Source organism: Felis catus, chromosome B2, assembly GCF_018350175.1.
Source record: "Felis catus isolate Fca126 chromosome B2, F.catus_Fca126_mat1.0, whole genome shotgun sequence".
Lineage (NCBI taxonomy): Eukaryota > Metazoa > Chordata > Mammalia > Carnivora > Felidae > Felis > Felis catus.
The window spans coordinates 85,180,950-85,253,038 of NC_058372.1; the positions used below are offsets into that span (position 1 = coordinate 85,180,950).

A 72,089-nucleotide genomic window follows, 5' to 3' on the forward strand; every position below is an offset into this window, starting at 1 on the left:
AGTGCCCCTATGCATCAGTACTCCTGTATCCCTTGGGTAAATTCCTAGCAGTGCTATTGCTGGGTCATAGGGTAGGTCTATTTTTAATTTTCTGAGGAACCTCCACACTGCTTTCCAGAGCGGCTGCACCAATTTGCATTCCCACCAAGAGTGCAAGAGGGTTCCTGTTTCTCCACATCCTCTCCAGCATCTATAGTCTCCTGATTTGTTCATTTTGGCCACTCTGACTGGCATGAGGTGATATCTGAGTGTGGTTTTGATTTGTATTTCCCTGATGAGGAGTGACGTTGAGCATCTTTTCATGTGCCTGTTGGCCATCTGGATGTCTTCTTTAGAGAAGTGTCTATAAATGTTTTCTGCCCATTTCTTCACTAGGTTATTTGTTTTTCAGGTGTGGAGTTTGGTGAGCTCTTTATAGATTTTGGATACTAGCCTTTTGTCCGATATGTCATTTGCAAATATCTTTTCCCATTCCGTTGGTTGCCTTTTAGTTTTGTTGGTTGTTTCCTTTGCTGTGCAGAAGCTTTTTATCTTCATAAGGTCCCAGTAATTCACTTTTGCTTTTAATTCCCTTGCCTTTGGGGATGTGTCGAGTAAGAGATTGCTACGGCTGAGGTCAGAGAGGTCTTTTCCTGCTTTCTCCTCTAGGGTTTTGATGATTTCCTGTCTCACATTCAGGTCCTTTATCCATTTTGAGTTTATTTTTGTGAATGGTGTGAGAAAGTGGTCTAGTTTCAACCTTCTGCATGTTGCTGTCCAGTTCTCCCAGCACCATTTGTTAAAGAGGCTGTCTTTTTTCCATTGGATGTTCTTTCCTGCTTTGTCAAAGATGAGTTGGCCATACGTTTGTGGGTCTAGTTCTGGGGTTTCTATTCTATTCCATTGGTCTATGTGTCTGTTTTTGTGCCAATACCATGCTGTCTTGATGATGACAGCTTTGTAGTAGAGGCTAAAGTCTGGGATTGTGATGCCTCCTGCTTTGGTCTTCTTCTTCAAAATTCCTTTGGCTATTCGGGGCCTTTTGTGGTTCCATATGAATTTTAGGATTGCTTGTTCTAGTTTCGAGAAGAATGCTGGTGCAATTTTGATTGGGATTGCATTGAATGTGTAGATAGCTTTGGGTAGTGTTGACATTTTAACAATATTTATTCTTCCAATCCATGAGCAGGGAATGTCTTTCCATTTCTTTATATCTTCTTCAATTACCTTCATAAGCTTTCTATAGTTTTCAGCATACAGATCTTTTACATCTTTGGTTAGATTTATCCCTAGGTATTTTATGTTTCTTGGTGCAATTGTGAATGGGATCAGTTTCTTTATTTGTCTTTCTGTTGATTCATTGTTAGTGTATAAGAATGCAACTGATTTCTGTACATTGATTTTGTATCCTGCAACTTTGCTGAATTCCTGTATCAGTTCTAGCAGACTTTTGGTGGAGTCTATCGGATTTTCCATGTATAATATGATGTCATCTGCAAAAAGCGAAAGCTTGACTTCATCTTTGCCAATTTTGATGCCTTTGATTTCCTTTTGTTGTCTGATGGCTGATGCTAGAACTTCCAGCACTATGTTAAACAACAGCGGTGAGAGTGGGCATCCCTGTCGTGTTCCTGATCTCAGGGAAAAAGCTCTCAGTTTTTCCCCGTTGAGGATGATGTTAGCTGTGGGCTTTTCATAAATGGCTTTTATGATGTAAGTATGTTCCTTCTATCCCGACTTTCTCAAGGGTTTTTATTAAGAAAGGGTGCTGGATTTTGTCAAAGACCTTTTCTGCATCGATTGACAGGATCATATGGTTCTTCTCTTTTTTTCTGTTAATGTGATGTATCACGTTGATTGATTTGCGAATGTTGAACCAGCCCTGCATCCCAGGAATGAATCCCACTTGATCATGGTGAATAATTCTTTTTATATGCCGTTGAATTCAATTTGCTAGTATCTTATTGAGAATTTTTGCATCCATATTCATCAGGGATATTGGCCTGGAGTTCTCTTTTTTTACTGGGTCTCTGTCTGGTTTAGGAATCAAAGTAATACTGGCTTCATAGAATGAGTCTGGAAGTTTTCCTTCCCTTTCTATTTCTTGGAATAGCTTGAGAAGGATAGGTATTATCACTGCTTTAACGTCTGGTAGAACTCCCCTGGGAGCCATCTGGTCCTGGACTCTTATTTGTTGGGAGATTTTTGATAACCGATTCAATTTCTTCACTGGTAATGGGTCTGTTCAAGCTTTCTATTTCCTCCTGATTGAGTTTTGGAAGAGTGTGGGTGTTTAGGAACTTGTCCATTTCTTCCAGGTTGTCCAATTTGTTGGCATATAATTTTTCATAGTATTCCCTGATAATTGTTTGTATCTCTGAGGGATTGGTTGTAACAATTCCATTTTCATTCATGATTTTATCTATTTGGGTCATCTCCCTTTTCTTTTTGAGAAGCCTGGCTAGAGGTTTGTCAATTTTGTTTATTTTTTCAAAAAACCAACTCTTGGTTTCATTGATCTGCTCTACCGTTTTTTTAGATTGTATATTGTTTATTTCTGCTCTGATCTTTATTATTTCTCTTCTGCTGGGTTTGGGGTGTCTTTGCTTCTCTGCTTCTAGTTCCTTTAGGTGTGCTGTTAGATTTTGTATTTGGGATTTTTCTTGTTTCTTGAGATAGGCCTGGATTGCAATGTATTTTCCTCTCAGGACTGCCTTTGCTGCATCCCAAAGCATTTGGATTGTTGTATTTTCATTATCGTTTGTTTCCATATATTTTTTAATTTCTTCTCTAATTGCCTGGTTGACCCACTCATTCGTTAGTAGGGTGTTCTTTAACCTCCATGCTTTTGGAGGTTTTCCAGACTTTTTCCTGTGGTTGATTTCAAGCTTCATAGCATTGTGGTCTGAAAGTATGCATGGTATAATTTCAATTCTTGTATACTTATGAAGGGCTGTTTTGTGACCCAGTATATGATCTATCTTGGAGAATGTTCCATGTGCACTCGAGAAGAAAGTATTTTCTGTTGCTTTGAGATGCAGAGTTCTAAATATATCTGTCAAGTCCATCTGATCCAATGTCTCATTCAGGGCCCTTGTTTCTTTATTGACCGTGTGTCTAGATGATCTATCCATTTCTATAAGTGGGGTGTTAAAGTCCCCTGCAATTACCACATTCTTATCAATAAGGTTGCTTATGTTTATGAGTAATTGTTTTATATATTTGGGGGCTCCGGTATTCGGCGCATAGACATTTATAATTGTTAGCTCTTCCTGATGGATAGACCCTGTAACTATTATATAATGTCCTTCTTCATCTCTTGTTACAGCCTTTAATTTAAAGTCTAGTTTGTCTGATATAAGTATGGCTACTCCAGCTTTCTTTTGGCTTCCAGTCGCATGATAAATAGTTCTCCATCCCCTCACTCTCAATCTAAAGGTGTCCTCAGATATAAAATGAGTCTCTTGTAGACAGCAAATAGATGGGTCTTGTGTTTTTATCCATTCTGATACCCTATGTCTTTTGGTTGGCGCATTTAATGCATTTACATTCAGTGTTATTATAGAAAGATACGGGTTTAGAGTCATTGTGATGTCTGTATGTTTTATGCTTGTAGTGATGTCTCTGGTACTTTGTCTCACAGGATCCCCCTTAGGATCTCTTGTAGGGCTGGTTAAGTGGTGACAAATTCCTTCAGTTTTTGTTTGTTTGGGAAGACCTTTATCTCTCCTTCTATTCTAAATGACAGACTTGCTGGATAAAGGATTCTCGGCTGCATATTTTTTCTGTCTAGCACCCTGAAAATCTCGTGCCAATTCTTTCTGGCCTGCCAAGTTTCAAAAGAGAGATCAGTCACGAGTCTTATAGGTCTCCCTTTATATGTGAGGGCGCGTTTACCCCTTGCTGCTTTCAGAATTTTCTCTTTATCCTTGTATTTTGCCAGTTTCACTGTGATATGTCGTGCAGAAGATCGATTCAAGTTACATCTGAAGGGAGTTCTCTGTGCCTCTTGGATTTCAATGCCTTTTTCCTTCCCCAGTTCAGGGAAGTTCTCAGCTACTATTTCTTCAAGTACCCCTTCAGCACCTTTCCCTCTCTCTTCCTCCTCTGGGATACCAATTATGCGTATATTATTTCTTTTTAGTGTATCACTTAGTTTTCTAATTTTCCCCTCATACTCCTGGATTTTTTTATCTCTCTTTTTCTCAGCTTCCTCTTTTTCCATAACTTTATCTTCTACTTCACCTATTCTCTCCTCTGCCTCTTCAAGCCGAGCTGTGGTGGTTTCCATTTTGTTATGCATTTCGTTTAAAGCATTTTTTAGCTCCTCGTGACTGTTCCTTAGTCCCTTGATCTCTGTAGCAAGAGATTCTCTGCTGTCCTGTATACTGTTTTCAAGCCCAGCGATTAATTTTATGACTATTATTCTAAATTCACTTTCTGTTATATTATTTAAATCCTTTTTGATCAGTTCATTAGTTGTTGTTATTTCCTGGAGATTCTTCTGAGGGGAATTCTTCCGTTTGGTCATTTTGGATAGTCCCTGGAGTGGTGAGGACCTGCAGGGCACTTCCCCTGTGCTGTGGTGTATAACTGGAGTTGGTGGGCGGGGTCGCAGTCAGACCTGATGTCTGCCCCCAGCTCACCGCTGGGGCCACAGTCAGACTGGTGTGTGCCTTCTCTTCCCCTCTCCTAGGGGCGGGATTCACTGTGGGGTGGTGTGGCCCCTCTGGGCTACTTGCACACTGCCAGGCTTGTGGTGCTGGGGATCTGGCTTATTAGCTGGGGTGGGTAGGCAAGGTGAATGGGGGCAGGCTTAGCTCACTTCTCCTTAGGTGATCCACTTCAGGAGGGGCCCTGTGGCAGCGGGAGGGAGTCAGATCAGCTGCTAGAGTTTTGGCTCCGCAGAAGCACAGAGTTGGGTGTTTGCGTGGAGCAAGCAAGTTCCCTGGCAGGAACCAGTTCCCTTTCGGATTTGGGCTGGGGATGCGTGAGGGAGATGGCGCTGGCGAGCGCCTTTGTTCCCCACCAAACTGAGCTTTGTGGTCCGGGGGCTCAGCAACTCTCCCTCCCTTTGTCCTCCAGTCTTCCCGCTTTCCTAGCAGAGCTGTTAACTTATGACCTCCCAGATGCTAACTCCCGCTTGCTGTCGGAACACACTCCGTTCGGCCCCTCTGCTTTTGCCAGCCAGACTCGGGGGCTATGCTTGGCCGGCAGGCTGCCCCTCCACCCTGGCTCCCTCCCGCCAGTCCGTGGAGTGCGCATCGCCTCGCCGCCCTTCCTACCCTCTTCCGTGGGCCTCTCGTCTGCGCTTGGCTCTGGAGACTCCGTTCTGCTAATCCTCTGGTGGTTTTCTGGGTTATTTAGGCAGTGTAGGTGGAATCTAAGTGATCAGCGGAACGCACGGTGAGCCCAGCGTCCTTCTATGCTGCCATCTTCCAACTGCCTCTTCAGTTCAAAATATTTTTTAAAATTTCCTTCATGATTTTTTTCTTTCTTTTTTCTTTTTTGACCCATCAGATATTTACAGAATATATTAGTTAACTTACCAATATTAGGGAATTTCCTTGTTGTTTCATTTAGTTCATTGTTTTTTGAGAACATACTCTGTAAGATTTATTGCTTGTGAGGATTTGTATTGTCTGGCATATAATGTAAATCTTCCATGTAGACTTGAAAAGCATGTGTGCTCTTCACTTGTTGGCTAGCTTGCCATGGTATGGTCTGTAAGATCAAGCTGATGGATAGTGTTCTACAAATGCAACAAGTTAACAAAAGTGTTATTCTGTTTACTTTGTGCTTTATCCCTTGTGCTATTGTTATTATGTATTTACCTGTAAAAGAAAATTGGCTGTTTATGAAAAAATTGTAGAGTTTGGCCACCATCAAATTATGTAGTTACGTACATAATAACATTTATATATATTTTTTCCTGTAAAAACTGAGTGTTCTTTTAAGGGTCCAGGAGAAGAAGGAAAAAAAGCACAGACTTTTCATTATTATTGAATAATTGGTACATGACATTACTTTAGTTTCAAGTGTACATCATGGTGGTTTGATATTTGCACATATTATAAAATGATCACCACAATAAGTCTGTTAATATCTGTCATAGTCATCACACATAGTTACAATTTTTTTTACGCTGAGAATTTTTAAGATTTACTCATCTAGCAACTTTAAAATATGCAATACAGTATTATTAACTATTGCCACCATGCTGTACAATAACACCCCATGACTTATCTGTTCTATAACTGGAGTTTGTAAATTTTGACCCATTTTACCCATTTTTTGCTCTCCTTTTGCAATCACCAATCTGTTCTCTGGATCTGTAAGCTTTTTTTTTTTGTTTGTTTTAGATTCCAGATACAAGTGAGATTATAAAGTATTTACTTTCTCTGTCTGACGTGTTTCCCTTAGTATAATGTCCTCCAGGTCTATGCATATTGTCACAAGTGACAAGATTTCTTTCTTTTTTAGGGCTGAATAATACACACACACACACACACACACACACACACACACACACGCACATATATACCAAATCTTGTTTATTCATTCATCAGTCAGTGGGTGCTTAGGTTATTTCCATGTCTTAGCTATTGTAAAGAAGGCTGCAGTGAACAAGGGGGTGCATATATCTTTTCAAGTTAGCATTTTTGTTTTCTTTGAATAAATACCCAGAAGTAGAATTGATAGTTTTATTTCTAGGTTTTAAGGAACCTCTATACCATGTTTCATACTGTTTGCACCGATTTACATTCCTAACAGTGCATACATGTTGCCTTTTCTCTACATTCCTGCCAACACTTGTTATTTCTTCTTTTTCATAGTACAACTATAGACTTGTATTTACAAACTTATTTGCTATTTCCAGTCCTATAGATCTGGGTTTCCAGTTAATAGTATTTTCTTTCAGTCTGAAGAAAATCCTTTATCATATGAAGTAATGGAGACGTAAGAACAGTGACTCCATTTCGGTATTCATTTATCTGAAAAAGTCCTTACTTTCACCGGACATATAATTCTGTTTTGATAGGTTTTGTTCATTGAGCATTTTGAGTCTGTAAATTGATGATCTCCATCGCAACTGCAAAACTTTGGCCTCTGTTTCTTTTTGGCCCACTTTTTTGCCACACTTTTATGCTTCCCCTTCTGAGACCTAATTATCCATATGTTCAAATTTTTAATATTGTTCTACAAGTCCCTCAGACTCTTTCACTTTAAATTGTTTCTCTCTGTTTTTCAAATTAGATTTTTTTCCTACTAGGTTGTCTTTAAATTTACTGACCTTTCTTTCCATCTTCCATCACTATGCTATTGTTAAGCCTATCCAGTGAAGTTTTCATTTCAGCTATTATGCTTTTCAGTTATAAAATTTCCACTTGGCTCTTTGTATAGATTCCATTTCTTTGCTGAATTGCTCAGTTTACTCTTTAAATCCACAGTTTCTTTAGAAATTTTCAACCTATTTTCCCTTCAATATTTTTTTAAAGACTTTGTTTGCTAAAACTAATATTGAGATGGCCTCAAAGTCAATGTTTGCTTTTTGCTTGTTCATGGGTCACATGCCACATTTTGTTTTCCTTTCCTTTTTGGACATATCTCACCTTTCCGATATTTCATAGTTACTCCCAATTTTACCTTTTCTCTGCATGTAATACTGAGCTATGGTGAGAAACTTTAGGTAAAAGTGAAGGTGTTTTCATTTTCTGTTTCTTCACTCCATATTCTACATGAAGCACAAACCCAATTCAAACAAAGATAGGTATAGTCATGCTTCCTATCCCACCCCCAGACACACGTACTTCTTTCTACAACTGACAACCATGCTTCTGTAGACTCTCTCCCTTCTGATGAGATCTAGGGTTAGAGAGATGACTTCAGTGTAATGCAGCCTAAACAGTCTCAGACTACCATTCTCAACTAGCACAATCTCTCTGACTCATCCTAGCAGATTAAAGATCATGCTACTTTGAAGCTTACTTTTGTTCCAGCCTCCACTAAGAAATACTTGTTTGCTGATAAATCATTTTTTAAATTTTTATTTATTTTTTAAAGCTTATTTATTTATTTACTTTGAAACAGAGACAGAAGAGGGACAGAGAGAGAGGGAGAGAGAGAGAGAGTCCCAAGCAGGCCCCATGCTGCGAATACAGAGTCCAACATGGGGCTCAAACTCAAGAAACTGTGACATAATGACCTGAGCTGAAACCAAGAGTCACATGCTTTAACTGACTGAGCCACCCAGGTGACCAAAATAATTGTTTTTAATGTTTATTTATGAGAGTGTTCACGTGAGTGGGGGATGGTTGGGGGGGCAGAGCCACCCAGGCTCCTTGTTGATAAATCATTTTGAAGCACATTCTATCTATAAAAAGCCTGTGGTGTGTGTGTGTGTGTGTGTGTGTGTGTGTGTGTGTGTGTGTGTCTTTGTTTATTTCTGAGAGAGAGAGAGAGAGAGAGAAAGACAGAATGTGAGAGGGGAGGGGCAGAGAGACAGGGAGACAGAATCTGAAGCAAGCTCCAGGCTCTGAACTGTCAGCACAAGCCCCACTGGGGGCTCAAATTCACAAACTGCAAGATCATGACCTGAGCTGAAGTCTGAGGCTTAACCAACTGAGCCACCCAAATAAGCCCCTAACTACTTATTTGTTAACTTGAACTGTGACAGAAAAGCAAATCAAAATGACCCAATAAGCAACCTATTTTCCAGCTGATGGTACATACACACTCTCACATACAAACATGGGCCTAGCCACGTGTAGATCTATTCTCTGAGCCTTTAGTTGCATCTGGATTTGCTGTCGAAGTCAAGGCCTCAGGGAAGGGGCCCTTTGATTACCCATGTGGCTTTCTGCCATGTTCTCCCACTCATCAGCTCCCTGGGCCTCTGGCTCATCAGCTCCCTGGGCCTCTGGCAATCTCAGGCTTTTGCTGTTCCCTGGAGCAGTGCACATGGCCACTTGGATCCTTTCGCCTGTCTCTGATCTTAATCCCTGTTGGTCCAGGGTCCTGGGGATTTTTGCTTCTTCCAGCTATTTTCGGGTTGGAATTCAGATTCATCTCCCCTGCTCCTCCATCCAGAGTGTTGGCTGTGAAGTAAATGATTGAAATGAGTTACAGATAATTTCATTTATGCTGACAAACATTTTCCTAACTGCCTAGTCACATTGATGTTGTACAAACACAGTGACACCCACGGGGGTACATCTTTTGAATGTTAGGTATCTGTTTAGAGCCTGTGGACAATCTAGGAGTAAGATCAACTGGTTCATGTTTAAACTCAGGTGCAGCATGTTACTCATGAGAACAAGATTCAGTGTTCACGCTGATTCGGTTCCAGTAGTTTCCATTTATTACACAGGTAGTGTCGTCCCAACCATCACTCTCAAACCAGATACTTCCTTCTCATGATGCCTCTAGTCACTAGCTCAGTAATACTGCTCTTGATGATACTCTCTTTCCTCACAACTTCTGGGCGTGTCTTCCACCTGTCACAGGAGTGGCTCATCATCCAGCATGCTCTGATGCTTTCAGTACACATAATAAACATGATGCCTAATAATAATTAAAGAAAACTGTCACTGAAACCCTGGTTATATCTGATTTCAAAGGCCAGCCTACTATTCTACTGAATACTGAAGAAAAAGGGCATATATATTTAACACTGTAAATTTGCAGTTTATATAGCAGTGCTGAGCAAACAAACCTCCCATGTTTTGTGAAGAAATCAAACAAAATCACTGTGTGTCATCCACTGATGGTAATCCTGCCTTCCTCTCAGTGGATGCCTAAATAGAGCTTTAATAACAGTTAACTTACAAAGTGGTTGCACTGGATACTCTGGGAAAATAATTTTACTTCTTATTGCTCTCTATTGGACTAATTATTGATTTCAACCAGTAAGTAAAGAACAGCTTCTCATTTTAATTCCTTCTAAAGGTCTACCTCTCATTAATTCAGTTTCCTTTCTCCTTTAACTTTATACACACACACACACACACACACACACACACACACACACACACACATTTACCACAAACATCACCCCAGTGACAATAACCCAAGCCATCCCTGTCTACTTAGTTTCATGTGGGGTTAAAAGAGGGTATGGGTAACAATATGGATGGTTTAAGCAACTCATCCTCATTGCTAGAAAACTCAAATGTCATGGTTTGTTGAAAGCAGGTCAGTCATAAAACTGATATGAAAATGATAACATATATTAAACTTGTAAATGCAGATCGTCATAGGGATTTCTAGAGGGCTTAATTCATTTGCTTTAATTGTAAAGTTTATTTTTCCTTTTACAAAGTGTTCTTTCACATTTCCATTTGAGCAGTTTCCCTATAAATCCATCCCACTAGCAACAACAAAAAAATCTCTCAATGTTTAGTTAAGATTCCTCAAATCTTTGCAATTGGGAACATAATTCTATTGAAGTGTAACCACTGCATTCTATCCTAATGTCAACAGGAACAAGAACTTACTCTTAGAGAAATGGTAAATATAGTACCTTGTTTGTAATACCCACTTCAAGCCAGGATCCAGAAGGTCAAAACATTACTGCCTGTTTGTTTAAATGTGTTCAGTTCCAATAGCTGAACCACTTCTCTTCCCAAGTCCACAGCCCAGAATTTCAGGAAGCAAGGAAGAAAATGCACTGAAAAGCCCCCTTTACCTCTTGCAATGAAAATCTTTCCCTAGCCCAATCAAAAATCTGATTTAGAATAGAAAGTGTGAAAATAAGAATCTGAAGAGGAAAATTAAACTGGTTGCTTATCTATGTTATAGATAATTTAATCTAACTCATGCTAGTTCAGAGTGTGTTCATTGGTAAACACTGCTTTAATGGTATTTTGTTGTTCAGGGTGCCTGGGTGGCTCAGTGGGTTAAGGGTCCGACCTCAGCTTAGGTCATAATCTCCTGGTTTGTGAGTTCAAGCTTCGCGGTCATGCTCTGTGCTGACAGCTCAGAGCCTGGAGGCTGCTTCAGATCCTGTGTCCTTCTCTCTTTCTGCCCCTTCCCTGCTCACGCTCTGCCTCTCTCTGTCTATCAAAAATGAATAAATGTGAAAAAAACAGTATTTTGTTGTTCTTGCATCTTAGAAAGGTTATTAATGTAAATTTCTCAAATTGAAAGGCTGAGACATCTATAAATAGAATGCTGGACATAGATCAACCTATGGATTTCATGATATTAGAGAATCAGATTAGACCATTTTTTTCAAGAATTTACAATTCACTTTGAGAAAATAACACTGACCTGCTTCATGGAATTCTAGAATGTTCCAGTTGACCTGACAGTGCTTTTCCTCTAAGCAGGTGTCCACGAGAAGCCACATTTAAATCAAAAGTTTAGTGACCATAGAACTGGAAAGGCACTGTCTGGTTCCAGTGCATGAGAGTTAACCAGGATGCACTTAACATTCTCCTCAGCTTGACTAAACTTTTAACAGACCTTTTTTTTTTTGACTAGAGGTCCTTTCTTTTTATTGGAGCACTTACTTTTGAAAAGTAGCAAATTTTGAAAAGTAAAATCTTTCTCTGCTCCATTGATTTGTAAATCTTCTACAACCCAGGAATGTCTTTCCCAAGAATCTGGAAGCCATTCCTTTGAAATATAATCATCTAGAAAGATAGTGCCCCTATCTCTCAGCCTATGTGGGAGAATAGAAGCCTAACTTTGGTAAATGCCAAGTAGCAAATCAGATGGCCTAATCACATTTACTAACCTCTCCACAGGGTCCTCCAGTACTTTCCCACTAGCTCGCTCAGTGCTTAAAAACACGTCCCCATTTTGTTTCAACAGAGTTGAATCCAATCTCTCCTCTCTTGCAGCAGTCTTGATCTTTAATTTAAGAGTCTTCCTTGTTTCCTTAACCCATCCATTGTCTTTTATAGGGCTGAGAGCTTGATCTATGCAGCTTCACATTTTGGGGCCCTCCTTTCCTTGGTTAATGTTTTTATTCACTACTTCCAACCTCTGATTCTTTTTTTTTTTTTTTTGGTGTTTTTTTTGTTTCTCGCCTCTCCATCAGCACATCTCAGCTCTGGTTATTTGAATCATCTGAGGAATACTTAAGACTATAGATGACTGGGCCCAACCATAGAGTAAGATTTAATTGATACAAGGTGGGGCTGGGTTATTGCTATTGTTTAAAATGGCCTCAGGTTATAATAATTGACAAGACTGAGAAGTACATTTCCAGAGGATAAAAATTTTTCTACCACACAGTACTTCTTCAAACATGTAAACAAAATGATTAAGTCTCATTTTCAAATTAGAATTGTCTACCATTCGTGCCATTCCTGGGCTATAGGTAATTTACCTTGATTGTAGATTTGGAGCTTCTTAAATTCTTCAGTATATACTTATTGACAACCTCTAGATGGTTCTATGTGGAAACAGATGCCATTCATTATGCCCAGATTTTACCAATTTATATCTCAAAAACAACTTTAATATCTAAAATGGGAAGAGTAGAAGACCAAATTGACCCTCTTCTTTTATCTTTAAGTTTATTTATTTACTTTGAGAGAGAGAGAGAGAGAGAGAGAGAGAGAGCAGCAGGAGCAGAGACAGAGGGAAAGAGAGAGAATCCCAAGCAGACTCTGCACTGTGAATGCAGAGCCCGATGCGGAGTTTGAACTCACAAACTGTGAGATTATGACCTGAGCCGAAATCAAGAGTCAGATGCTTAACTGACTGAGCCACCCAGATGCCCCCAAATTGACCCTCTTTGTTATTTGGCTAAATCTATTTAGCTTTGCAAAACTGATCAAAAGTGTTATATTTTTTAGACTGCTTCCTTTACCCTAGTGCTACTCATAGATGGCAGCACTGGCATCATCTGAGAGCTTAGTAGAAGTGAGGAATCAGAGAACACAGCTCTATATACTAAACCAGAATGAGTATTTAACAAGATATCCAGGGGATTCTTATGCTCATCAACATTTGCCATGTACTGTTTGCTCCCTAGTGTAGCTTTTTGACCACTCCTGTGTGCTTCCGGAACAAAACGGGTTTCCTCCAAACCCAGCTCTTATCACAAGGAAAAGTAACTTTGGCTTATCTGTTTGTCCCTCTCCCTGGAAGGTAAGTCACTTGACAATAGAGGGTATATGTAAGTGCTTTTTGTATTGCCCGTATCCAGAACAATCCTTGGTTTTTAGTGGGTATTTTTAGTCTTCTTAGTTACTCTTCCTTAATTCCATTTCTTTTTCAATCGCATTCTTAGAATCATGTAAATAATACATTGTTATTTTAGTTGATGCTAGTGACATGGAAAGTATATAAAATAGAGAAATGAAAAAAAAAGACCTTTTAATCCCTCTACAACTTTTTATTTCTGAGAACAGTGCTCCATTTACTTTTTTTGTTTAAATACCTGAGTTCATGATATAGATACAATTTTGAATGCTATTTTTCTCATGCAACATTGTACAATAAACACTTTCATACTACTACTTACTTTTCAAAACCATTCTTTTATATCTATTTAATAATTTCAATGAGCATTTTAGGTTATTTACATTATGACCTCAGCCCATCTCTCTTGTTTTAACTTCAGCTGCCGGTCAATACGTTCAGTCCCTCTGCCCCATCCTTAAAACAGTTAAAAACAGACTAACTGCTGTTTTTGCTTTTCTTACAGTTCTAATTTTTCTGAAGCAATTATTTCCTTCTAATGCCTTCTCTGAATAGCTGAATCAATTAAGATCCTATCCATTGTATATGACTCAAGTTGCAAACTCTGTAAAACTTGCTCATGAAAATCTCAAAGATGTCTTTCCAAACTCCTATCACTTGCTGGTTTTTTCTATTACTATTATGACATTTGTCACATATACCCTGATATTGACTTCTAGTTATATCTACCATTTTATCCACAAAGAAATTTATGAACTGTGTCCAAATATTATTATAATTATATCATAAACATTATTTTTATATTCATAATATTTATAGAGACTTGCCCATAGGAGATTCCAAAATTCTTCTGCTCTATTGAAGTATACTTAATATACAAAATTGTACATATTTAATGTATATATTTTGATGAGTTTTGACATATGCATATACCTGTAAGGTCATCAGCATAGTCCAAGTAATAAACATATCCGTCACCTCCAAAAGATTTCTGCCCTTGTATTTATTTTGACTCCAGTAGTAGCACTAAAAGCACAGACAACAAAGGTGAAAATAGACAAATGGGACTACATTAAACTAAAAATCTTCTGCACAGCAAAGGAAACAGTCAATGGAGTGAAAAGGAAACGTACAGAATGGGAGAGATGTCGGCAAACCACATCTCATAAAGGGTTAATTTGGAAAGTATAGAAGGAACTCCTACAACCGAATAGCAAAGAAACCAATTAACTGGAAGGAAGGACGGGCGTTTGGGTGGTTCAGTTACTTAAGTGGTCCGACTTTGGCTCAGGTCATGATCTTGTGGTTTGTGGGTTCCAGCCCTGTGGCGGGATTGGTGCCGACAACTTGGGGCCTGGAGCCTGCTTCGGATTCTGTGTCTCCCTCTCTAGCTGCCTCTCTCCTGCTTGCGCTCTCTCTGTCTCTCTCCCTCAAAAATAAATAAACATTAAAAAAATTTTAAAAAATGGAATGAAGGACCTGAACAGGCATTTCTCCAAAGAAGGTATTCAGAGAACAGGTATAGGAAAGGTGTTTGACATTGCTAATTATCAGATAAATACAAATCAAAACCTTCCTGAGAGATCACCTCAAACCTGTTAGAATGGCTATTAAAAAAAAAAACCCACAGAAGAGAACACGTGTTGGTGAGGCTATAAATTGTAACATTGTGCACTGTCGGTGGAAATATAAAATGGTATAGCCTCTATGGAAAATAGAGTTTCCTCTGTTGGAAATGGAGTTTCCTCAAAAAATTAATAATAGAAATACTATATGATCCAGCATATCATATCCTGGGTTCCTCAGACAGAAACTTGTTTTTCATTCAAAGTTTTCCAATGTACTCTCTCATTTGGGTGGAATATTCTTCCTTCAGATATTCAGATGGTTTCTGCTTTCACTTCTTTCAGGTCTCTGTCAAATGGTGCCTTTACCAACTTGCTTCCCTTTACCCTGTCTCTCTTCCCATTATCCTTTTTAATTGCTTTGTTGTTGCTTATTATAATAACTTGAAATTTTATGGTATGTATTTGTTTATTGTTGGTCTTCTCCACTAGTATCTAAACACGCTGAAGGTAGCTATCTGGTCTGTCTGGCTCACTAACTAGAACAGTTGGTGGCACATAGCTTATCAATAAATATTTGTGGATGAATGAAAGAATGAAGGATATGACAATTCCTATACGTTTTCACCCAAGGTTAATCTAGTTTTTCCTGGCACCCAGAATATTAATTTTACATTAGAATTTGTACATGAATCCCAATCCTGATTTCAAAACTGAATACACGAAAAATTTTAGTAAATTCTCCCCCAATTTAATTTGACTGTATAGGCACAAAGCCACTATGGCACTGGGAACCAGGGAGAAAGCAAGAAGTTAAATTTGCTTATAATATGAAAATAATTTCCCTCTCTCTTACTCTCCTTCTCAGTCATCTCCCTTGCGAATATGAGCCATTTATTAAGGCAAAGTACAGGGTCGATGCACCATTCCAGTGATTCATCGTGGTAAAACCAGGCTTTGGTGTTTATGTGTTTTAAAGGATGGGCATGTGGGAACAGAGCACCTGGGAATAGAGATAAATGTTAGATATCCAGGCCTAGTGGGCTATTCGAAATACGTTTCTATGGTTTATTATATTCATAACATTTCCCAGTTTACCATGTCAGAGAATAAAACTTTGGTGCCGAAAACTTCAGAAGATTCTGCTTTATAAAAGAACTATATATCCCCATCAGAATGTTTTTTGCAGTTAAAAAAAGTAAAGTTAAATTGATTCATGCAAATTCTAATTCCATGCCAGAACCCAGAACACCATTTATGTGTCTCTAGCAATACTCCTAGAATACCCCCTGAAAGAAATAAGATGGTTAATACCAATTTATATCAGCAATTTTAAGCAAGAGAAATACACTGTTGGATAATCAGATGTTTAGAATAGTAAAACACATTCAAGTGAATGTGACACACACACACCCAAACACACAACATAAATTCATTGTGGTCTAAAACACTTATTTTTAGAACCTCTAAATCATAGAATACAAATAATTAATCTTGGTAGCTGCAATATGTGCATTGTCTAATTCTACTTAGAGTAAAAAAAAAATGCTGGAATATTTAAAAGCTTATCCTTGACTATATTTTCCTAATACTTCTAATAAAAATGACGAGAACATAATATAGGTAACTGGTGAGGTCACTTCTAAGGCTAAATTCCGATTGTGTTTTTCAGGCAGCGTCTATGAGCTGAAACTCAAATAATCCACAGTTTAGTCTCATTTCAAGATTCACTAGTGAAGAAGTAATCACAAGCTCACTTCTATACTCATTCACTCTAATTGTGCAGGTGATTGTAGTCCATTATATGTACAGACTGAAGTACAAAGGAAAGAATCTTCTGCATTCAATTAATTAACAATTTAAAAATATCCTAGGATTAGTAGTGCCCTTGGTATGTCAGTATATCTGATTGGGTCTCAATTTCCTGAATTTAGTTATTGTAACTCTCTCTTTTCACTTTGGGATTCTAAGATTTAAAAAATCTGGTTAAACAATAAATGAGAGATTTTCTGTTTCAGGGAGAGAAAAATGAAGGCATAAGACTAAAAAGGACTAGAAAATCTGATATCCTCATACCTTAAAGTGTAAAAATAAATACTGTATTTTCAGGATATAAATTCACATGACCCCCTACTAAGGGTTATGAGAAAGAATTCTTTTGGCACAATCTGTCTTTAGAACTTCACACCTTAAGATAAACACAGAAATGAAATTAAATATGGAAAAGACATACCAGCTGCAGAATAAAACTTAAATAATTACATAAATAAACAGACACATGATACCCTCAGTTCAGAAGAGAAAAGAAAAGAATTAAGGAAGAGTAGAAAATTAGAAAATTAATAAAATTTCATCATTATTTGACTTTTAAAAATAATTATTCCACTAGTGATTAGACTTGTTTAGCTGAATAACCCAAAAATGATGGGGGGATGAATAAAAAAAATCATACCCCGGAGAAAAAAAAAAGAGCATGCTTTATTTTATTTAACAAAATTGCATAAATATGTATATGTTCTGGCATAACTGACCAACTTAACACCTTAAAAATCTAACTCAATGACAAAAGGAAATATAAAAATTCTTACAAACCATAACTTTAATTGAAATGTATTCCTTTTTTTAATGTTTACTTTTGAGAGAGAACAAATGGGAGAGGGGCAGAGAGAGCAGAAGAGGGAGAATCCCAAACAGGCTCTAGCATGGAGCCCAACATAGGGCTCAATCTAATGAACCATGAGATCATGACCTGAACCAAAATCAAGAGTCAGATGCTTAACTGAATGAGCCACCCAGGCGCCCCTGAAATGTATTCTTTATTAGATATTACAACACAGTTTGCCAAATTCTTATTTAAAATAAATTTCTGTGGAAGTTTTATCCTGGCCTCATCACTGAGGTTTCTGACAGGCAGACTTATGATCTATTTAAATCTTAACTAATTGGGAGACATAGTTTTTTAAATGAAATTTTACAAAATACACATGACCCTTAAGATCTTTGTATATTTCTCTTAGTTATCAAAACATTTTGTTTCACCAATAGGCTCCGTGCTTATTATTTATTAGTAGTAATGAGTTTGGGTGTCTTTTCAGTGGTGTAATGGATGATTGTTAACAACAACAACAACAAAAAACAACCCAGTATTACCAGATATTTTCAGAAACCTATTATCTTTTCTGGTTTTGAATGAGATACTCTTTGTTTTGTCAGATGGCTACATGGAATCTAGGCTAAAAGATTTCCAGTACTATCAAAAACATCTCACATTGAACAGTGGATTAATCTTCGAAGGTATGTCCCCAGTGAGGTAAGATTCAGTTTATGTGTATTTGTTCTGGGGTTAGGCATTAGGAAGCTTCAAAGAGAGCTCTAGGATTAACTTTTCTATCTTCTTTGTTATTTCATATATTTTCCTGAATTCATATATATTTGGCTTTAATTACAAATAAATGATTTTTCTGCTTACTGACAGTTACAGAAATTACAAGTCTGTTTTACACGTTATGCTTTTGTTTCTGGTGAAAACCTATTCAAAAATATTCAGTGACTTTTACTAGAAAGAACTATATGTTTGTGCATGGTCATTTATTAAAGAGCGTTCGTTAGGTTTTTGACAACCAAAAAATCTGGCTCACTGAATTATGAAAGTCTTCCCTTTGGTTTTTGTTCGCTTGTTTTTGTTCTTGCTTTGTTTTGTTTTTACCCGTAACACCCTAGCAATGTCCATTACCTCTGGCAGGGAGCTAACAAAGTTAAAAGCAGGGTTTCCAATCTGCTTCTGGCTTCTAGCTGCAATTTCTATTCTGTTTCCATGGAAATAAAAATCAGATAAATAAAATAATAACATAAAAAGCGCTTTTACTCATGAATTTTTTTAAGCTTGTGATTTATTTTTAGTAAAAGTATAATTTTTTTCAAGTTAAGAGATCAAATATTGTTATTTCTTGAAACTATTTTCATTCCAGAAAGTATTTATTTAAAAAGACATATATATCTTCTGGAAAAAAAACCCAGCAAAACACTAGCCTTCATGTGACCCAGTCTGTAATCAGTTAGCCTTCTAATATCCAGAACAACCTGGTGGACCAAATAGTGACCCACTAGCTCCCAGTGAGCCTCTGGCCCCAGGGAAAAGACTTTGCCTTGCTTTGCTTTGGTAGAAAATGGAGTAATGCTTCTGGAACCAGTGGAGTTGTTGACTAGGACAAGGGAAAGGATTAGTCTCCAATTTAAAATGTGCTCAAAGTACAAAGTGGCACCTTAAAGATCACAGTGACAATTTTGGAAGCAGCTTGGTAAGGCTGCTCTTGTTATCATGTCCCAATAGTAGAACCTGACTGTCATGTATTGCTGTTCTTTTATTACATCTAAGCTCCAGAAGATGGATCAGAGCTTAAATTCATGCTCCTTTTTTTTTTTAAACCATTATTACTAAGAATCACTTTTGTTTCCTTCATGCTATATCAAACATCTTTTATTCTTCTTGAGTAACTCATTTCTTTGCTACTTTTGGCAAGTAGACAGAGTACTTTAAGACCAATTGTGGATTTCTTTGAACAGTAGTATTGCCCCACTAAAAGTCTGTGATTGGAGTCACAATCTGAAATGGGACCATAGCTCTATATGTAAGATGGTGGCTATAGTTGTTCCTTTGTGTTCTCCCCTAATGCAAAAAATCCACTTTTTACATTTTTAGAGAAGACACCGAACTATAATATCTGTCTCACCATTTACATGGTTATTTGAAGCACTGTCTACTCAAATATATGTTTTGTTGATTTTGCATTTATTACCACCTTCCAACCACCATGCACATGCACCCCCTGCCCCCTGCCACACACACACAGACACTTCTTTAAAACATAAGAGAACCAGGGGCGCCTGGGTGGCGCAGTCGGTTAAGCGTCCGACTTCAGCCAGGTCATGATCTCGCGGTCCGTGAGTTCGAGCCCCGCGTCAGGCTCTGGGCTGATGGCTGGGAGCCTGGAGCCTGTTTCCGATTCTGTGCCTCCCTCTCTCTGCCCCTCCCCCGTTCATGCTCTGTCTCTCTCTGTCCCAAAAATAAATTAAAAAAAAAAAACAAAACAAAAAAAACGTTGAAAACATAAGAGAACCAGGAATACATTGTATTACAGGTATACCCTCCTCCCTGGCTACCATGGTGTGATCAACATTAAAGCAACTTATGCATTTTACATTGCATTTTACTTAAGTTCAATTCATGCCTTCTGCAATATGCTGTTATTTTTACATTTTCTGGCACTTAAGATTTCCTGGCACTTACAGATCTCATGACTGAATAGAAGAATACATGAGTGAGAACAGAGTGGTTGAGAGCATGAGATGTAAACGTCTTGAACTCAAATTCTAACACTCTCATTTCTTTGCTATTAAAAAATACGCAGAATTGTTATTAAATCTCTCTATGCCTCAGTTTCCTGATCTATAAAAAAGGAACAAAATAGTTCTACTTAATAGGATTGAAATGAAGATTGACGAAATAAATAAATAAATAAATATGGTACATAGTTGGTGTGGAAAAGTTGTTTCATAATTATACAAATTGGGCAAAAGGGATCGTAAAGATGAAAGTAACTGGGATAACCAATTAAGTATTGTCCAACTGCAGTTACTTTGGGGAGTATAAAAGGAGTGCTATAATAATTAAAACATAATTAAAAATTATATACTGACAAACAACTGGTTATATTATTTTGGTAGATCTGTAAAATACTTCTTTTAAAAATTATTTTCAAAATAAATTATTAATCTATAATAGATACATTAAAATAGACTCTATAATTTATATTGATTTAGAAATAACAAGTAAGGACACCTGGGTGGCTCAGTAGGTTAAGTGTCTGACTCTTGATTTCGGCCTGATTTGATCTCACGTTTCCGGGACATGGAGCCCCGTGTCAGGCTATATGGTGTCCCTGCTTGGGATTCTGTATCTCCCTCTCTCTCTGCCCCTCTCTCTCTCTCAAAATAAATAAACAAACAAACAAACAAACATTAAAAAATTAGAACAAGTGAAATAACAATTTTGGGCACATATTCGCTTCCTTTAATCAGTCTAGTCTTCTCATCTCGGTCTGTGGCACCGTCTTTTGCAGTATACAGTTCAGACTGGCCAATACAAGGAGCCAAGGTGGGGCAGCAGTAGTACTAAACAAGACCAAGAGGAGTCTGTCATCCCTAGTAATTTGGGTCCTAGTGCAATTTGTTTGATCACCATGTAACCGGCATGACATTCTTAAAAGTTCTTGAAAAGGGACAGTTATGTTGTCACTGGAAGGAGTGGGACAAAAGAAACCCAGGTTTTAGACTACCTGTCTTTTTTTTTTTTAAGTTTATTTATTTTGAGAGAGACAGAGACAGCGTGAGTAGGGAAGGGGCAGAGAGAGAGGGAGAGAGAGAGAGACAGAATCCCAAGCAGGCTCTGCACCATCAGTGCAGAGCCTGATGTGGGGCTTGAACTCATGAAACCACAAGATCGTGACCTGAGCTGAAACCAAGAGTCCTATGCTTAACCGACTGAGTCATCCAGGAGCCCCATAGGCTAGCCGCCCCATAGACCTGTGTCTCACACCTGCTAACTGAGACCATGTGGAACTTCAAAGCAACTCCTTCTATCCAACTCTTAACATTTTTTTTAATGTTTTATTTATTTTTGAGACAGAGACAGAGAGCATGAGCAGGGGAGGGGCAGAGAGAGAAGGAGACACAGAATCCGAAGCAGGCTCCAGGCTCCAGGCTCCGAGCTGTCAGCACAGAGCCCCACGCGGGGCTCAAACTCACAAACCATGAGATCATGACCTGAGCCAAAGTCAGATGCTTAACCGACTGAGCCACCCAGGTGCCCCTATCCAACTCTTAAGTATATTACTTTGTTAAGAAATCAACAGTTTAGGCAAGTACTAAAACCATCAAAACAGTAGGAGAGCAATTTTGACTAGGTTTGTTCTAAGGAAGTCCAGTGGTCACCTAGAAATGTGACCCTGGGATGCTGTCAGTAGTTCTGTTTGAAATTTGGGGCTTCATTTAGACATACATTATTACAGAACTAATAATATGGACAATTCTTTTGGTAAACTATTACCAAGTTAAAAATTCTCTGAAAGTCCAGTGAACCCTAAGTTTTTGAGTTGAAATGATAATAGGCAATTCATTCTTGTGGTTGCTCCCAACCCCTGAATACATTACAGAATTATACAAAACTTGTACAGGAAAAACAGATATAAAACAAGTATAAAACATTAAAATATATCATTTTTTTTCCAAAAGAAAGAGCATTATAGTAAATTGACAATTACCTAAGAGATGGTGTTTAGATGTTAAATCTAATCCAGGGTGACCATTGGGACATTTTGACATTATCCTGTTCTCAAGAGTTAGCTGTCAATGTTTCTGAACAGCAGTAAACTCTTCCTTTCTGTTGCTGTTTCTCTTTACCGGATTCTCAGTTTTGAGTTAATTTCTGAATATTTCTTTCTCTGTCTCTTTGTATGCAAAGCTGTCCACAATTTTCTTATCAGATAAGCAGTATATAAACTAGTCTTATGTAATTAATAATAGATATTATGAATATAGAAAAAATAAATATGGTGAAATTTACTATTGAGTAAAATAATTGGGAAAAATGACATTAAATTAATGCCAAATTAGGCTAGGTAAATTGGACTTGGAGAAAAGGGAGTAAATAGGAAAAAAGCAAAAAGAAACACATCACTGGCATAGTCTTAGAACCAGCAATTGGTATAATTTTATACAAAAGCTGGCTCAGAATTTGAAATTTCATCAGAACATTTAAATCAAAAATAACTTATTCTGATGAAAAAAAACAGAAAAAAATAAAAACAGAAAAATATGTAAAATTATTTATCTTCATTGTATTTATCCAAATATTACATTGGCTTGAGGATATTACAATTATTTTTGAAAACAAGTAAAACAATATTTGCATAATGTGACTTTTAGATACTTATAATCAAAATTCAGTGAGGGAAAAAGAGTGTGATCAAAATGGCTCAATTGAAATAATGTGCATGCTTTGGGAAGACCATGTCTTTTAGAGAACCATCTATGAAAGAAATCTCCTAAATACATACTACTGCTTTGCACATAAAACTAATAATTTTTTTAAATTTTTATTTGAAAGAGCCTATGTAGAAAATATATGGTATGTATATACTTTTTGAAACAGAAAAGTAATAATACAAACAGCAGTATGTCACAGAGTGTAAGAAATTGAGTATTATAAGAAAAAGAAAGAAAGAAAGAAAGAAAGAAAGAAAGAAAGAAAGAAAGAAAGAAAGAAAGAAAGAAAGAAAGAAAGGCTTTGTCTTTAAGTCTTGTATATCCCTGACTGACTACATAAATCTTTTCCCTACTTCATTCACATTTTTGGTTAAACATGTCTTGCTTTTTATTATCGTTTTACTATATCCGATATGTGTTAGCGTATTGTTTAGGTTTGTATTTTTTTGAACTTTATATAAATAGAATTATAATTTATGTATTTTATCATCACTTGCTTTTACTACCAAACATTATGTCTTTTGAGATTCATTCATCTTGATTGAAGTAGCTTATTTTCACTGTGGCATAGCTTTAATTTTTATATGACAATCTACTGATTATTCATGTTTTCTACTGATGATGAATATTTATATCATTTCTATGCACCCCCCCCATTATGGATAGCAACGCTATTCCCAGTCTTTAAAAACATTTTTTAAGTTTATTTATTTATTTTGAAAGAGAGAGAGAGAGAGAGAGAGAGAGAGAGAGAGATTAAGCATGAGTGGGGTAGGGGCAGAGAGAGAGGGAGAGAGAATCCCAAGCAGGCTCTGCAGTCTTAGCACAGAGCCTGATGCAGGGCTCAGTCCCACAAACCTTAAGATCCTGACTTGAGCCAAAATAAGGAGTCAGATGCTTAACTGACTAAGCCACCAAGATGCCCCTGCTATTCACAATCTTGTAAGGAGTCTCCAAAAGCATGTGTGCAGCAGTGTCTCTAGGGTATGTATATACTAAGCACTGGATCGAGGATCTGAACATTTTTAACTCTATTATATAATGTCAAGCCATTTTCAAAATAGTAGATCAATCGTTCATGAGAGTTTGGTTGTTTCATATCTAACTGAAAAGTAATCTTAGCTGACACTTTTATTCTCGCTAATATGTCTTTAATTTGTATTTTCATCATCACTAATGAGGCTGAACACATGTACACTTACTGGCCACTCCTTGTTCCATTAAATTGCTTGTTTTCCTCACACTTTAGTTCTTTATACATTCTGAATAACAATCCATTGTCAATGCCATTGTCAATTCCATTGTCCATGACAATGGCAAATGTTTTTCCATTGTGTGTTCCAAGTATGACTCTTCTTTTCATTCCCTTTAGAGAAGAATGGTTAATTAGTTATGTTATCATGTTCAGTGTAATAAAATTTATTCCTCCTTTCCTTTTATACTTTCTACTTTGTGTGTGTTACTTATATCCTTTCCTATGCCTACTAACCAAATACTTTAAAGAACATAAAAGCTTTCTGTGTTCTAATTTTGCCCATTTGCTTTTACATACTTCATCGATTTATTTGATCACAAATATGTCCAATATTGAGAATAGAATGTTTCTTGTATTTGCTTATGACATGAATATGTCACAAAACTAGTAGGGTTCTCAAGGGAAATTGGTTCTGCTTGCTAACTGTTATCAGAAAAGATTTCTTAAAATCATTTGCTTAAAATGGACCCAAATAATTTTGGTTTTCTTTCAAAAAAATTAAATATTTCCCAAGGCCATAAAGATAATTTACACTATTTTCTTTTAGCACCTGGTCAGTTTGTCTTTTACACTGCAATTGATTGTTGTATATGGTATAAGGTAGGGAAATTAAATATATATGTATATATTTCCTCATGGAAAAATATCCATTACTCTTTAATCTAAAATGATAGTTCATAATATATCAGGATACCTATGCTTTTACTCAAAAATAATATCTAAATAAAGCACTTGAAGTGTTGTATTCATTTTTTAAGTTCATTTAATGTGAGAGAGAGAGAGAGAGAGAGAGAGAGAGAGAGAGAGAGAGTAGGGGAGGGGCAGGGAGAGAAAGAGAGACAGAGACAGAGACAAAGACAATCCCAAGCAGGCTCTGCACTACATGGGGCACAACCCTACATGGGGCTTGAACCCCTGAACCACGAGATCATGATCTGAGCCAAAATCAAGAGTCTAGTGCTCAACTGACTGAGCCATCTAGGTGCCCCAAGTTTATATTTATTTTTTATTATAAATAAAACCTCTCAAACTTTTTTCAAATGAAACTACTGGAATAATTCTCACATAATACCATATATAATTTTTGTCTTTTTCATTTACATATGTTTTGAACATTTTCCCACATTTCTACCTAATCTTTCTAAAGACTATCTAGAAATCTTTCATTATCTTAGTGAAGTCATAAGATTTTTCAGTGGAGTGAATGTTTATGCTTCCTCCATTCTCCAAATTCATATATTGAATTCCTAAACCCCATTGTGGCTGTATTTAGAGATGGGGTTTCTAAGAAAGTAAATACCATTAAATGAGGTTGTAAGGGAGAGTTCTAATACGATAGGATTACGTATTTATTTATAAATCATGAGAGGTTATTAGCTCTCTGCCATGTGAGGACACAGTGATAAGACAACCAAATACAAGGAAGAGCAAGCTCTCATCAGGACCTGAATTGGCTGGCATCTTAATCTTGGACTTCCTAGCCTCTAGAATTGTGGCAAATTAATTTTTTATTGTTTAAGCCTCCAAGTCTATAGTATTTGTTATAGCAGTCCGATCAGACTAATCCACACTGTTTTAGGATTAGTTTAAATGTAGATAATATATCATTATGCTGACATTGTCAATGTATCATTAAGATCTCTGAGTTCCTTGGGCGCCTGAGTGGCTCAGTCGGTTAAGCATCTGACTTTGGCTCAGGTCATGATCTCATGGTCTGTGAGTTCTAGCCCCATGTCGAGCTCTGTGCTGACAGCTCAGAGCCTGGAGCCTGTTTCAGATTCTGTGTCTTCATCCCTCTCTGACCCTCCCCCATTCATGCTCTGTCTCTCTCTGTCTCAAAAATAAATAAGGGTTTAAAAAAATTAGAAAAAAAAAAGATCTCTGAGTTCCTTAAATTTTCTTTCTTTCTTTCTTTCTTTCTTTCTTTCTTTCTTTCTTTCTTTCTTTCTTTCTTTCTTTCTTTCTTTCTTTCTTTCTTTCTTTCTTTCTTTCTTTCTTTCTTTCCTTCCTTCCTTCCTTCCTTCCTTCCTTCCTTCCTTCCTTCCTTCCTTCTTTTCTTTCTTTTTCTTTTGGAGAGAGAGCATGTGCAAGTGGGGTAGTTGTAGAGGGAGAGGGAGGGAGAGAATCTCAAGGAGCCCCCATGCTCAGTGTGGAGCCCCCATGCTCAGCCCCCATGCAGGGCTCTATCTCAGGAACATGAGATCATGACCTAAAAGGAAATCAAGAGGCAGACACTCAACTGACTGAGCTACCCAGGTGCCCCTGAATTACTTTGTTATGGTAAATTCCTAGGAATAGATTTAGTAAATTGAAGGGCTAAACGTATTTGTAGCTTTTAGAAATATTTTGCTATATTGTTTTCCCAAATGATTATATCATTATACCACATATATCAGTAGTAATAGAGCATATCTGTTGCACATTAAATTCAGAAGCTTTGTTGTAACTCTGTTTTAATATGATAATGAGATAAATATGATGGTACTTCAATATCGCTTTGATTTTTAATTTAACATGCATATGCTTAATTTTCAGTTGCTCCTTAACTACATAGAGGCTAATTCTGTGGCTCTTAGCAAAGGACTTTCCTTTGATTCACAGAGCTAATCCTGTGTATATACATTTGGGCAATCTTAAGGACATGATAATAATTTCCTTACAAATAAATAATACACTCTTAAGTATACAAAAATAAATTCAAAGAAGTGAGTTTATCCCATAACTCAAATGCAATTAGCTCAGAAAAACACATTGACAAAAGACTATGTTCTAAAACACATATACACATGAAAAAATACTTCTAGTGCCTACATATAGCATTGTATACATATATGCATAAATATGAGTTAACTTATAAAACAAAAATCTATAGAAAGCGATGGCTTTGGTGTACTATTTTACAAAAGAAACTTAAACTGAATGCCTTCCGTGCAACCACACAATAACTAAAACTAAAAACTAGTTGGTTACTTTAATAGACATTTAGTCTCTTTTCATTATTTAAGAAAAGAGACATTTTCTGAAATATGGCTTTTAAGCTTTCAATTTGTAGGTTTTTGAATCAGGCCAGCATGAATCACAAAGACCCAATTACTACAAGGCAGTGGCTTTCCCGTTTCTTTAATATTTCCACTAACCTTATTTCTCCTGTGAGCAAAATAACTGCTGCTATTTGCTCAGAATTGGCAGCCACAATCAGATTGGCTGTCAAAGATCCCTGTCTCTTGCACTAATTTCAAGCTCTATTGAACAGTGCTGCTGTGGCAGGACCAGTGTGCCACGTTTAATAGCCACCCTGGCACAACTTGGGGATAATCTTAAGGAAACTTGTGGATATTGCTAATTAAAGGAAAAATGCTAGTTTTTTTTTTTTCTTTTCTCTTCCCCTATCTGTCCTTTTTTTGGTTGGGTTTGATAAGCTATTTCACAGTGGTACAGTTCATTGCTACAAATATTATCAATGGCCAGCAGGTAGTATTTAAAAAAAATACAGGTGGAATTTTATTCCACAAATAGAAAAAATAAGCTGACAGAGATCATGCACCATTAAGCTTGTATAAGAGACAACAAATGTACTTTCCCAGGCTATTTCCATAACCTTCCCTTAGAGGCCTCTGTTTCATGTGCCCATGTATTCTACTACAGAAAGACAATCTAAAGCAATCTCCACTTCACCTGGAACTCCCTCTTTAGTATCCTGTAATCATCTGATCTATGACCCTTACCTCCACTGCATAGTCTTTATGAGTTAACAAATGATCTTCTAGATACAAAATTCAAATGAAGACGTTCCAATCACCTTTCCTTTAACTGTTTCCAAAATGTGCATTTTTTACTATGTTTTGCCTGAAATATATGTATACTTTGCCTGTTATTACTTTTTGATCATTTTTTTAATGTTCATTTATTTATTTTGAGAGTGAGAAAGAGAAAGAGAGAGAGTAGCAGAGAGGGGGAGAGAGAATCTCAAGCAGGCTCAGCACTGAGGCTGAGCTCTGACTTGGGACTAAATTTCACAAACAGGTGAGATCATGACCTGAACAGAGATTGAGTCTCTGAGCCACCCAGGTGCCCCTTGATCATCCTCCTCTAATTGTGACTTTTCCATCTCAGATTCTGTGGGTTCCACTTTCTCTGCCCACATGGTAAGTTAAGGATTTCCTAGGTTTCTTCCTTATAGCTTTCTCTTCTTGACAATTATTTTATCCCCCTAGCAGTCTCATTCCATCTTGTGACTTTAACCATCACCCCAATGCTGCTAACTCAGACATGTGTCCTCCTATATTGTTCTTCTAGGAGCCTGAGTCAGATATTTACTTGCTGTTGAATCTCTCCACCTGATTATGAACAAACATCTCAAACTGTTTTAGAAATGTTTGGCGGTATATGTTGAACCTGAACAAAGACATACTCTCTGATCCAGAATTCCACAACTTGGTCTACAATCCACAAAAATGTATGCAAATGGGCATCAGAAGATACATAGGAATGTTAAAAGTATCATTGTTTATAATTGCTCCAACCAAAACAAACAAACAAACAAACAGATAAACAATAGTAGAGTAGATACATCAGTTGGAGTAAATTATAAAATGGAATCCTGTACAGAATTGCAAAAAAAGGAACCACTGCTAGGCAATATCAGATAATCTTGCAAACATAATCCTGAGTGACAAATGCCAGGATAAAAATGTGTATAATGTATATTTTTATTTATAGACACTTCAAAAATAAAAAAAAAGTCTTTGATGTTAGAAGACAAGATATTCTATTTGAGGAATATGGGTTGCTGGGAGAAGTTACAAGTGGCTTTTGGTGGGGGTGACCACATTCAATGTTCTGTCTTGATCTTGGTGCTGGTTACATGTATGGACACTTGGTAAATTGATCAAGCTATACATTTATGGACTGTGCCTTCTTCTGACCATTAGTTATGTTCCATAAATTATTTAATACCATCACTTTACAAATGATGATAAATTCCATAGTACCGCAAGAATAACTTTATTTTATTTTATTATTTTTGTTTTTAAGTATTTATTTAGTTTTGAGAGAGACAGAGCATGAGCAGGGGAAGGGCAGAGAGAGAGAGGGAGACACAGAATTCAAAGCAGGCTCCAGGCTCTAAGCTGTCAGCACAGAACCTGATGTGGGACTCGAACTCATGAACTGTGAGATCATGACCTGTGCTGGAGTCAGCACTCCGACTGAGCCACCCAGGCACCCCAAAAATAACTTGAAAAATATATCTAATTATAATGTTATCCTACATAAAGTCCTTCAATGTTTTTCTATTGACTTTAGAGTGAAAACCAAAATATCAGAGCATGGAATAAAAGACCCTCCTAGTCTAGCTTCTGCCAAGATCTAGCCTCAACTCTTACCATGTCTTGGCCACGTCAAACCAGTTTTCTTATTTTATTTTTATCAATCTTTGTTTATTAAAGATTTATTTTTCACTTTTATGTTTAAAAACTCAGATATTTCTCCAATGTAGTCCACTTCGACTACAAGAGGTAAACATTTTCTCCATTGCATTTCTATGTCATTCTCTGTGTACTTTTTTTGTAGCTCCTAGCCCAGTAACTGTTTTCTTTAGCAATAATAGGAATTGCATAGGAGCTGGGCAATGGAGGGAGAAATCTTCATATATTAAGGAGTATCCATTAAAGATAAAGGAATGTAATATTTTGCAAAATACTACATTATGATCTATTTTAAAATTAGAAAAACAGTAGAGTTAAGAAATTGGTGTAGGTATCAATTTAAGATTTTCAGAAACTGAATTATCTACGAGTAAATTAAGATTTTTATCTACAGTCTGAAGTGTAGTGTTACATTGAGTAACACGAACTAAAACAAAATGTCCTATGAAATGTACCCAAATGATTGCCCACACAGGCATAGAGCATACTGATAAGCATGTATTCTGAACTATAGCTGGATCTGTCAACACCCACAACTAAAATATAAATATAGGTTCACAAAATTATTCAACTGTATATTACAGTGTAATTAGTCTAAGTTTGCTTGTATGTAGTTATAAACAAAAGTACAAAATAAAGGGTGGCAGAAGAGGCCACCCCAAAATATGTCTCCAAGAAATAAGAATTATTTTGAGAAAGAGCAGGAAACAGAAGGCCTGAAAACAGAGTGGAAATTACCTTTTTGTAAATAAAATTTACATATATAAAGAAAATATTTTTAAGGGTATATCTCTATCTACACCAGAAACAGAAGGATGACTCTAAATCACAAAAGAATCAGTGGAGAAGGCAGTGACTTAGTCCCTGTAACATAACTTACCCTTGTTTACCATCCTTTTCCTGGTCACCTCCCCACAATTGGCCTCTCTCACTCAGGCCTTTCTTTTGCTTTTTGCTGAAGATGGTATTCAAGCCTGAGTCCTAAGCTATCTTGGAGAGTTACTTATTTTCCCTTCGTAGCTCCCATGTGTACCTTAATTACATGTGTTAATAAACTTCTGGATTTTTTTCCCCCTTAATCTGTCTTTTGTCAGAGGGTTCCCAGTTGAGAATTTAGTAGGGCATAGGGGAAATTATCTATTTTGTTCTTCCTCTACAAAAACTAATGAGAAATTTAAAAATTCTCTTCCCTAGAATTAAGGAAAAATGTTCCGTTAAAATTATTATTTATATTACTTTGTAGTAATTATTGGAACAACTTTTTTTTTAATGAGATTCAGCCAAAATTAATTCTTTAACTGTAGAGTAAGTTAGACTGGTATATTAATTAATTTATATTTGCAAAATATATTCAGATATTTAAAATTTTCATATAGGTGGGTCAAATCCTTGTTCTGCCACTTATCTGTACGTGTCTTTGAATATTATTTCACCTCATGGAAAAAAATGCATTATCTATAGAATTGGAAAACAAAGCCCATCTTGCAGGACTATTCTGCGATTTTGAGGTGAAATATTTAAAATGCATAGTAGTTTACACAATGGAAAAATCTGTAAATGTTACCTATTATGATTTTTACTACTATGAATGAAATTATGTACTTGAGTACAATATTTAATAAAGCTGCTAAATTTGCAACTCAGTTAAAATGATTTAGCCTCTGATAATTATCATTACTTGCATAGTAGCCTCTAGTCTTCCTTATTGACTAAGCTCTATCTTTTCTCAATTACTGCATTTTTTGTTTATGTTTTATGTGTGTTTGTAACTTTGTCTAAAACTATGCATGACTTTTATAGTAAGGGAATTGGCTTGTCTTTTGTCCCTGGTTCCTGGAAAAAAAAAAAAAAAAAAACCCCTCTGGCCCCTTGGAATTTCCTCAATGGTTGGAGTGTCTTTGATATTCATGCTGGGACCCTGGGGTCACACCTGAGTTTATGCTAATTAGCTGACTTATGGTTGGCTCCAAGACCTTTAATGTTAATGAGATGACTCATGATGGGGGACAGACCACACCAGAAATACCAGTCATGTGACTAGTCTATTGGAGCTTTGAGCTATGTGATATCAGCCTGTCCTCTTGGGACTGGAGGGATGCTGGAGATGGAATACAGCCACTGAGATTTACTAACTCATGCCTACATAATAAAATTCCAATAAAACTCTGGTGACCAAAGGTCAGATGGGGTTCTTGGTTAGTGATAAACAAATGATGTGAAAGTGGCAGGTTCTGAGGACATGGAAGCTTCTTATTTGCTCCCAGAGCTTTTTCTTTGGGTCTCTTTTGGCTGATTGGTATTTGCCTCCTTTATAATAAAACCATAAGTATAGCACTTACATGAATTCTGTGAGTCATTCTAGCAAATTTTGAACCTAAGACATTAGTGGGAAACTGCACATTTGTAAACATGTTGGTCAGAGCACAGGTGACCTTGGAATCCAGAGCTTGTGGCTGGTGTCTGATGTGAGAGTAGTCTTGTGGAAAGCTATGCTATTAACTTATGAAATCTAACATAATTCTGAGAAGTTAGGGTCAGAATTGCATTTCAGTGGCAAATCAAAATGTGTGGGTAGGAGTTTACATAAATAAAATAAATGTTTTTATGCAATGTGATAAATACAATAGCACATACCTGGTCTAAAGGAAGCATCTGCAACTGACTCTGTAGTTTCCATTATAATTGTGAACTCAGTACTGCCAGCATTTCGACTTTTGAAGAGGAAGAGCAATGCTTTACTTTTGTGTGAAATCTCATGGCTATTAAAATGTCAAGTAATTAAAAATACAAGTGTTGGGCCAAAGAAATAAAATCTGGCTATATAAGTCTTGTACAATAAAGTGTATCCTCAGTCTAAAAGTTTTACAGAATATGAAGTTTGGAATCAGATGAGAAGGGTTAGAGGAAAGGAAGCAAGTAACCAAGGAAGGAATAATAATAATTAAAAAAAACGTGAAAGAGGGGCACCTGGGTGGCTCAGCCAGTTACGTGTCAGACTCTTGATCTCGGTTCAGGTTGTGAACTTACAGTTCATGAGTTTGAGCCCCACGTGGGGCTCTGTGCTGATGGTGTAGAGCCTGCTTACAATTCTTTCTCCCTCTCTCTCTCTGCCTCTACCCCACTCATGCGCTCTCTCTCAAAATAAATAAACTTAAAACATTTTTTTAAAAAAAGAAAGTATATTCACTTGATTGATTCACAATACCTAGCACTTGAAAAACTGAGAGATTATGTTTTAAAAACATATTCCAGGACTTCCAGTTTTAGCTCTAACATATAGCAGGATATACATGTAAACATGTCAAGAGCCTAGAAGTCATCAAACCTGTCCTTAATAGCCAGAAAAGACTGAGTAGACTGAAAATCAACTACTTTTTCTAAGGCATCTGAGGTCTTGGGGAAAACTGTCACCTGTGAATCTCAAAAGATAGATGAATACATAGTCTCAGTCAAGATCTGCCTTTCTGGATCAGAAGCTGCTGGAGCCATGAAATGGTAGCAGTACTCAGATGATAATGTTGGTGAATTACTAGAACCTGAGTATGGGGTTACCATGAGAGTAAGAAACTCCTGGGGCCATAGTCTTATGGGAGTTTACACTTTCATGTGTTTTACTTACAGGAAGCCCACCAGCTTCACACAGGAAAGTTCTAAATCTAGCCATTGAAGAGGGAGAGTAATCATTGTGAAATATGCCCAGAACATTTTCTATAAAAGCCTACTCTCCAAGTGCAAAGAACCTTACTAGAGCCTTATCTCAACTTGAAGAAGGTCGGTCTTCCCAGTCCACCCTCTTCTAACCTGTCTGTTTTACTTAAGGGGATAAGAAGCTATATCACTGGATCAACATTGTGAAGTTAACAGACCTGGGACATAGGACCACTAAAAGACTGAGATTAAATCATAAGATCATAGAAAGCTTATCCTCCCCCAAATTTTACCACCATACCAACAGGGCTGTAGCATAATAAAAATTGGTTAAAACAGAAAGAGTAGCAAGACTCAGATCCTATTTAAGGAGGAGGCAAAAACAAGGTCACTAGAGGATTGAAGTCTCTGGAACTTACAATTACAGAAAACAGTAGACATAGCCAAATTCATAAAATGATTAAGATGAAACCTATCACCCAGTATGATATGCCTTTCAATAAAATTTACAAAGCATACCAAAAAGCAAGAGGAAACACTCTGAAAAGGAAAACATCATAGCCAGACTCACATATGATACTAATATTGGAATTAACAGGGAAATTAAAATAACTATACTATGTTAAGTGCTGTTGGAAAGAAGTAGTCAACATGCAAGAAGAGATGGTTATTGTAAGCAAAGAGATGTAAATTCTAAGAAAGTATCAAAAAGAAATGCTTAATCAGAAACACTAATAAAAATGAAGAGTTCCTTCAATGGACTCATCAGTTGACTAGCCATGGTTTAGGAAATAATCAATGAATTTGAAGATATGGTGACATAAACTTCCCAAATTGAAATATAGAGAAAAATAATAAAAAGCTAAAAAGAAAATCCAAGAACTCTTGCAGAATTTCCAAATGTACATCAGACACATAATTGTAGTACCGATATGAGAAAAGCAAATGAAGCTGAATAAATATTTAAAATTAAAATGGCAGATAATTTTCCAAATTAACAATAGACAGCAAAAGACAGATCCAGGAGGTTTTGAGAGTACCAAATAGGTCAAATACTTTACAAACAAAATGACAACAAGGCATAACTTATTCAAAATTCAAAATATAGAAGCCAGAGAAAATCTTGAAAGAAGACTGGGGGGGGGACATTACAATACCTATGGAGGAACAAGGATAAGAATTATATCAGGCATTGATGGAATATAAGTAAGAACATAGTGAAGTGAAATATTTAAAGAGCTAAAAGAAAAAACACCAACCTAGAATTCTATATTCAGTGAAATTGTCCTTCAAAAGTAAAACAGAAGTAAAGACCTTCTCAGATAAACAAAAACTGAGGGAACTCATCACCATGAGACATGCCTACGAGAAATGTTACAATACAGCATTCAAAGAGAAGAAAATGATATAGGTCCGCAACTACGATTTACATAAAGAAGAGCATGGGAGAGGAATATGTGAAGGAAAAATAAAGTCTTTTACTTTTCATATTTTTTAATGTATTAAATATCACTACTTAAAGTAATTATAGTAACAGTGTATTTATATATTTAGTGACCATAATATCTGGACAATTGATGTAATAGCCATATCCCAAGGGACAAGAGGGAGGCAGTAGGGAAGACGTATTATAAATGCAGCCTATGTGTAAAATGGTATAGTGTTATTTGAATACTGACTTGAACTAGTTAAAAAGATATGCTAGAAACTCTTGGGCAACCACTAAATTTTTCTTTAAAATATAACTGATTTTCTCAGAAAAGAAATATCTGAAATATTATGAAATGCCCAATTAAAACTAAAGGAGGTGAAGAAAGAAGGGAAACATAGAATAAATATAACGAAGAGAAACTTATAAAATGGTAGATATTAGTCCAAATATATAAAAATCACTTAAAATATGAATGGTCTAAATATACTAATTAAATGACAGATTGTCAGAGTGGAAAACAGAACAAGAGCCAACTATGTTGTCTACAAGGAAGTCATTTTAAGTATAAGGACTGAGATAGGTTAAAAGTAAAGGGGTGGAAAAAGTATGTCATACTAACACCTATCAGAAGAAAGCTGGAGTAGGTATATTAATTGCAGAGAAAACAGACTTCAGAATAAGAAAAACAGGCATAAAAAAAGAATATTATATAATGATAAAGGACTCAGTTCTCCAGGATCTCACAATCCTAACATGTTTGCATCAAAACAAAGTGTCAAAAGATGTGTGGCAAATACAGATAGCACCAGGAAGAGAAATAGACAGATCCCTCACTATGATTAGATACTTCACCACTCTTCTAGTAATTGATAGCTCAATGAGGCAGAAAATCAATACAGATGCACTTAACCTGAAAAATATATTCTCTATATTTAATTACTTGTACATGTACTTCCACCAGCATTTGTCCTGTAACTACATGAATTTAATAGAAAAGTTTAAGTAGAGTGAAAGATATTTTAACCTTGCAAAAGAACTATTTTATTCTTGCTTTGATTACCAAGACAATAGTTTTTAAAGGGGATAAGAGTCTGTGGAAGCTGTCTTAATGATAAGGCTAAAGGTTCTATGTCAAAAATAAGGTGGATTATTGTTAAAAATCTAGAAGTAATCAGTTCTAGATAGTCTCAGTGACATTTAGGTTTTATAGACATAAACTTAATACTATTGAAAATACCGCTATTTAAATTTGTATAACAAAATAAATTATTGTAATTTTGAAACACTAGAAATTTTAGCCATTTTTAATTCAATGAAACAACTTTTTTCTAAAACAATTTCTGGTTTTTAGAGATTCTGGGCACCTGGGTAGCTAAGTTGGTTAAGTATCTGACTCTTGATCTGATCAAGACCCATGTGGAGCCTACTTAGAAAAATTATTGTATTATATTGCACCGTAGTATTAAGGGCAAGTAATACTGGCTGCCACATTTGGTGATTTCATGATTTAACACAACAGAAACACAGGTTCCATTCTTATCATTTTATTTGTTTATTTATTAAATACTTACTTTGAGAGTGACAGCGCGAATGGGGTAAGGGCAGAGAGAGAATTCCAAGCAGAGAGAGAATCCAAGCTCTGTAGGTACAGAGCCCAATGTGGGGCTTGATGCCATGAACTATGAGATAGTGACCTGAGCCAAACTCGAGGCAGACACTTCACTGACTGAGCCACCCAGGGACCCTGTGCTTCTTACTTTTCTTACCCCTGCTTAGGAACTTTGCTTTCCACTGAAAGAATCCCATTTAATGTTTCTTGTAGGGCTGGGTTAGTGGTCATGAACTCCTTTAGTTTTTGTTTATCTGGGAAACTCCTTATCTCTCCTTCTATTCTAAATGATAGCTTTGCTGGATAGCATATTCTTGGTTGCAGGTTTTTTCTTTCAGCATTTTTGAATATATCATGTCACTTCCTTCTGGCCTGCAAAGTTTCTGTTCAGAAATCAGCTGATAGTCTTACGGGTTTTCCCTTATTTTTAAATGTTTTCTTTTTTCTTGCTGCTTTTATTTTTTATTAAAAAATTTTTAACATTTATTTATGAGAGAGAGAGAGAGAGAGGGAGAGAATGAACATGAATGGGGGAGGGGCAGAGAGAGAGGGAGACACAGAATCTGGAGCAAACTCCAGGCTCTGAGCTGTCAGCACAGAGCTCGGCACAGGTCTGGAACTCATGAACTGAGAGATCATGATCTGAGACAAAGTGGGACACTTAACCAACTGAGCAACTCAGGTGCCCCCTCTTGCTGCTTTAAAATTCTCTCTTTATCACTGCATTTGACATTTTAATTACTATGTGTCTTGGTGTGCATATCTAGGTTGATTTTGTTGGGGGTTCTCTGTGAATCCTCGATCTGGATTTCTGTTTCCTTCTCCAGATTGGGGATGTTTTTAGCTACTATTTCTTCAAATAAATGTTCTCTTTTCCTCTTTAATCCCTGTAACGCAAATGCAATCTCTATTGTTATGCTTGATAGTATTGCTGAGTTCCCCAAATATATTTTCATTCTTTATTAGTCTTTGTTTCTCTCTTGTTCAGGTTGATTGCTTTCCATTACTCTGTCCTCCAGATCACTGATCCATTTTTCTGCTACTTCTAGTCTACTATTTATTCCCTCTAGCATATTTTAAAATTTTAGCTGTTGAGTTCTTCATCTCTGACTAGTTCTGTTTTATGTTTTTGTTTTTGTTCTTTTTTCCTGTTTGTTGAGTGTCTCACTGAGATCCTCCACTCTTTTCTCAAGTCCAGTGAGTATCTGTATGATCATTACTTTATATTCTCTGTCAGGCATACTGCTTATCTCTGTTTCATATAGCTTTCTTACTGTGATTTTGTTCTGTTCTTTCATTTGGGGGCATATTCGTCTCTTCGTTTTGCCTAGTTCTCTGTGTCTATTTCTGTGTGTTAGGAAAGTCAGCCACATCTCTTCCTCTTGTAAATAGTGGCCTTATGAAGAAGATGCACTATCCTGTCCTGTAGTGCAGTGCCCCCTGTTTACCAGAATGGGGTGCTTCAGGGGTGTCTCCTACGTGTGTCACATGCACCCTACTGTTGTGGCTGAGTTGCATTTGCCTTCAATCCAGCTATCTTCAATCGTTCTCTTTGCCTGTGGCAGGCAGGGTTTGGTCCCTGTGTTGTTAGTGAGGCAGTCTGGGGCCCCCTTGGACTTGACTTGTGTCAGATCAGGCATTTGCCAGAACTGTAGTTGTCCCAAATAGCAGGGTGCTCTCTCTGTGTTGTCCTCTGGGAGGTTTAATTGGTGGTTGGGACTTGAAGTCAGACCAGATGCCTTCCCTTAGACCACTACTGGAGCTGCAGTTACACTAACTTGTGTGGTTGTCTTCCCCTCTTCCTGGGGCAAGAGTCATCTTGGAGTGGTGCTGTCCTTTGTTAAGGCCGCTTGCACACTGCCACACTTGGGGTGCTGCTTTGGATGCACTCCTGCTGAGGCCAGGTTGCAGAGGATGGCACGTGCCATGTTAGCAAGGTTTTCACATGTCTGCTTTGGGAGGGGAGCTGCAGCAACGCCGGAAAACTCCTGCCACATCCTGAGGCTGGAGTGGGCAGGCCTGCAGAAGACTATGAGGGTGGGGTGCACTGTTGGGAAGCTAGAAGGATAGTGTTTGCACTGCACTTGTTCCTGCAGGTGTCCCTGTATTTAGGCTGGGGGTGGGGGAGGGAAATGGCATCTGCCAGCTCTTTTGTTCTTGGAGAAGTCTCCCTAAGATCCCTGCCCCATGCAATAGAGGCTCTGAGATTAGTAAATAACTCTCTCTTCTATACCCCAGGTATTTTTCATACTGGGACTTCTATGCTGTCTCTCTTTGTTGTGCTATCTCTTCAAGCACAGATTCAGTTTCCTTCCACCCTCCCGCTCCCCCAGAGTCAAGCCTGCTGATTGTTGAAGTTCCAGATGTTAAGTTCCACCGATTGTAGGCACTCAAGACGATAAGCCCCTCTAGTTTTCAAAGCCAGTGTTGTGGGGATTTGTCTTCCCAGTGCGGGTCCTCCATGGCTGTGGTGCCCTGTGTGGGGTCTGATTTTCTCACTTCTCCATGATCACATTGGCTCTCCCTTCCAGGGACAGTGTGACAGGTCGGCTTGATTTCCCACTGTGCCTCCACCCTTCCTACCATTTTTGATATGGCCTCTTCTCTAAGTTTAGCGATGGAGAGTGTTCTGCCAGTCTGTGTGTGATTTTCTGGATTATTTTCACTGACGTGGGTGTTATCTAGTTATATCTATGAAACGAGGTGAGTTTAGGATCCTCCTACTTGGCCATCTTCTCTAGAAGTCCCTGTGATGACTTTTTAGATGCACCACCAAAGGCACTATCCATGAGAAAAAGAACTGATAACCTGGACTTCACTAAAATTGAAAATCTCTGTTCTTCCAAAGACAATGTCAGGAGAATAAAATGGCAAGTTACAGACTAAGAGAAAATATTTGTAAAACATATGTCTGGTAAAGGAGTTATTCAAAACATATTAAAAGCCTAGGAAAACTCAATAAAATCACAAACAATCCAATTTAAAAAATTGGCCAAAGACCTCAATAGACACTTCACTCAAGAAGACACAGATATGGCAAATAAACATTTGTAAAGATGCAGCTAGTCATGTGTCTTCAAAGAAATGCAAATTAAAACAATGAGATACCACAATGTAACTATTAAAATGGCCCAAATCTGGGACATTGACAACACCAAATGCTGGCAAAGATGTGAAGCACCAAGAGTCCTCATCCATTGCTGGTGGGAACGCAAAATGGTACAGCCACTTTGGAAGACAGTTTGGTGGCTTCTTATAAAATTACACATACTCTCATAATACAAACCAGAAATTGCACTCCTTGGTGTTTTCTCAGATGAGTTGAAAGTTTGTATCTACACATAAAACCTGCACCCAAATATTTGTAGCAACTTTATTAATGGTTGCCAAAACTTGGAAGCAACCAAGAATTCCGTTAGTAGTGAATGGATATTAAACTACATCCAAAGAATAGAACATTTTTCAGCACTGAAAACAAATGAGATATCAATCCTTGAAAAGACATGGATGAAATTGAAATGCATATTTCTAAATGAAAGAAAGCAATCTGAAAAGACTTCATATTGTTTGATTCCAACTATATGATATTCTGGAAAAGATAAAACCATGGAGACAGTGAAAAGATTAATGGTTTCCAGGATGAGAAAGACAGGATAGATAGGCAGAGCACAGAGGGTTTTTAGGACAGTGAGAGTACTCTGAATGATACTATAATGGTGGCTACATGTCATTATATATTTGTCCAAATCCGTAGAATGTACAGCACCCAGAGTGAACCCTAATGTGAACTAGGGACTCTGGGTGATAATGATGTGTCAATATAATTTCATCAACTGTAACAAATGTACCACTCTGGTGGAAAATGGTGATAATGAGGGAAGCTATGAGTGTGTAGGGACAGGGGTATATGGGAAATCTCTATACCTTTGTCTCAATTTTTCTGTGAACCTAAAATTGCTCTAAAAATTAATCTATTAGAGAAAAGTTTTTTCAGTCTTATGTTTAAAGTGACAGTGCTTAACTTGTGGGTTGATCCAGAAGCATTTGTAATTTAGATTAGTTTAAAGCTATTAAAAATTCTAGTCACTTATAAATAACCTAAGATTAGATTAAAAGATGGAATACATAATTTAAAGAAATAATTAATCTTGCAAAACTCACCTTAAAAATACTTAAATTTTATTATATAAATTTTGTTGTGTAGGGGATAATGTTTACAAGCTTTTTAAAAACGTAGTAAGCTAAATCAAAGACAGGAATAACTCTATGACTATTACCCCTAAAATTGATTTGAAAACCATAAACAGTGACCATTTCCAAAAGTAGAAGAATCTGTAAATATCAAATTATTTAATTTTTCCTTGGCAGGATTTTTTTTTTAAATTATTTTTTCTTTGTATGTGGTTTACTTTGCAAGTATTTCTAAACAAATATTTTTTGACTCAAAAGACATTTATGAAGTGATTGATATGTACTGAGTTTGTAATCAAAAGTTAGGATTATGCTATGTTCTAAAATTTTGGGAAGTTTTTTATGTCGCTAGCTCATGTAATAGTTTCCTTCTTCTTGAAAACTAAAATCTGTTTTCACAATCTGTTTATCTCTAATTTAAGTACAAGATTTCTTGCAATTTTTTTAAATTATGACGGCAGTAGAATGAGATGAAAATGTGCCATATCACCACTTACTATAATATTCCCAGGGTATTTACATATAATTCCCCAAATTATATTTAGATATTGAAATAAATGTTATTGAAGAAAAAGTGATGCTTTGATGTAATTGGTTTTAAATTTGTACAAACTCATATAATCTTTTTTACCCAGGTTAAATGACTGACAAACCTCTTTAAAACAGCTGACCTTAAATGAGCTATCCATTATAAAAAATGTGATCATTATTTGAGCACTGCAGCAGGATAATAGATAATAATAAGGGACCAGAATTAGCTTGCTTCATCATAATTTGTATGCCTTCATGAGAATGGCCAACTTACTAGCAATGACATTTAATATAATTTGGTACATTTGATTATCACATTTACATTTAGTAAATAAATATGGATAGTTTTACTGTTGAACATAAAATTTTTGTACAAATATTTAAGAATTATGTTCATATCTGCACTGAAGTTCATATTATAGAGCTAATACAAGAAAAAGGCAAAAGAAAAAAAAAAGAAGTTTTATAGAGATTAGAATTGGCATGCCCTTCAACTGTTAGAGTTCATTTTTCCTTTAGTTAAAAAGAATCATTTGAATAAAATACATAAATATTAAAAAGGCAATTATGCTTTGTTACCAGGACGACAGAAATGAAGCACATGATAAAATAATGGGAATAATTTACAGCTCAGTGGGACAACCATAGAGACAATAATCTAATGGAAAAGGCACATTTATTTAAAAAGAAAATAAGATCTCTTATCTAAGCTCATCTTTAATTTCAGTGTTAGCTCACCAGATGATAGTAAAGAACCCCACATTTCAAATCTTTCAAAGATGTTTTCAGTAATTCATGGGTGATTAGGAAGTAACATAACTACTTTAATGCAAAGACATTTCCCTGAATAGACTAGCAATTCTATTCTATTTAGGAAGAAAATGCTTTTGCTTCCCCAGAAACCCTTAGGTGTTCTGGAACAAATGCTGGGTCCATACAAAATCCTTTAGACTGCAGGTAGGTGTGACCCCACTGTTAAAATTCCACAGCTATCTTTACCAGGGTGGAGTATGAACCCCCAAATATAATAACCTCTCCAATTAGAGACTGAAAAGGTGGAAAACACTTTCAGCCTGCATAAAAGGGTACATTTAAAATTAGCTTAATCTGCCATCTCTTCGGATGATAGCTGATAAATATTTTGAATAAGAATCTAGTAGTCTGGGAAATGTGATTCACTTGTAATTCAAGACCAGAGGAGTATAACATAGAACTAACATCAAGAAAAGAATGTCAAAACCTGACTGGAACTAATAATCGTTCTCTCGTTATGAATACTTTATCATTTAGTCAACAATGTAAATCTAAATTGGACTCTGGTACTTTTGATAAACTTTGACCATAATTATATGAGAAAGACTACTATCTTCATATATCTTAAGTAGCCACGGCAGCCTAAAGGGAACTCGTGCCTTGGAGAATCCATTCAAATCTGAAAATGTGTTTGGTGGTGGGGGTGGGGTGGATTATGAAGAGGCCACTCAACATTCTTCTGTTCCTGAGATCATTGACTGCATTTTAATTGGAGGCTAATGGCTGCTTGTTTTTAAGAGATTATTAATCCATAAAGAAGGAAGTTAGCCAGAGGACAAATGCAGTTAGGGTTCACAAGTATGGACAGACCATTAGGGCTGGCACAAAGGGGGATGTTTATTTGAGTAATGATGCATATCAGATTTTTTTTTTTTTTGGCCTATCCCTGGGTTCCTATAGAAAAAAAGAGCTGTAATAAAAATAGGTGAAATGAAGGAACTCTATCACCATATGTCAGTTTAAGAAAATAAGAGAAAAATTCAGTTCTATTTTGCGACCTACAACAACATAATTCTGTGGGGTTGGATTTATGGGGAGAACATGTTCCACATCACCTCAGAATCTATCTATATAAAAGCACTATCTACAACATTAAAAACATGAGAGAAATTCACCTGAATGGCTAGATTGTTTCAGAGTCTGGAGATCAACCTCAGGAGTGACAGAGGATATCACAGTGGTGATGAAAGGTCACCCAGAAGTGGCAGATAAGACATGGCTGTGATAGAAGAAAATGTAAATTGTGATCTTTGGGGAGGCCATGCAAAACTCTGCTGACCTACCTGAACCTGAATGGAAGGACTTACATGGCACAGGTTTCAGAGACTCAGAGGAGGGGGTCATTCGATATCAGCCTAGTGTGGCCAGGAGTGAGAATAATGTAAGATAGTTTAGACTCTTGAAGAGTACCTCCCTTCTTGAATACTCTGGGGCTTTATGAATTTTGGATAAATTAGTCAAAATAGTTTCCACCACTGTATAAATGCAAAACTTATCAAGAATAACCACTAAGGACTTTGTTGCACATTATTACATTTGATCTTCATAACAACTCTTGTAAAACAGATATTAATGTCCTAGTTTCTCACATGAATCTAAGAGGGTTTAGATAGTTTGTATAGAGAATATCCACCGCACAAATCTATAGCCGATTTCAATGTCTTTGTTTCATTACACCATGGAATCATAGAGAAGGCCAGAAGAAAGTCTTATCACTGTTTGCAAAAATCAATATTTATAATTCCACATGAATGCACAGGTAGTACATAAAGGGAAAGGCTATTTTTGCTTAAGAAATAATTGTATTCCCTCCTCTTCATGTTTTCTCATCAAAAACTTGAAATGTGAGAACAGTTAATACAATCTTGGTTGACCCTAAGATCCTTTAGGATTATTTTGTGATTTGACTTTCATGAACAAAGAGCCAGTGAAAAAATACAAAACAAACCGATGAATGTGTAATGGTGCTGACAAGCATCTTGCCTGGCTCCCTACCCTTAAGAGACTGTCATCCCATTTCATTGTCAGTTTATAAACATCATTGCTAAGTGGAAAGCAGAGATAATTCATTCAGTTCACTTAGGAAAACCTTGAACTTCAGGTCACCTAAACTAAATCTGTTTAAATCTCAGAAGTAATGAGGGAGCAAACATAAAATTATAGAAAATTCTAATGCTATTTTCATTTCAGGGAGTTCAGAATTACATTATGCAAGGGAATGTAATTAACTCTACTGAATTCTACCCTAAGTATCATGTTAGAAGTGTAGGATTTATTATTAGCATAAATGGAGCAAAAGCACAGGCCTGAAGTTAAATACCTAGACATTGCCATCAATGACCAATGGGAGAGGAACAATCTTGCAAAGGATTGACAAGTGGTTAAAAGTCAAAGGAAGTGATGAAAGCTGTAATTAAAACCATAAACTGTAAGTAAAAGAGCATGTAAACTACAGATCCGTTTAGTCTATGGGTGAAAGAACTCAGAATAATTATCTCAAGCTAAATGAAGAGCTCTTGCTTTCTTGCAAAGCTCAGACTACAGCAGATAAGGAAACTTCCCAACAGGAGCCAGGAAACCATTCTCTGTCAAGTCTGGCCTGATTCATTTGATTTCTAGTAAGAACTTAAACTTCCTACATTTCATTTCCCTGCACATGTAGGATGAGACAAATCCTATATCCTTCACAGATATGTGGAAAAGACCCACAAAATAAAATAGTTGAAAACATATTTGGTAGAGAGGCAATATAGTACAACTACATTTTTAATGGAGTAACAAGGCACGGTGGAAAAATGACAAAGCTATGGGAAAAGGGGGGATGCGGAAACCTGTATTTCCAAATTTGTTAGAAAATTAAGTAATGTCCACCGTGGTCGGTGTCTCAGTATCTCACCATCTATGAAAATATATATATTTTAAATGTTTATTTGTTTATTTTGAAAGACAGAGAAGGGCAGAGAAAGGGAGAGAGAATCCCAAGCAGGCTCCACACTGTCAGTGCAGAGACTGATGCAGGGCTGAGACTCACAAACTGTGAGATCATGACCTGAGGCGAAATCAAGAGTCAGACAATTAACTGACTGAGCACCCAGGCCATCCCACTATTGAAATATTTTTAAACACAATTTTCTACCTTATTCTAGTCAGCTTTCCACTTTAATAATGCCACCAGTTTCATAAGGGAGAATCACGTGTTTTAAATTATTAATTTCTTTCTGTTTCAAACAAGACCATTGCTACTGTCCTATTTTGAAAAGATAAAAGGAGAACTGCAAGGAAAGAGCTGCAGACTCTCAAAGGGAGTCAAAGCACAAAAGATTTTTAAATAATAATGAAATTAATACTTCTTGAATTTCTTCTTAAACTTTCATGCCTAGATATTATAATTTACAAAGTAATCCATTTACTTCCTGATTTATTTGTAAATTCTTCCAAATCATTTTCAGCATGTATGGTTGCTTTGACAGTGATCTGAAAGTCACCGATGTTGCCTGCAGATGTATTTTGTTTGGCCTGGATGGTGAATCTTTTCATAAGACAAAAAGTACATTTCTGGTTCCCATGAATCCTGTGGGATTAGAATCAGGCCCTGTCCACATTTAAATTGCCTGCCTGGATTCTCAATGTACTTGAGTTTGAACCTATGGGTATAACTGGAGCCTGAAAGCAAAACAGTCCTAAATCAGTATTAACTGAAAGGACCCCAAGTTATAAAGCCCATTAAATCCACATAATATGTTTGGAACAGATCCTTGCCCAATTTCTTAATCTTGAATGTGTCACAACTTCTATTTTATTCTCCAGTTTATTGTTTCCAGTCGATGTAACAGGCATTGGGGTAATTTATCATCCTTTGTAAATGAGTCCTTCTAGGGAGTATAAATTTGAGCATGGCTAACCGAGCTCTCCCTACCCACCCACACACCCACCCACTGGCCTGGCCTCTCACACCCTAGGATTCTTCAGGTCTTAGCCTAATTTAAAAGTACCTCTATTTTAGGGTTATACCTTTGGTTTTTTGTTTTTTGTTTGTTTGTTTTGTTGCTGTTGTTTTTACATTTTGGAATAACAGTGATTCAAATCTTTTTTTCTGTGACCCCGGGTTTATAGATTTTAAATCCATGGTTGTAGTACTATTTTACTGCTAAAGCATCCTCTACATAGTTTTTATAGATTACTAAATAATGGGAATAAATTCCTTCTAAAAGTGATGGTCAAAGCTATTGAGATGTTTTGCCTCTTAGAATAACACTTCTTTTCTCTATCTGCAGTCCTCAGACTAATTCAAATGTTTAGGCCAATGAGTTTGTGCTTTTCCTGGTGTTGATTTATAAAAATCTTGGTCTTTAGAGAAATAGAAATCTGCTGGCATAGGCAAAGCATTTCATAACACATCAAGAGAGAGTTAGATTGTACCTTCTGGCAAAGATTATCATGAATGGAAAACACACATGCTCACACATAAACACACCTTCCCCGATCTAGGCACAAACAGGAAGGAAAATAGGAGGGGACAAATTAACACGTAAATATTGGTCTGTCCAGTGTTCTGATTTATTGACAATTCAGAATGCAGAGGAGGAATGAAAGATTTCCAGGCCTGAATAGTGTGAGAGTATTAGGATTTCCATATTCTGCAGTGTGGTAGATGTGCCATAGAATTCCACTAGAACTACGGAGTCATGGGGACAGAAATAAGAAATATCTTGGTAGCTACCTGTGTGGATTGAAGACCAAGCAGCAGATAGTGGACATCTCCCCAGATGCAGAAGAGGAAGTAGCCCTTCCCACAAAAGTCTTGGCACTATGGAAGCTCCCTCCCAAAATATTTAGGCCAAACCTAGGAAGAAACAGGTTGCCTTGGCTAAGAATGAGTTTATGTACATCTGAGTTGTTACAAAGTTTCATATCTAGAATATGATTAATAAAGTAAAAAATATTTATTATTATGTATGGTTAATCATATTCTAGATGTGAAAATCTCTGTTCCCCCCCACCCCCGCAAAAAAATCCAATTCAGATGTACACAGTAGAATTAAGTAGTTATTTCTGCTTTCTAGTTACAGCTGTATCACTGACTTCCAACATACTATAGAAGCTAATTCACATATGAAAATAGTATTAAACAGGAATATAATACCATTTTCAATATTCTTCAAGTACTGGAGGTAAGGACTGGAAGCTAGCAGTAGGCAATATATAACAGGTTAATGAAGTTAGTATGATCTAAGACCTGTAGGTATTAAATGTAAAGTATAGTATTATTAGGTTTGAACATTTACCAACACTAAATCTTGAGAGTGCATCTCTCACTATTATCATACACATGGAGTGAAAACATTTGGGTCCACTTATTCTTTGCAAATGAGGTGCTTTGCTTCTTGACTTCCAAAATCTTTAAGCAATCTATTTCTTATAACATGAATCAAAGGTTTATTCAATGTCTTCTGAACCATCTGGGTGAGTTAAGGGTAAAAGAATCTAAAATGTACGTATTCATTTCATTTAAAATACACATGGGCTTATAAACCAATTGAAAATTACTTGGCATGAACCTAGAGGAACTTGGCAGAAAATATTTCCCTGAGCCCAACACTTTTGACTAAGTCCAAATGCAAAAAAAAAAAAAAAAAAAAAAAAAAAACGTGCACATCTTTGGTCCTGAATTGGCAAAATAGGAAAATAATAATTAAAAGAAAATGCACTGAAATAAATTTGAAATAGGTATCTTTTCAAATGAAATGTAGCTTATTGGGTAGGCTTATGTGTCTTTTTTCTATAATAGTGCATCTTAACCTTTCAGGAATAATCTTCGGGCATCTGACCATATCTGAGTGACTTTCATATGCCTTGTGAATCAAGTATTTCTTCCTATCATCATTCTATGATTGGGCTGTTGAACCTTAAAGTGGTGCTAGGTGCGCTTTTTCTTCCTATGTGCATACATGTGTAAGTGTGCATGAACATATACATTCGTGCACACATATAGACACAAGTGTATATACATGCCTAAAAATGAAAATAGTACTTCCCTCTGATAAATAAAAATGACTCTCTGTATTTGTCCTTTTGAACATTATGATTGCATATATATATATATATATATATATATATATATATATATATGCAGTATGCTTCTAGTCTGCTGACAGAGCAGCTAACACAATTTCTAAAAATGTTTCCTTTCAACAAGGGTTGCCAGATAAAATGCAGGATGCACAACTAAATTTGAATTTCAGATAAACAGAAAATAATTTCTTTACATGTAAGTATGTCTCATGCAATATTTGGGGCATGCTTATATACAAAAAAAATTCATTCTTTATCTGAAATTCAAATTTAACTAAATGTCCTATCTTTCTTTCTAAATGTGAAAATTCGACTCCCAACACCGCTTAATGAATATAGGCAGGAAAGAACATACTTCAATGAGTAGGTAGTTCTCAAGCTCCTACTATGTGGTCTCACTGCCTTCGGTGCTACAGGAACGCAAGGATCTCTCCAGGTGACTACATTCCAGTCAGGGGAACATAAGACAAACGTCAAGAATCGAGTGTAGGTTAACTGCTAAATTATGTCAACTATCTATAAGTGATCTGTTTGCAGGTGAACAAATTAATGGGATTTACTGAACTTAAAGAAATGTTCACGATTGAGAAGCTCTTTGAAGGAAATGAAGGTACGTTTCAGAGAAGAGGAACAAAGTTGAAAGGCTAGAGGAGAGAGGAGCATTGAAGTTGCTCAAAATGGAATTAATATTCCAAGCGCTTAAATTAAAATCTGAAAAAAATATATATGTATGTATATATGTATGCAATGTCAACACTCTTTCCATTCATTTGTAAAAGGTGTTGCTGTACCTCAAAAACATAGTCACAGACCTCTAAGCCGTGTCATCCTTGACTTAGCAATACTTACCTAGAACTGGATTTGAGATAATCAAGAGTGTTCTCTGTGTATTCCTAGCACTGTGGACAATGCCTGGGCACAGTGTTCAATACGTGTAGAACAAATGAGAAAACAGAGGAGAAAGAGAGGGAGGGTATAAGGGAAGAAGAAATAATTCTTCAAGGCAGACTGATAATATATGAGTTCTAAAATTAAACTATTATTTTAACTGATACATTTATTTATATTTTTAAGGAAGGAAAGGTGGGAATTGAATTGCAAAGATGCCATCGTCACACAAGCAGGAATTCTACCCTTTTTCATTCTTTTGTTTTGGAGAATGTTACTTTAAATAGAAACAATAATGTAGGCATTTAAAAAATAATAAGTTTCCAGGGAGACAATTCTCTGCAAATAACTCCTCAGAAATCGCTCTTCCACCATAAACAAAAAGTAAAAATTAAATAAATGTGTTTAGAGATTAGAGACTAGTTATTATGAAGTATTTAGAAGCATGATTTCTAGGCATTTCAAAATAGAAGCACCGTAGGGTAAATGACAGTGCAATTTTCATTGAAGATTCTTGAAATTCACATGGATCTGTGTTTGCCTTCTAAGAGATAGCTTGTTGTGGTGTATTGATGTCAGCCTCAAGTCTAAAGGTCACTGCTGTAGCTGACAAGATACAACGTCTCACTGTCAGTCAGTGAATTTTTCCATTAGGATGAAGGGGATTTGAATATTTTTCCTGCTTTGTGGGTTTTCAATCTCAAAATCATTATTTTACCATATACACATATTTTTAAAGAGGAATATTGCTTTCCTTCCTTTTCCTCTTGATTTCTATCAGGTTATTAGCAACTCCCTTCAGTACTGGTACTAGTTAGATAAAGCCAGGAGGAGATATCTCTTGCTACTGATCCACCATGTGTATTTTTCATACATATAGAATACTGTTAGGAAATAAGATGCGAGGACTGTACATCTTGCAGTGTCAAAAGGTTTCTGGCGATGGCTTCCAAACATAGAAGTTGACTGCTTTTGCCCTACATTAAAAATTTGAAAAAAGCTCCTTAGTAGGCATTTCTACAGGTATGACTAAATAAAGTAGAATAACAAATCCGGTGATTTCAGAGCCTAAAAATTCTGTGGGAAACAAAGGACTCTATCTCCTATTACCTAGGCCAATGCCTACTAGTTTCACCATCTGGAGGCACAGAACTAAATCCATGTTACACAAAGATAAGTGTTACATAGATCTCTTTTCATTTTGGGTAATGATTTTATAGGATTATTTTTAAGTCAAGCAATACAAAGTGCGTAAGAATAGTATTTTAAAAATCCACTAGACCTTGTCCTCAAGAGAGAAAATGAGATAGCAGTATTCGTTTATTGCTATGCATGTATACTGAAAAATAATTTATAGATCAATAAAATTTATTTACTTAAAATGAGGTCAGATCCATGTACTTTATTAAAAAGTATTACTTTCAGTGTTTCTGGCATTTTTTAGGATAAAAAGGAATCGGAAAGAAACTGAAGTTTCAGATAAATGTTTCCTTGTTTGAAAAACAAAAAAGACTCTAATACCTAAAATATTCCTTTTAAGTTAAGAAGAAAAGATTATAATGGACAATCTAAAGCTGGAGTCATTCTATTTTTTCTCTCTAAATTTCAGTCTTATGTCATCAAAATGCCTTCCTACCAGAAAGGATGAGAAATCTGCACTCTCAGATTTTTTCTTTCCTTCTACCTTTCTGCTTTAAAATGGTATATTTTTATTGTTTTTATTTATCAAAGTCCATAACACTTGCATTCTTTTTTGTAGGCATAAGGCTCTCAGTTGTTTGGCTCAGTTTTACATCTGAATGAACATTCAATAATATCAGTTAATTTTTCCAACTCCATGCTCTATTCCTGATTTTTACATTTTACTCATCTCTTGGTTTGCTAGATTGAGACAGACAGTAGGTTTTCAAGAGGAACTTGAGGGTTTTCCTTGGGTCTGGTAATAACTGTCCTCTGGCTTTATGTATAAGTATATGACCTTTGAACTTGGATTACCAATTGGTCTTTTCTTGAATATTTTCTCCTTGGAATTTTGTTGATATTGCGTCATTTTTTTTCTGATCTTAAATCTCACTGTGGAAAGGCTGAAGCAAACTTGATTTTTCCTCTTTCATTCTCTGGTTTACTTGTCTGTGTGCATGAAAATTTCTTTAGTCATTTTGAAATTCAATGACTAAACTAGAGCATGTCTCAAAGTACACTACTTTGTATCAATTTTTCGTAGAACATGATGTGACCTTTTACATTTTCAAGATCAGTTCTTTATTACACAGCAAGATTTTTCCTACTGTATCTGTGGACATGTTTTTACTGTTCCATTTGTTGAGTGTTTGACTGCAAAAATAGCACTTAGACTTATGATATGAAACATTCTTTCTGTCCTTTCCTTCTTCCTGTTTCAATAACTTTGTCTCTTTTTTTACCTTCTGCAATCAAAATAATAATCTCATGACTTTCTTCTGTGGCAATTGAGTTTCATCCTCAAGTTTTCTGATCCTGTTTATCTACCCAATTATTTGTTCACTTATCGGTGTTGATTTGTTCAATCTGCTTCCATGGCTCAAAAGTCTCATTCTTTATTAATGTACATCTCAATTCTTATTCTACTGAATTAAGTCTTTCTTAAATTCTTCTAAGGTGGGAAAAACTCCAGGGAGGTTTTTTGTTTGTTTTGTTTTGTTTTGTTTTTAGTATTTTTTCCTTACTTGAGTTTATAAACATATATGATTATTTCTTTGTCTTTGCCTGCCAGATTTTCCCTCCCTACCTCGCTTCTTTCCCTCCTTCCCTCCCTCCTTCTCTCCTCCCTTACCTCATTCCTTCCTCCCTCCCTCCCTCCCTCCCTTCCTTCCTTCCTTCTCTTTCGTAATATGTGTTCATAGTGGTCATGCAATTATGAACACACCTAGGGCTGGGAATAATTTATGTTAGAGAACTTGAAATATTTGCTGGCTAGTTACAATTTTAAACTGCATTAAGTTTCACTTCATAGGTGACTGTGCCCAATTCCCAAGGTTGAGCGAATCACTCAAGTTTCACATCACTTCTAATTTTACTGTGGGTCTATTAAAAATGCAAAACTTGCTGGGTTTTCCCATTTCTGCTAAGATCTTCAGATTCTATTTTATGTTAAAAGACTTCTATATTCATTCCCTCTGTCTCTTTCTCTCCTTCATTCTCTCCCTCAATCCTCCTACTTCCTATCTACACATCCATTCTTCCTAAACTGTGGCAGATTAGTAATAATTTATTGGATTGTTTTGATGCATCATGTTCCCTCTACTATTTTGGATAGCCAGGTAAGACAGTCCATTAAAGCTTTCCAGAATGGTATGATATTGTCTTTGACTGTCATGTTTCTAGAGTTTACGGCATAAGTTTGAACTCCATACTTGCTGTTGGTGAATTTTTTTGTGCATATCCTAATTACGTGCGTATGTGTATATGTGTGTGTATTTCACTGGATTTTGTTTGAGGACTTCAAGAATACAGTGTCACTCATTCTGCCATCTTTAAACAGATTATTGTTTTAAGATTTCCTGAATAGTATGAAATTATTACATTAATTTCTGAGTCTTCAAAATCCATAAATTAACTTTTTTAAGTCTACATACAACTACAGCAAAATTAAAATTTAGAAAAACAGTGTAATGCTATGGATGATTTTTTTCTTCTGAAATGACATTGCTGCTGAAAAATGTGAATGTTACACTGACTGCTTCATCATAAGTTCTTTGATTTTGATGAGCTGATACTGTCTAGGTTCAGGGGATGGCTTGATGCTCCCACTCCTTTTTTCTGTTTAAACTATGGCTTTTCTTTGATGTGAACATATGTGTTAGGCTCCCTCCCTTATTTGTGCCCTTATTCATTCATTATTTTATAAGTTTGATGTCCCAGAGACTGTGAACACTGAACTCACTTGGCACTCTTCATTGTAATGTGGTCTCAGGTAAGAATTAAGGGAATTATTTTTTTTTTTAATTTTGTTGAAATGGAAACATGACACTCCAAAAATTATACAGGCTCCTCACATACTACAGAGAAGATGGGTACCGATAACTTTTTTTAGTTCTTTTACCTCTAGAGCTATGTAAGGTAAGGTATCGAGGCAGGTGGGTCAATAGGCAGTTCATCCGAGTTGGGATGCTCCAGTGTCTTCATAACTTCCATTTGGAAATATGTGCTATATAAGTCAAGTGCTGATGATGAAAAGAAAAAAAAAAGTAGCTATACATTGACACTCAGCCCACATACAAGTTTAAGACTTTCGTATCCTAAGGCATATTCTAAAGCATTTCAACTTATGTGTATATTTTCTTTTTAAAGTCCTGGATCCTTTAAATTTGTTATCCCAGTGTTTTCATTTTTCAGATCTGTATGATCAGCAACATCTTTGCTCTGTAAGGGGAAAGCGAAATCCCGTTGCATAGTGTCATTTTTGATATAGTTCTTAAAAATAAGGGGGCAAAAAGGAAAGACAGGAAGAAGGAAGGAAGGAAAGTATCAAGGATGAAATTATGCCCTTGTTGAGCCTCTAATTTTCCTATGAATGAATTGTAAAGTAAGCAAGGGGTGAGGGGAAAGTGCCATATGTTCTTTTTCCAGAGGAATGTGTCTTAACAACAGATCAGAAGTCACCTTTAAATGCTGACTGCAAAGAAACCTTCAGTTGCTTATTCTGCAGAGGCAATTTTTGCCTTCTTTTTGCTGAGCTGCCAAAAGGAGAATATCTAAAAATAATTATTTCTGCCAGTTGAGTAATTAATGATGGTCTTACCAAATGACAATTTTATTGAATGGCATTAGACAAGATGGATTAGATTTTTATTAAATGGTATTTCAATGTTTCAAGGACTCCATGAATGCCTCATGAAGAGTGTTCATGCTAAATCAGGGAAAGGTGTTTTTACTTTTCATGTTAACAACAAATGTGTGGTAAATACAATTACTTTTCTTTCAAAAGCAACAAGTTAACCTGTATTACCTCACTGTGCTATTATTACTTACATCATGCCTAAAATTATTAGAGAATACAAATTAATGGCTATTTATTTTTGCCGACAGACCTAAACCAGTAGTTCTTTAGCTTTTTATGTCAACTCTTCTAGGGATCTGTGTCCTTGCCCTTTTCGCCACTTCCCTTGCTTCCATCAGACTTGCCCCATGATAAAGAGTATAAGCGTTTTGTTTCTCAGCATACTGATTTGCCTGGCTCCCTTTTTCTACCATATTCACTGCTGAAAACACAAGAAAAGAAACAAACATGGGAAGAATCTGTAAATATCCTTCAAGGAGGCTAAGGGACAGTAGTTAAATAGATCTATGACAATAAACTGATGCTATTTTAGCAAAACATCTGCCACCTTCTAGAAGTCAGCCGTTGCCTTTTTCTCTCTCTGATCTGACATCACCTACCCTGGAAACTCTCTCAACCTAGTAATTTCTCAATGCTGGAGTGCTTACAGGGCTGTCTTAGGCCCTCGCCTTGTTCTCTTAGTGATCTCACTGAATCCCGTGTCTTTAAAATACCATCGATGTGCTGACAATCAAATTGTATATGTACAGTCCAGAGCTCTATCCAAATGCCAGTCTAGTTACATACTCTGCAGGCTACTTAACATCTCTACTTGAATGTCTAATAAACCTTTAAAAACTTACAATCTCTAAAAATGAACTGATTTTTCCTGACAAATCTGTGCTATGTGCTGACTTTCACATCCCAGTTAATGGCAAAGATAATAATGATTTGTTTAAATAAAAATGTTAATGTCATTTTCTTTCTTTCTCTTACACCACACAGTCTGTGAGTAAGTCATGCCAGCTCTATTGAAAAAATATATACAATCCAACCATTTTTCACCATACCCATTAATACCACTCTGGTTTGGGTCACCCTCATATTTCACCTGGAATACTGCAATTATTTAATAATTGATTTATTTCTTTCAGCCCATGGCCTTTCTACTACAATCTATACTCAGTACAGAGGCCAGAATGATCCATTTGAAATGTAAGCCAGATAATGTCACTTCTCTACTTAATGCCCTGTGATAGCTCGACATTTTACTCCGAATAAGTCATTAAAGTCCAATTTAATTGACTTTCTTCTGTGACCATCCTGCTTTTTCTCACATTCTCACATGCTCCACATCAGTCACACTGAATTCTTACTTTTTCTTAAACCCAGAAAGAATGTTCCCATCTTGCTGTTCCTTTTATCTGTAACACTAATCTCCTCAATATTCTCTCGGCTCTCTCCCCGCCCCTGTCCTGTTCTTTAAATCCTTCTTTATCATCTTTTCCATGAAGCCTGCCATGACCTCACAATGCAACATTGCATTCTCTTTCCATTTCCACCTGCAGGACACTGTTCTCTTCTCTGTTTTTCTTTTTGTCCATCTTCTAACATACAGCACATTTTACTTCTTATTTTTGGTATCTATTTTCTACATCTCCTATTAGAATGTATGCTCCTTGAAAGCAGTGAAATCTGTTTTGGTTACTGAGCAGTGATAGCCATTTTCACCAGTCAGCCTGTTCTCTAGACAGGGCATCTTGGCCAGCCAGGGCTCTTCCTTTCACCTGAAAGTGAGCTTATCCGGATATAGATTCAATTGACCCAGTGAATAAGACTATCATATGAGAGCCCTTGCTGGACTGATATTTCTGCTAATCCACTTAGGGATAGATTTCCACATCACAGTGTCACAAAGAGTATTGGGGAAGTTTGGACATCAAACATGATTAATCATATCATTACATTTCCTAATGTGGGAGGGAATACCCTTTAGTAACAGTGCATGATTCCAGTATGCAGTTATATATTATGCTAATTTTTCACTTAGAATTTTTTTTTAATTTTAGAGGCACAGAGAGCACGTGCATGTGAGTAGGGGAGAGAGGCAGGGGGAGAGGATCTTAAGCAGGCTCCATGCTCGGTGCAGATCCTAATGTGGGGCTCAATCCCACAACCTTGGGATGATTACCTGAGCCATAATTGAGAGTCAGATGCTCAACCAACTGAGCCACTCAGGCACCCCTGCACATTTTATAGTGATGTTCATGTGTATGATTCATACACAAAAATGGTGTAATTTGATTTTAACTGTAATCTCTATGTTTTTACTATTACCATAAGTATATTTACTTTTTTGACAAAATATTTTAAAAATTAATGGTGAATTCAGGCTGCTTATACACAGAGATACAGAATGAAATGAGCAGCCGCTGAAAATCCTATCTTATTCAAGACTACACTAATGACATAAGTTTTTTTCTTGAAAACTTGGGATTTCAAAGCATAGCTCACAATATTGCATAATGCTATTTGGCAAGTAGAATTTCTACAGAATTGGAAACTTCAGAAATTCTAACAATGCACTAATTTTAGTTTTTGAGTACTAAAATTTATGCTCACTGTTTACTAGGAAGTAGCCTTAATCTTTCACAAAATGAAAATCTTTGGAATTGTATCATTGTAGTGTAAGAACTAAATAAGGAATTGTGCTTGAAATTGGCCTGTAACACATCTGAAAGGGCCTGAAGATATGAAAATCAACGTTTTAAGAAGTTCCAGCTTCTTTCCAGCTGACACAGTCATTGGTTGTCAGTCACAAGTATAAAAAATCCTACCAGCAGCGTTGGTTCACATCAAGCTGGTATGAAGGAAAACTAGTCCGCATGTTTACACATTTTCACTTTCTGTCACCTCACCCCTTCAACTTCTTCCAGAACTCTGGCCCTCTGTGACCACATGATGGTTGAGAACTAGGACTGTAGGATTTTGTGGAAGAAAAGCTTAAAAGTGGGCTGATACGAGTGGCTTTATATTTCTTATCTACTTTGGGGAAAATCCCCAATAAGGCAGGATAAGAGTTACTCGTCCCATTCTACAGAAGAGGAAATATATTTGGAAAGAGTAGATGACCCAAAGTTGCTAAGCTGGCGATAAGTAAAGCCATGACACAGAATTGATATCGAGTCTTTCTATTTGTAAAGCCAAGGCACAGAACTTACAACCCAAGGCTTTCTATTCTGCCATAAAATTAGAAAGTTGGACTAGATGATTTCTCAAGTCTCTCTGTGCTAATAAGTCATGGTTCTCTCATTCTAATCATGGAGAGATGAAGGACTGCATGGTGTGAAAAGATGGTTAAATATTGATGGTGTCAAAAATGGAAGGACTTTCACATGTTTATATAACCCATTGACCCAAGTAGTAGTTTCTACTGAGAGTTGATTGGAGTTATGTATTTGTTACACACATCATTTAATTAATTCCTTTGCATCTACTGACAAACAGATCAAAAGCTTTTATTAATTTTGCTTTTTTTTTTCCTGGAGATATTAGAGCTAAAGGATAGAGCCTTTCTAAAGGAGAATACAAATTACATTAAATGATTTCTGAATAAAAACCCAGTTGTTTATAGTAGGATATTCAGTCAACAGTAGACTACTTATTACCCTTGTTTGTTGCATAATTTTCATGTTTCACTGATTTTTTTCCTCCAATAGACTGCTTTTTAAAATAATGTTTTATTTATTTTTGAGAGAGAGTCGGGGTGGGGCAGAGCGAGAGGGGGACAGAGGATCCAAAGCAGGCTCCGCGCTGACAGCAGAGAGCCAGATGCGAGGTTCAAACTCACCAACCAGGAGATCATGACTTGAGCTGAAGTCAGACACTTAACTGACTGAGCCACCAGGAACCCTATCTTCCAATAGACTGCCTTAAGTGATCATCCCTAGCTAAAAGGGGAGTAAAAAGAAAAAACAATAAAAACATCAAGGTCAGAATGAATCCATTGTCTCTACTCCCCAAACAGTATTATGGTGCATTTGTAAAAGCAATAAACATCAATATTTAAAGATCATATTTCAAAGATGAGATGGTTTGAACTCATCATGTTTTACATAAAAGAAAACCTCATTGGTCAGTGAAGTTAAATATCAGCTCTGGAATCCAGGATTTTCTGAGTCCCAGATGAATTTGCTTTTAGATTATTATTGTGATTTTTTTCAACAAATGAAGGGAAAATTTAGTATTCACAATATTTTATTTGCTAGGAAATTATAATATATCCCTTTGTGGGAAAGCTTATCAATATTACAAATATTACATCCCCTTTGAACTAATTAAGAAATCCACACAGCTTGCTCCATTGACTTACAACTAAAGGGATATAAAAAGAAGATGACAACCAAGGACCATTAATTTTTCCTTTTCCTTCACTGGTAACTGCTCATTTAATGAAAATATTTAGTTTAAAAGCAAGATAAAACAAAAGGCTTGTATGGCAGTAAGTTAAATAAGCATGTACTTTCTTTGAACCCAAGCAGAATGTTTTATTCATTGTATCAGAGTTCTAAATACCTGCCAATTATGTTAGGGTAGCACTAGACAATTTCATGGCTATTAGCCAAACTCTGTGCAACTTAATATATACATGGCCTGCTTTATATTTAAAAGGTTGGGTTCAAATAAGGTTGAACTTTTATTTGGATTACAAATTTTCGTATTTTTATTTCTATCAATATTAAGTAGATAGTCTTTCCATTTCATATTTGAAATTTGCAATTGCTTTTAGCATTCCCACATGTTAAGAGAAAGTTAACATGTATGTATTATTGTTGAATCACTATATTGTACACCAGAAACTAATATAATACTGTGTGTTACTAACTGGAATTAAAATAAAAACTTAAAAACAACAACAATAATAACAAAATTAATATGTATCCTCATGGTATTTTTAGGGTTCTTTATCTATTAAAACTAAATTACACTTTCTTTGGTTAAATAATCTGACAATCATATTTATGATAAAATGAATGGAAAGATATATCTATATTTATGAATAGTGGAAACACAATTATATGTACTTGATAGCATGACATAGGAAATAGATTGCTTATTTAAAATGCACTGATAATTCAACACTATGATTTTTAGGGAACTGCCTGTCATATAGTGAACACTCAGCAAATTGTTAACTACTCTCTTTATGTGTCAGGATTCCCAACCAGTCAACTTTCCAAACACATTAATTTCTAAGGAATTACACTAGATAAACTTCACTTCCATTTTCCTCATTTCCTGTGATCACTGTAAAAGAGAGAGCTAAGTAGACATAAAAAGCACAGGGTCATTAAAAGGCTTACAAATTCATTACATAGGCAGGTTGACAGGTATTGCTTCTTCCCAAACAAGGTTTGACCACTACCCAGTCAGACTGATAGTTTCAGCTTATACCTCAGTTTCCTTGATATTATGGCTAGTAGTAGAGTGTAGCTAGTGTGGTTGGATCTGTTTCATTGGTATGGCCTTAAACTTCATCAGAACAATATACATATGTTAAAAATTTGCATATCCCAAACTGTAGTACAACTCTTGATAGATTTTTTTCTGACATTCAAAATACTTTGTGCACTGAATTTAATGTTTTTTAAATAAAAAGCTGGGGGCAGGGGAGTTCTATAGTTTTTGGTAGCAAGTTGATACAGGTTTGTTTAGGTTAGTTTTGTTTTTCCTTCTTTTAGAGTAGAAAAATGTCTCGTAGCACATGCAAATATTAGCAAACAAAGTATTGATTTCTCTTTGGAATAAATACAGCTCTCTCATGTTTGGAGGAGTTTTCACTTCATCAGCAGCAGCAACCTCCGCTTTATATGTGCCTTCAAAATACAGTGTCTTTCCTCAGTACAGTGGACCAAACTGATAAGAATACACATTTCCAATTCCTACCACTCATAATGCCAAGTATAGATTTCACATATTAATACTTAACAAAGGTTTAAAAAACAAAAAAATTAAATTGCTAAGTAACAAAACAGAGGGAACATCAAGGTAGAACAATTACCATCTATGAGGAACTATGAGCGAAGGGTGTTAAATGCAAATCTAGCGGTTGGGACCAGGTCTTTAATGTATATAGGGACAAACGCAGAGCTTTGTATCCAAGAGGTAGCATACTGTACTTGAGCTTCTATACAAAATATAGCTTATTGAAAAGCTACCCAATAAATGAAAAGATGATGAGAAAATCTCCATCTTTCAGCCTACAGAAGCTACCAGGAAGCTTCCTGTCTAGCTGATACTAACAGTGGAGGATTGTGATAAGGATTAAAATTCGCATAACTATATCATGAGCTGAGGTCAAGTCCAAATTCACACTCCTCACAAGATGTAGGAACCCAATAAAAAATTATAATTCATGTTTATTTAATATTAAAATACTAATTATGGTTAAATACTACGATTAAAAAGATATCACTGTGGTCCTATTAGAAGCAAACAATCTAAGACTCAAGGAATCTCACTCTCTCCACTGACAGACATTATATAAACCCAGCTGGAAAAAAAGTCCCCAATAAAAAATTATATACCACTTGAGGAAACACAACTTGCTTATTCAGTTGGATATTTTATCTTTTGAATATTCCCCATTTTGTTTTTCCTAATCAAAACATCTCAAATATTTTGCATAATGGTGGCCAAATTTAAATATCTACTTTGCTGAATAGAGTTACAAAACAAAATTTGCAAAATGCATCCCTGAGAAACTACAACAGCTAAAATTTGCTTTATAATAACAGTTAAAGGCATAATTAATTTAATTAATTATGCCTGACCTCATTCCCCAAGCAGATATGCAGTAAACATAATGATCTCTAGAGTACTGTTTTTATCTTTTATCAAAAACTTTAAATAACTTAAAAGGATTTTTACAATTAGCCCATGACTGTATTTAAAATACTATAGTTTGTCACCAAATAAAACATACTTTGAAACTGGTCTTTTCTATTGAAATGATCACATTAAGAATATCTGTATTCAGACTCTCTGCTCTTCCTCCATTGGACAGACAGCCGCATATTCTGGTGCAGTGCCAGCCGTGTCCCCAAGACACAATGGTGAAGGACACAGTAAACAGATTTGGCTGTATTGGGTGCCTGGTCGCCAGAGCTGCTTTTAATTCTGGCAAAGTGGATATTGTCGCCATCAGTGAATGCTTTGTTGACCTCAGTGACCTGGTCTACATGCTTCAGTAAGCCCCCCCACCCCGCCTCCCCGGCATATTCAATGACACAGTCAAGGCTGAGAATCAGAAACTTGTCATCAATGGAAAGCCCATTTCCATTTTCCAAGAGTGGGATCTCTCCAATATTGAATAGGGTAATGCTTGTGCTATGTTGTGGAATCCACTGGAGTCTTCACCAACATGGAGAAGGCTGGGGCTCACATGAAGGGTGACGCCAAGAGGGTCATCATCCCTGCCCCTTCTGTTGATGTCTCCATGTTTGTGATGAGTGTGAACCATGAGAAATACAACTCCTTCAAGATTGTCAGCAATGCCTCCTGCACCACCAAATGCTTGGCCACTCTAGTCAAAGTCATCCATGACAACTTTGGCATCATGGAAGAACTCATGACCACAGTCCATGCTACCATTGCCGTCCAGAAGACCGTGGACAGGCCCTCTGGGAAGCTATGGCATAGGGCCTGAGGAGCTGCTCAGAATATCATCCCTGCTTCTGCTGGCACTGCCTAGGCGATAGGCGAAGTCATCCCTGAGCTAAATGGGAAGCTCACTGGCATGGCCTTCTTTAATCCAACCCACAAAATGTCAGTTGTGAATTTGCTCTGCCGCCTAGAGAAGGCTGCCAAATATGATGACGTCAGCAAGGTGGAGAAGCAGGCATCAGAGGGCCCACTCAAGGGCATCCTCGGCTTCACGGAGGACCAGGTCGTCTCCTGTGACTTTAACAGTAGTACCATTCCTCCATCTTCAATGCTGAGGCTAGCATTGCCCTCAGTGATCAATTTTTAAAGCTTATTCCCTGGTATGAAAATGAAATTGGCTATAGCAACCAGGTGGTGGAGCTTATTGTCCACATGGCCTCCAAGGAGTAAGAGCCCCTGAATTACCAGCCCCTGTGAGAACAGGAGGAAGAGAGAGGCCCCCAGCTGCTGGGGAGTCCTTGCCCCAACTCATCCCCTGAACACACTGAAAGTCTCCTAACCTCTACATAGTTTCCATCCCAGAGCCCCTAAAGAAGGAGAGGGTTTGGGGGAACCTGAACTTATTATGTTGTATGAAAAAAGTATACCCTTCCAAAATATGTGTATTTAGATTCTACATGTAAATTTCACTTACTATCACACTCTCCAAATTCATCCATGTTGTCATGGATGGCAGGATTTTTTTTTTCTCCTTCTCTCTCTCTTTTATAGTTTAATGTGTATTAATAATAAATTGACAGGAACAGCACAGAAGACAGACATTAAAAACCTATATTTGCAAGTAGGACAACATTAGAAATGTATAGTGAATGGATAGAATCTACTGTATGATAAAAATGCCACAAACACTATTGTCATCAGTAAGAAATTTACTTGTTTTGAAAAAAGCCAAATGCTGGCATTGTCCAGAAAAACTTAGCAGATTTATTTATAATTGTTATAGAGTTGAACTGCTGAAACATGTTCACTGAACATTTTGACTTGCATTAATGCTTTATGTTCTGCATTTATATTAAAAATTCACACACAAATGAAATAATATTCAGCTTAAATATGTATTAAAGATGAATATATATGTATAATCATATATATATATAATCACATATTCTTTATTAATCTGTCAATGGACGCTTAGATTATTTCTACAGCTTGGTTATTGTGAATAATGCTGCAATTAACATGGGAGTAAAACTATCTCTTTGAGATAATGATTTTGTTTCCCTTGGATATATACCCAGAAGTGGGATTTCTTGGTCATATGGTAGTTCTATTTGTAATTTCTTGAGGAGCCTCCACACTGTTTTTCACAATGGTTATATCAGTTTACATTCCCACAAACAGTATATGGGGGTTTGCTTTTCTCAACATCCTTACCAGCATTCATCTCTTATTTTTATAATAATAGATTTCTTAACAGCTGTGAATTGATATCTCATTGTGGTTTTTGATTTGCATTTCCCTAATGATTAGTGATGTGGAGCACCTTTTCAAGTACCTGTTGGAAGTTGGTATGTTTTTGGAAAATTACCTGTTTAGGACCTTTGCCATTTTTTAATTGGGTTGCCTTTTTTTTTTCTTTTTGAAGCTGAGTTATGTGAGTCCCCATACTGTATTTATTCTAGCAATGTTAGAATACGTGTTCCATTTATTTTTGGAACCCTTTTTTTATAATGGATTTCAGAAAATGTATTACCTGACTTTAGAAAACCCATTATATAATAATGGGTCAAAGGCCAAGATTTCCTGTTCAATGCCTTCCCATTTTATTCAGTTTAGGGTTTTTGTTGTTGATGTTTTTGTTTGCTTCCTCTCAACATCTGCTTAGCCACTATTTGTGCCTGTTTTAGAGTTGGTTATTTTGATTAAAGCTGCATGATTCTGTGTATCAGAAAGATAAAGTATTTGCTATGATTTTAATTAGGAATCTCCTCCAAATCCATCACGTATCTGACTTAGTTTCATTTGTATGTTTCCAGCCTACTCAAGGGCAATATGTGAAACAAGTCGATATCATGCGTGTAATTGACTGATTGCTGTTAATTTGAAATATGTGAATTTGAGAACTGCCTTTATATATATTCATTAACATGCCATCCTTCACTCGAAATGATCAAGCTCTTGGCACATCACTAATAGGATATTTGTTTTGTGTTGTTTTTTAGTGGTCATGATGAATTTGGGCTGATCCATTCCATACACCGCTGTCTGTTTTTTCCTGTGACTAATGGGCTATATCTGGCATGGCAGGCTTATAGATATCCTCTGCCTTAAAGGAAGACAAAAATGGCAACAAATTATAATGTTGGGTTTATTTACTAGGCCAAAGAATCATCGATGTATTATAAAACTATTACCTAGTAAAAAGTTAGAATTCTAGAATTAGCTAGTCAAAAATTGGGTAACTTTAACCGAACAAAAATTAAATTCACATAAACTTTACTCTCATTCTACATACTATCAGTATTACAGTAAGTAACTTGCAATTAATGACACCAAGTTAAAATGCCAATAAAATAAGGGCTAATGCAAAAACATAACAGTTTGGTAAAATGTAATATTGTAGTGGTTATGAAGCTATTGTCTCTCAGCTTCAACACTCTTTTGTCTCTCCCTCTTCTACACTCTTTTTTTGTAGCTGGAACTTCAATCCTCCTTTATTAAGAGAGATATACAAGGAAGAAGATATGGTAGGAAAAGAGGAGAAAGAACTTTCTCTTGTCCTTTTGCTTGTTGGCTCTCCTAGCACAATAATGTCCCTTTGCCCCTGCAGCTCTTCCTTCCAATCCCCTGCTTCCCTGGGTGCTCCAAAACCAATTGCAGTCTACTCTCTTTGCCAGGTAGAACCTGCTTCCCAGAGGAATAGACACTGATCTGGATATAAGAGGACCTCCTCCTCTGAGTCTAGATTCTAGCATCACCTTTGTTTCTCCGTCTGGGTGGGTAACACCTCCTTCCTGTAGTTATTGCTACTTTGTTATTTTAGTATTTAAAAAAAATTTTTTTAATCCTCCAAACATCTGTTCACTCAATCTTCTATCATAACAAATTCTGTCTGTTAAGAGATATAATAATGAGTTTCTGTTTTTCTGATCCTTCTGGTAGACCAACAGAGCGAGTTAATTTTCCTGGATATTAGCTAATTTCAATTGAAAAAATGAATGGCAGTTTTTAATTCATAGTATACCTCTAAAATATCAATCAATAGTTAACTCTATTGTCTGCTCAGACCAACCACTTACTTCTTGTGTTACAAGATTTTATAGAAAGAAAAACTTGAGATGTACATAAAGTCTGAGAATGTAAATGACTATGGTAGGTTCTGACATTGTTTTTGTTTTTGATTTAATCTGTGACCTTTGGGAAAATTATCTCTCCTCACCCCCAATTACACAAAAAGCTACATGATTCTGGTTTACTAGTCAAAGAACCACATTTCCCCTAATTTCAGAAGTACACTAGTCAGATTCCCTTTTCTGAAAGGTTAATCATGAGGGCAGACACAGAAATAATTTGAATGGAATCTTCCAATGGCAATGTGTAAGACATCATGCATTTCAGCATTTAATATCCATGGTTATTATTCATACGCCTGATTCTTTCCTTCTTGCTTCTGTCCTGGGAGCTACCAATTTTTTTTTATTTTTTTTTATAGTAAATAATGATTGATTTCTTAATATATACAACAGTTCTGCTTAGATATTGCTTTATAAATGTCTGCTTTTCCATGTACATCTCTCAGTTACCTTCTTTAACTAGACAAAGATTTATTTTTCTCAATTTATTTAAAACATGCAATTAGATAGTTATATCTGCTGTAATATCTTTACGAATTTACATAATATTTTTATAAAATATTTTAATATAAACCTTGGGAATATAATTGGCACTCTATAATTGCTTAAGTGTAGTATAATTCTATTTAGGAAGTTGGCCTGGATAATATTTTTGAAACTTATTTATATCATAATAACAAAATACATTATATAGAACCAAAATTTATTTTTTAAAAGATTCTCTTTTTAAGGAATCTGTACACCCAACATGGGCCTCAAACATACAACTCCAAGATTAAGAGTCACATACTTTAACGACTGAGTTTTAACGACCTAATGAGCTAGGTGCCTTTTAGAACCAAAATTTAAATTCTGGGACACAGAATTTACTGGTGTCCCACTATATTTATTTCTGAATACATGTATTCAACAAATACTTATTGAGTTTTTCACATATGCTAGGGCCTGTGATATGTAATAAGAATGAAGAGTTAAAAAGAACTCTGTTATCAAGAAAATTCCATTTTAGTGGGAGGGATGGACAACTACAGAAGTATTATGCAACATAATAAAATATATTAAAATACTAGGTATAGGATGGTATAGAGACATAGACTAGTGGCATCTAGTAAGCCTAAGAATAAAGAAAACACTTATAGGAGAAGATGTGATAAAAGAATAAGAAAAAAAGAAAGGAAAATTAACCCAAAGAAAGAGAACAAAATTTCTCAGATTTGCTCTTTTAGAACAAAAGTTTTATGAGGGAAATGCAAAAGATCAGGCAATAGCCAGAATTCATTGATCCTTGTATGTCACGCTAAAGTTTTTTCCTGATATCTTTTTGAAGAGTTAAACTATGATTGAGTTAATAAAAAGCCACCTACATCTATTTTTTTTCCTATTGTGGTACCAGGTAAATGACTTTTAATAACTCTTCCTTTGACTAAAAAATATTCAACAATAAATAATTAGCAGTAATTTACATATTGTAAATGCAGCACTAAATAATCTTTCCCCTAAAATTCCACTAAGATTGTTATCCTTTAATATAAATTTGTTAATTTTGGACATATGAAAATAAACTGATAGATAATTGAGGGTATATATCACTAGAAAGATGAATAGTGATTTATATTTTAAATGCTACATGATGTGGTGAATAGTCACAACTCAGTTTGTATAGTATGGAATATTTATTTCATTTTATTTTATTGTAGTAATTGCTAACAACATTGTTTTATCGAGTCTCATAAGCATTCGGCAGTAGTTAACTTGCCAATAATAATATCCCAGTTTAGCCCGGTAATCATTGAAACGCTTCTAGTTTAAAACCTAGTGTGAAAGTGAGAAATTTGTAATGTGTGTGTGTGTTTTTGTTTTCCTCATTTGCAAGTTGCTTCCACAAGGATCCATGTCCTATGTACTAAGTATTCTGAGTGGGAGTAGAGACTACTCTCTAACCCAATAGAACATTCTAATTATCATTTACTATGTTTAACCTTTGGTAATAAACAGTATTTTTTTTAGTGATTTTTAAATGTCAATTCTAAGCACACATACACTCTCTCTTTCACTTCTCTATCTTTCTATCTTTATCTCTTATATGTTTCCTTTGCCAGACAAATGTTGGCTTCACCCAATGTTAGTTTTTAACATTAGAGATGAAATTATTCTCTTTGTTTTCATCAGGTGGGATAGGAATGAGAACTACTTGCTTATTTTTACCAAAATCCTGGAGAATTTTTTTCCTCTGGTCTCTTATTGGCCCAAAGAGTTTAAAGCCTATCAAACTGGGAATGAATCACTGGTAAAGATGGTGAATTTAGTCTACCGTAATTCATTTAGGCTAAGCATATAAGGGGGGGAATGAATAGTGAGTATCAGTCACAATATCCATTATAAACAAAGAACATTTTATTTAAATGAAATGCAAGTTCTCAGAATTAGAGTAATTATAAATCTTGATTTATGGCACACTCTCATTATTAGTCCATGGATTACCCAGTTATTATGCATATACGGATGGATAGATAAACAGAGATAGAGAAATAGAAAGAGATGGAGAGAAAGAAAAGGGAAGAGGAGATAGAGAATATTTTTAGTCTGAGAATTAAAAAAAATATTTTGTGAATTTATAATAATTTAGAACTCAAAAGTTTAGCTCTAGCTTTGGGACTTAGGGCAAGATACTTACAAACTAATAATAGAAGCTAATTCAAGGAGTTCTTGTGAGAATTGAATGAGATAATTTACTTAAAACCATAATCCATTATCTCACCACCCAGACTTAATCATGGCGTAGTATTTGTGGTCTTCTGTTTTCTCTGCTCCCAAACATATATAGTGAAAACTAAGTTTCCTTCTGGTGTTCTAGTTCTCCGAGCACATTCTCAGAAAACGTGCAAAACTGTAATTAGTGATTTGGGTATATGTGAAAACCCAACGTCCATCTCAGTTCTTGGCTAAAATAGCTTCCCCAAATCTGTTTTCTATTGTTGTACAGCATTGCCCTCTACCTTTCTCTTTTGCATTTGTCTTTGCACTCTTCTTATTTCTCTCCTCTTTCAGTCATCAGCAATTCTCTACAATCCAAGGCTCCACTTATCCAGAGTATTCTACTTACAATGAAGTGCCCTAATCTTAAGTCATTCCTCTACTCTCTCCCTATCTTGTAGAAAGAGAGAGAACAAGAATGAATAAGTGTGTGTGTGTGTGTGTGTGTGTGTGTGTGTAGGAGCACAGAGCTACATTTCCAAATGTTGGTTAAGGCACGATTGAAAAGGTACCTTCAAATATTGTTGCTGATAGAATTAACCGATTCAAACTTGTAGAAAGCTATTTGCTAATATGCATCAAAAATCTTAATTAGTTCAATTAATATTTAAAGGACACATCAACCAAGAAATGTCCTAGATGTGATGAAATAGGTAAAAACAAAAGTGACAAAACCCTGGCCTATTCCAAGTGACATTGCATTGGGAGTGAAAAAAAAATAAACAATGATTAAAAAACTAATTGGGTAGTAATAAGAGCTATAAAGAAAAATCAAACAGGACAAAGCAAGATCGAATATTAGGATAGAGAGTGCCATGTTACAAATGGTGGTTATTGAGGGCATCTCAGATAAGTATCAGATGAGCAAAAACCTGAAAGAAGGAAGGGAATGGGACACCTTGTGATGTGGGAGGGAGAGCAATCCAGGTAGATGGAACAGTGTTTAAAAAGAACCTAGGGAAAGGGCATGTTTGACATGTTTGAAGTAAAACAAGGAGGCCAGTGCAGGTGACAGTGTGTTGGGGGAGAGAGGAAGCTCAGAGATGGGGAATAGCCAGATCAGGTAGGGCATTATGAGATGTGGTAAGGACTTTCATTCAGTGAAACGAACAGTGGTTAGCACACTTTGAACTGGACAGGCATGACGTAACCTGAAGTTTAACTGTATCCTTCTGGTTGCCATGTGCATGACACAAGAGGGGAAGGGTAGAATAATCTATGTAAGATGAAGCTGGTCTAAATATGGTTGCAGTAGCACAAGTATTAAGAATTAGGTGTGTTTTGGACACATTTCAAAATAGAAATAGGATATGCTACTGCAATGAATGTACATTTTCAGGGAAAATGAAAACCCTAAAACGATTCAAATTTTTAAGTTTGCTCAGCAACTGGAAGAACAGAGGTGCCACTGATTGAAATGAAGATAAAACTCGGAGGACAACTTTTCTTGGGAGGATATTTTTTTCCTTTTCTGCATCTTTTAAGTTTTAGGTACTTATGTTTGCAGACATTGTTTAGTTGGACCTATAACTTCAGAGTTTAGGAGAGGTGACTGGTTAGAGCTCCACAGTCAACAGTCTTCTGTGCATAGTATTTACAACCATAAGGAGAGTGTGAAATTACCTAGGGAATAAATCTAGAGAGAGTCTGAAAACTCTGTCCATGTTCTTTGAATCAGAAATTCCACTTTTGAGGAGTTGTCCTAACGTCATAATCACACAAGCAAACTCTGCTTCCTCTACGAGAATGTCATCACAAGCTGTCTATTTTACTACAAGAGTAAGGAAAATTTTAAACAATTTTTTATTTATTGATTTTGGAAAAGCTATAAAATTAAATTAAAAATCTTGTTTACAAACAGTACTTAATGACATGCACACATGTAGATGTATTAAGATGCATTACTATTCTTACATTTCTTTGTTTTTAAGTTTATTCATTTTGAGGGAGAGAGGGAGTGAAGGTGGGACGGAGGGGGGGGGGAAGAGAGAGAGAGAGAGAGAGAGAGAGAGAGAGAGAGAGAGAGAGAAGAGTCACAAACAGACTCCACACTGTTAACATGGAGCCTAACATGGAACTCAGTCTCACAAACCATGAGATCATGACCTGAGCCAAGATCAAGAGTCAGATGCTTAATTGACTGAGCCACCCAGGTGCCCCATCCTTACATTTCTAAAAGGAAATTGGTAAAATATTACACAGAATTAGTGAGTTTTAAATATTATGTATTAAATAGTTTGTGTTCTTTTACATTGGATAATTACTCCCAATTTCACATTAAAATTAAGCTGATTCTTGATACAGATATCCCCAGAGCTGTTCTCAGAAGTACTTAAAATTTTATCTCATATATATCTCTTTTTGCTGCAATACTAATCCTTCACTCCATGGGAGAGAACTCAGATGTTTTCATTGTATAAACCTCTGAATTTTAAATAATGCTAAGTTATCTTGAAACTGAGATACCTTAAGTATTCACAGGAGTGGACAACTTTTCAAACACCTCAGTCTATTTTTTAGATACCATCAGGGAAGAGTGGGCTCATGTGAGGAAGAATCTATTGGTAACATGTAATCTGAATATACAAGTAAAGCATATTATGTATCTGATCTGTTACTTGTGAAAACTTAAAAAAAAAGCTAAGCATAAAAATCATCATAGAAGGGGCACAGGAAGCTTGGAGAATAGTATTGGATATTTGGTAACTCTTAATGTTATACATATTGATGTAGATTTGATTTTCTCTATTTCTGGTTGACGGGCCAAATTATGACCTCAGATGTAAGTGAAACATATTTTTTCTGTGATGAAACTGAGGGAAATGGTGACTTTGGATGATTTCTACAAATGAAATGATCTAACACACATGACATATTAATTCTAAAAGAAGTTATCGTGTCAGCAAACACCTTATTTTTTAATGCTGAATTTTCCTTAGAAAGCTCAGGGTGCTTTTATGTATAAATTAACTTATGATAGCAAAATTAAATGGTTTTTGTGGATAAAAAAGTGAAGTCCAGATGGATTAAGTAACTAATGCTTTATTATCCAGACCTACACATTTATTCTATACCTCTTTTTTTCTCCCTCATACACAAATTTGGAGGATTAAGACCAGGAGCCACTTTTACTCAAATTCCATACTTGATATCTTAGGAAAGTGAGACATTTAAAAAGTTAACAGTTAATTTCTTATTACTTTAAAATGTTGAAAAAAATCCCATTCTACCCATGTTCAAATGCTTTCTATAATCTGACAGTTTGGAAAAATGCTTTATAATTTTTTTTTTTACAATATGCTACTTTCTTTGATAACTTTGTCATTTTCCAAATGTGTTTAGCCTTGCACTCACATTCTAAAGAAGCTGTCGCACAAAGATATCCCTCGTATAAATCTAAATAATGAACAAAGAGTCATATGGGCAACTTCATAAAACTTTCTTGTTAAAGTTGCAAGGTTTCTCCACATAATCCCCTTAAATCAGCCCAAATGATTACGGGACTGTTGTCAAATAAGTTACTCTGCAATTAAGAAGAAAGTATTTTTTAAGTATTCGCATTAATGAAACAATTGATAACATACAGTATTGTTGTAAATCATGGAAATCTACAGGCTTGATCAATGGTTCACTCTCTAGTGAGTATTTTTATTTTTTCTGCTAAGAGTTTATCAGAAAAATAACAAAGTTGATTGATTTAATTCGTGAGTACTTATTTCTTCTGTAACACTTGGAGTGATAACATGTATCAACATGCTCACAAGACCAATAAATAAAAGAACTATTATAGTAAGACTCAAAAATATACCAGCTTCTGTTTTATAACAACCAGGCAGGATAAAGAGCTGAGCAGGTAAATGGACAGCACAGCAAACCATCTTCATAGACCTTGTGTTCACCACATCAATTCCCTTCATATTCTGATCCATTGAACTTAAAATTAGCAAGTGGAGTATTGAAGAAACTTCCCAGGAAAACGTTGGTATAAAAACATCAAATTGTATACTTTAATTAGACCATAATTTTTCTTTGAGGGGGAATACTGTCATCTTTGCCAAAGAAGGAAGCATTTTTATGCCAAAGTTAATATGACAGTCCTGAAACTTGAACTTATCCATTTAGTGGAAAGCTTGCAGGAAGTGACAGACTTAAACATCTTGCTGCTTAACTTTGGTATGTCTATAATATTTGGGCAAAATTCTCATTATTTCTTTTATGAATTTGAAAAAGCACTTATTTATTTTTATGTTTTGGAAGTTGAAATGTGTTCCTGAATGTGAGAAATCCCTTTTACTTCACCATATGCCATCTTGTCTTTTTGACACTCCAAGCCTGGAAATATCTCAAATGTGCAGACTTCTGATTTCCAAATTATCTACTGCCAAGAAGGGAAGTGGGTATCTGAAACTCAGCCACAGACCTTGGCAAATTTCAAATTCAGAATAAAACTTTACTTTAAAATTGTGCTCAAAAGTTGAAAGGGATTTTTTATGTCTAATTTGTGCTCTATTCCTATTGCAGAAGTGACTGAAAATTATTATACCCTGGTTTAAAAGGATTCTTTTTCCTCCTTGGGCAGTTTTGAAGGATTAAGAATTGGATTAAAGTTTCTCTTCTTTTGTATTTAAATTTGACAGTGTAAAGAGTGACAAATTCTTACTAACTGAGTAGAAATGTTGCAGAAGAAAGCAAATCATTTGGGATTTTTTAACAGAGGCTGTCTCTAGATTTTTAAAGGTATCTGAGAAAATGTCTAGTCTCTGGAAGGTGGCTTGTCCAGCAGGACAGTGAAATATCTGTGTTTTTGTATGGTGCACCTCTAAACTGAGAAGTAAATGGTGATTTTGCTAAGTCATTTATTAAATTTGTGTCATTGCTGGAAAAACTGTGATCTAAAGAGAAATTCAGT

The 72,089-nt window shown here is 36.1% G+C and overlaps 2 long non-coding RNA genes and 1 pseudogene across 2 annotated transcripts; 2 read left to right on the forward strand and 1 right to left on the reverse strand.

Moving 5' to 3' along the window:
• Positions 1 to 8,741: 8,741 nt before the first annotated feature.
• LOC111560617 lies at positions 8,742 to 10,833 on the reverse strand. The gene is made up of 2 exons (XR_002742622.2): positions 10,502 to 10,833; positions 8,742 to 9,077 (listed from the first exon to the last, which is right to left on the reverse strand). It is a non-coding gene; the product is annotated as an uncharacterized LOC111560617 (long non-coding RNA).
• Positions 10,834 to 12,834: 2,001 nt separating this feature from the next.
• Positions 12,835 to 28,723, forward strand: LOC123385476. The gene is made up of 3 exons (XR_006598055.1): positions 12,835 to 13,083; positions 17,916 to 18,012; positions 28,297 to 28,723. It is a non-coding gene; the product is annotated as an uncharacterized LOC123385476 (long non-coding RNA).
• A 30,914-nt stretch (positions 28,724 to 59,637) lies between these two features.
• On the forward strand, positions 59,638 to 62,051 carry LOC101099804 (annotated as a pseudogene).
• The last annotated feature ends 10,038 nt before the right edge of the window (positions 62,052 to 72,089 follow it).